The 72,089-nt window shown below is 38.0% G+C and overlaps 2 protein-coding genes and 1 long non-coding RNA gene across 9 annotated transcripts; 1 reads left to right on the forward strand and 2 right to left on the reverse strand.

Annotated features, from left to right (window-relative positions):
• Positions 1-2,883: 2,883 nt before the first annotated feature.
• Positions 2,884-4,126, forward strand: LOC143891396 (uncharacterized). Its single transcript, XR_013255306.1, has 4 exons — positions 2,884-3,195; positions 3,281-3,522; positions 3,607-3,701; positions 3,800-4,126. It is a non-coding gene; the product is annotated as an uncharacterized LOC143891396 (long non-coding RNA).
• Positions 4,127-5,473: 1,347 nt separating this feature from the next.
• On the reverse strand, positions 5,474-6,499 carry LOC143891143 (uncharacterized). Its single transcript, XM_077395783.1, has one exon. The coding sequence runs from the start codon at positions 6,497-6,499 to the stop codon at positions 5,474-5,476; it is 1,026 nt and encodes a 341-aa protein (XP_077251898.1).
• Positions 6,500-10,032: 3,533 nt separating this feature from the next.
• Positions 10,033-49,812, reverse strand: LOC143889999 (T-complex protein 1 subunit epsilon-like). Of its 7 annotated transcripts, none has more exons than XM_077394467.1 (8): positions 49,675-49,812; positions 48,900-48,966; positions 28,935-29,253; positions 26,545-26,677; positions 26,388-26,440; positions 13,440-13,606; positions 12,769-12,882; positions 10,033-10,424 (listed from the first exon to the last, which is right to left on the reverse strand). In XM_077394467.1, exons 4-8 carry the CDS (start codon positions 26,586-26,588, stop codon positions 10,254-10,256), a joined length of 549 nt encoding a protein of 182 aa, XP_077250582.1. In that variant the 5' UTR covers positions 26,589-26,677; positions 28,935-29,253; positions 48,900-48,966; positions 49,675-49,812; the 3' UTR covers positions 10,033-10,253. The 7 variants fall into 7 exon arrangements, 6 of the variants coding, with proteins under 6 accessions (XP_077250582.1, XP_077250583.1, XP_077250581.1 ...); XM_077394468.1 differs by having other exon boundaries at positions 48,900-48,990; XM_077394466.1 differs by having other exon boundaries at positions 48,900-49,545.
• Positions 49,813-72,089: the final 22,277 nt, after the last annotated feature.

The raw sequence follows: 72,089 nt of genomic DNA on the forward strand, positions 1-72,089 counted from the left end.
TTCAAGGCGTGATATCACTTTCCTTAAGACAAAATCCGCCCCCACCAGAAGTGTCCAAAGGGGATCCGCGAACTGCCTCCAAAATACAATGAAGCCTAGTAGGAAAATCCTATTAATATTTGACGATGCTATACAGAAGCGGAGTCAAATCCAAAATGCCCTTCAGAATAACAAGCCTTAGAGAAATTTCCAAATACTGTTTCAGCTTAATAACAATGTCTAAAATCCAAAAATAATGAAACATTATGTAAAAGCGACTTTGGGGGTGTTACTGGAAATTCTCATAATTTCACTATGGGTATACAAATTCGTTTCTATAATGAAATGGTAGAAATCTGCTCTATTTATAGAGCCTCTGGTGACTTTTCATTATGAAAAGCACCTCTATAGGGCACCTTTATAGATGGGTTTGAATATTGACCGTTATATCGCACCCATCCGCGATTCAACGGTCTGAATTGATCATGGAGTGACTGTTGGGTTGTGTAAAACCCGTGTCGCCTTATAGCCTTTGAATAGTGGCTGGTCACCATTCCGCTGCTTGGATTGCACCCGATCGACTTCTTATTGTTGGAACGTTAATGGACACGAACCAAATGTCCAGATTGCACCTGATCGACACTAGTCGTTAGGCACGATCCAACGCACCAGATCGAGTCGATCTAGCACTAGCCGTTGGAATCCATCCGAACGATCCTACGGTGCAGATTGCACTTGCTCGGGATCACATCCGATCGACCCAATCTTGATCCGACAGTTCAGATCAAATCTGAAAAAATTTAAGTGCTCCTTGTGACGATGCGTACGTGCAAAATGCAAAGTGCGCCAAAAAACTCCCTACAACTTACGCCGCACATGCGACACGATGTGTTGCACTGTCCCACGGTTCCATCCATGGCTAACTCATTGTGCAATAAAGCAAATAAGAGAAGTGGGTAATGCTTTATATACCCATCTATTTCCTTTGTCACATCCAATGTGGGACTATTTTTCCGACTGCACTTCTACATCCCTTTGCAAAAATCAACTTTTTTTCAAGAAAAGTTTTTCTTTTTCCAAAAAATCTTTGAAAAAACATTTTCCATGCACTATGTTTTGACGGAAAACATATGATTTTGAAATCCAAAAACTACAATTTGGATCTGGTTGGTTTATGGGTTCATTAAACTTTTGCTGATAAATGAATTGGAATAAACTCGATCCTGACCCAACTTTTTCGTAAAAGCTCAACCAAAATTCCCAAAATCAACCCCAGTTGCACCCTTAGGGCCCATTACGTTATTTGTACAAATAAGTTTAATTAGATTAACACCTTTTTTCGATCTCAAGAACAACATTTCTGACAAAAAAAATTCCTTGACACGATTTGTAGGAATAATTATGGTTAATTTAGGGGGATATCATCATAAATTGAAGGCACCTCTAGATAAAAATTGAATAGGGTTGGTTCAAGTTATCTTTTTTTGTGTAAAAAAGTATGAAATTATAGAAATAGTTTTCCTTTATAAACTTTTTTAGAAAATTCTTGCAATCCAAACAGGGTCTAAGTGAATGACCTTGTGACACGAAATATAAGTAGTTGGAGACTGAGGCTCTAGAAAATTCCGCCGTCTGAACATAGCTGAGAAAAGCGGAGTGTGGACTTTTTGATGGAGAATAAATATACAAAAAAGTTCACTTCTCATGATCAATTTTCTTGAAGAAAGAGGATATAATTATAGCTTTTCTCAAGTCAAAATCAAGCATACAAGAAAAGAGTCAAGTAGACATGAAAAGGTCAAAAAACAGATACTCTTTCATTAATAGGTCTAATTTAAGTTATTTTCATATGCAAAACATGAAAATTCAACCATGGAGTGTTAAAAAGAATTTTCTTCATTTTCCATTTGAACTGGTTTCTCACAGATCTCATCAAAAGTAACTAACAAAGTTACCGATTTTTTGCTATGATTGGATTGAGCGTGCAATTTGGGTGTAATATTAGTTGTTTCACAACATGTTGTAAAATCATATTTTATGGTGTGTGGCCCTAAAGTCCAGTATTTTTCAACAAGTATTGTGGGACCCACTTCATAGGATGATTCAAACCGTTTCATTTGTTAGGATTTGTTGGGTCACAGCCTAAATAGGTGGAACCTAAGAAATCATCTCCATAGGATGAACCTAACCCTCCGATCTATAGGACTGCACATTATAGAATTAGAAACCTCTGTAGACCCGAGGATTAGGATCACCCTATGGAGATGATTTATTGGGTACCGCCTGTTTACTTTGTGGGCTAACAATGAACGGTATGATATTCCTTGAGGTGGGCCCACTGTACTTTTGGGAAGAATACAGGATTTTACTGCCACATATCATATAAAACTCTGTAAAGTCAACAGCATAAACTGAACAATTCCACTCCGTTGAATGCGGAAGAAATTTCTGCAATAATATAGGACAGTTTTTCTAGGGGGCTGGTACCTGTACGACCATATTTGGATAGGAAAAAATGTCAACTGGTGACAGAAAAATATGAAAATAGTGAATGGGTGACACCCTTTTGAAAGTTGGTGAACGGAGGTCGAAATACCTTTTTTCTGACATGGCCTTTTACCCAAATACCCCTCATGGCAAAAAGAACACGTTATACTAGATTTTTCTCTCTCTTACTTTTCACCTACCAAAGTTTACCGCCTACCTCTTGCAAATTTCTCCATTAACGCCTGAAACCCACGAAGTGTAAGTGAAGGTTAGTAGCTTATCTACTCTCTTAGGATTAGTGCTTCCATTAATGCGTTTGAACCCTGTCTTTAGTGTGTGATAATAACCATGTCTGTATTGTGTGTGATAACCCTATCTTTATTGTGATTGATAACCCTATCTTATAACCCTTTTAAAATGGTGACTTAGGGCTTCTGCTTCTATTATCTCTGAAACTGTTCTTATAGAGTTGGTACCCTACTAATAAAGTTGGTATTAGTGTTTGATGACCCGAATATAGATGGTTTATGTAAACCCTTTTGTACATGAATCACAATTTTTTGCACTTGATAATCCCTTATTTGCTGTTGGTAAGTCCCATATATTTACCTGATAAACTTGTTTTGACACTTGATGTAGTTGTAGGTGTTGGATGTATATGGGAAGTATTTGTGCGCCTCCAGCAATGCCTTGATTGGACGGATTGTATATATTCCTTCGTCAGTACATGTAAGAGGCTTTTTTGTAGCTATACATGTTACTTTACAACTTATCCATGATTTAGTGTTCCCACAAAATTCATTTCATTGTACAGGGATATAAGACTTCAGGGCGTGATTCAATGGATGACAAAAATAAGTTGGACTCTGATCGGTTGGCGAACGAGCTGTTGCATCGTACACTTGACCATATCCCGTCAGAAGATATTGGGATGCTTTTAATCCCATGCTGTCAAGACTTTCATTGGGCTCTTGTGCTTGTTGATATGGTGAATAAAAAGATGGTCGAGTTCAACTCATGGAAGGGGACTCATTTCAGGAGCGAGCATCTCCCACTGTAAGTAAATTAACATCTTCCGTAACATTTAAAGTTACTTCCATATGTATAACACTCAATATTCCTTCGTTGTCTTAAATTCAGGTAGCATTAATGAAGGAATATTTGAAGGGCCGGGGTTGCAACATCGATGACTTTCCATATTCACAGATGGATGGCTTCCGAAAGCAGAACAATGGGTGGGTTCAAACTTAAAACTTTCGATTTTTTGTTAGTATTCCTATCTCATTCGTAGTTAGCTTAAAAGTAACTCCATTCAATGCATGCTTTTATACAGGGTTGATTGCGGCGCTTTTGTCCTAAAAGTGATTGAGCATCTCTACCATGGTCAACCACTGAACTTTGGGCCGACAGACATTCATGAATTTCGGCTACAACTCTGTGAGAGATTTTTACGAGGAGAGTTTGGGGACTGCACACTTATATAGGAACACCTTCTAATGTTGATGGATGTTTATTTTTTCTGATGATCAAACTTTATTTTTTAATGGAGATTGGCAGGGGATTTGTTAAATGGCAAGGGAAGTTGTTATGGTCTGTGTTTTTGTTTGTGAATGGGTGGAGAACTTGTAAATTGAAATAGGTTTAATGGAAGTGTGTTTGTGTTTGTGAATGAGTGGAGAACTTGGTTGGTGAAACAGGTTTTATGAAACTGTGAACTTGTTTATGAATGTGGAGAAGTTGTAAATGTAAGCAGGTTTTATGGAATTGTGAACTTGTTTATGAATGTGGAGAAGTTGTAAATGTAAGCAGGTTTTATGGAAGTGTATTTGTGTTTGTGTTTCAATTTGAATATTGGAACTTGTAAATTTAAACAGGTTTTAGACATGTGTGTTTCTGGGCTGATAACCCACATTCGAAGGTTAATAACCCAAAAAAAGGGAGGTTGGTAACCTTAAGTTCCAATTCCAGCAACTTTACTCGGCTGGACAAATGGTTGGTGACCCTCTTTCTGGGTTGATAACCCATATTCGAAGGTTAATAACCCAAAAAAATGGAGGTTGGTAACCTTAAGTTCCAATTCCAGCAGCTTTACTCGGCTGGAAAAATGGTTGGTGACCCTCTTTCTGGGTTGATAACCCACATTCGAAGGTTAATAACCCAAAAAAAGGGAGGTTGGTAACCTTAAGTTCCAATTCCAGCAGCTTTACTCGGCTGGAAAAATGGTTGGTGACCCTCTTTCTGGGTTGATAACCCACATTCGAAGGTTAATAACCCAAAAAAAGGGAGGTTGGTAACCTTAAGTTCCAATTCCAGCAGCTTTACTCGGCTGAAAAAATGGTTGGTGACCCTTTTTCTGGGTTGATAACCCACATTCCAAGGTCAATGACCCAAAAAATGGGAGGTTGGTAACCTTAATTTTCAAGTCCAGCAGCTTCACTCATCGGACGGAAAAATGGTTGGTGACCCTTTTTCTGGGTTGATAACCCACATTCCAAGGTCAATGACCCAAAAAATGGGAGGTTGGTAACCTTAATTTTCAAGTCCAGCAGCTTCACTCCTCGGACGGAAAAATGGTTGGTGACCCTTTTTCTGGGTTGGTAACCCACATTCCAAGGTCAATGACCCAAAAAATGGGAGGTTGGTAACCTTAATTTTTCGGTCGATCACCTACTTTCGAATGTTGGTAACCTCGTTTTGAGGGAGTCGATAACCTGGATTTTGAATTCCAGTAGCTTTATCAACCAAGGGAATGGGTTGATGATCCAATTTTGAGTGTTGATAACCTCACTTCCGATTGGTTGATGACCTATTTTGGGGGAGTCGATAACCTAGATTTTGGTTGACAACCTAGGGAATTGGTTGATAATCCTATTGTTTGTGCCGGTAATCCAATTCTGACTGTTGATAAGTCCCTTTTTCATGGTTTAGATGTAGGAGAGCGACAACTAAATAGAGAACAAATAGCATATCTATATCCAAAAAAATTGTTTATGTATTGATGTTCCAATTACAACCATTCTTTACAAAATAACAAAAAAGAAGTCATCACAATATCTGAGAAGTTTGTATGTTCAAGGGACCGTACTTCATATTCATGAACCCCAACTCGATAAGCTGTATACTGGCGGCTCTCTTCCCTCGCTAATGTTATACGTTCTTCTGTGTAATGAGTCAACTTTGTTTGCCAACTATGACCCAATTTCTGACGCTTTTGAATGAAGTCTGTAGTCTGATGTCTACTGTGCTCTACCAATGATGCAATCGGCAATCTTCTTGCATCCTTCAGGACAACATTGAAACACTCCGATCTATTTGAAGTCAATACATCATACCTATTCCTCTTAAAATAAAAACTAGCCCAGTGTTCGTTCGCAATGTCACTTATCCACTTGTGTGCACGTTCATTCCTCACCTTAATCTTCTCCATTGTTTCTCTGAACACACTCTCTCTCAAAGTCCGTGCGGCTTTCCAAAACAATCTCTCAAGTAGAACATCTTTGAACTCGGATCGCAAATTGACGGCGAGGTGACGCATCCAATAACTATGATGAGAATTGGGAAATATATTAGGCACTGCCTGCAACAACCCCTTATGTCGATCGGAGCATATGGTGAATATGTTCATCTCCGCTGCCAATACGTACTGCCTCAGCAACATAAAAAACCACCTCCAACTATTTTCGTTCTCCGTCTTAACAACCCCAAATGCTAATGGATATAAACCGTTGTTACCATCGACCCCGATTGCAATCAATAAGATTCCTAGATACTTCCCTCGCAGATGTGTCCCATCAACCAAAATTATAAGCCTGAGTGTTCGATGAAAAGACCGTATGCTAGGACCAAATGTCCAAAATAAGCGAACAAATCTATCATCTCCCCTAGGTCGTAAATCTCTGGCTCTGAAAACACACATATAGCTGCTGGGATTTCTTCTCATCATCTGAACTGTAAGTGCAGGCAATATTCGATAAGAGTCCTCCACATTCTCACACTTAATCTCAAGTATGATGTTCATCGCGTTATACGCCATTTCCAACCATCTACCTTGCATCGAACGGCATACTTCTTCGGTGTTGACTTTGACCTCACGAACATAAACCTCTGCCGAATAGCGTACTCTTTGACAACCTTTTTGAAGTGTTGCATATAGAAAATATTGCCCCAACCGTTAACTGCTCAAACTGAAGATTATTAGTATCTACATCATGGGCCCCAACAAACATCTCATCTGCTTTCATTGGCCGACTACTGTTAGTCGGAACCGGTTGAGATCCCTCTCTGATAGGAGAATCCGCACTGAAAGGCTGAGCGCATGGACTAACACCGATATTTCCATAATCGTCATCATCATCATCATCATCCTCCTCCTCCTCCTCCTCATCATCATCATCATCACTACCATCGTCATTATCATCATCATTTCTTTCTTCTTCTAAATCTAAACCCCTCACACAGAAACCGTCTTCAAAAACATTACTGAAGTCCACTTCAAGATCTCCCACATTTTGGAAGTCATCAATACCTCCACAAACATGGTTGCCATACAAATCACTTGACAATGTTTTATTTAAGTCAATTTCAGACCTGCATAGTTCGGCAATATATAATCAAGTTGGATCCATATGAATTATAAATTGAAATATGGAAGTATTCAAACATTGTCAAATAACTACAATACCTTATGACAGGTTCTGCTGGAGCACCTCTGATCTCTTCACTAACATATCTCCCATCAAATTCACTTTCGTAGTCTTTTTGCAAGTCCACTTCAAAACGAAGACGTTTTTGGGACGGAATCGAAGTAGAAGGAATGCTACGATTAAGAGAGGGTCTCCTAGTGCAGAGTTTGTTTGGGGGAAGCATTGACGAATTCAAGGAATTAATACATTTGTCATTTATGCTCTTAGTTATGTATATCATCACAGAATTGAACATGTATCTGTCAAACATCATTAACATTGTTTGGAGGACATCATCATCATCGACGTCGATTAAAGTGACTATATATGGATCCACAACATATCGACATTTTATTGATAGTAAAACCTGCCTTTCTATAACACCAATCCATCTTCGGATTGCAGCTTCAAATTCGTCGAAATTGATTCTGCGGCTGACAGATAACAATGTCTTCTTCCCTCCGACGTATTCCCAAGAAACATCATCCTTCAAATCTCCATCATAGTGTAAAAGAAGAGAAACCATTGTTTCGGACATTTTTATAAAATTCTAAATAGGGGTTCTAAACAGAGTTGTTACTAAAAGGGGATCTTCATATCTTCTTGATGGGTATTCAAGTGTACACAATGGGTTACCAAGTTCATAATGGACTCTAAATGGGGTTTTACTACCTCAATGGGGGTTTGAAAGTCAGTCCACAAGGTGTTCTAAGAGATTATCAGCTACCTAATGGGGGATTCAAGTCCGTACGGAGGCTTCTGTAAAGGGTAATCAAGTTGCAAATTAGGGGTTTTCAACTCTCTACACAAGGGGGTTTTCAAGTTTCTAAAGGGATTACCAAGTACATAGAAGGGGAGTTACCAACAATGTACAAGGGCTTTTCAACACTCTCCAAGGGGGTTACCAAGCCTCTCCGAGGTGTATCAAGTGTCAAAACAAGTTTATCAGGTAAATATATGGGACTTATCAACAGCAAATAAGGGATTATCAAGTGCAAAAAATTGTGATTCATGTACAAAAGGGTTTACATAAACCATCTATATTCGGGTCATCAAACACTAATACCAACTTTATTAGTAGGGTACCTAAGTCACCATTTTAAAAGGGTTATAAGATAGGGTTATCAATCACAATAAAGATAGGGTTATCACACACAATATAGACATGGTTATTATCACACACTAAAGACAGGGTTCAAACGCATTAATGGAAGCACTAATCCTAAGAGAGTAGATAAGCTACTAACCTTCACTTACACTTCGTGGGTTTCAGGCGTTAATGGAGAAATTTACAAGAGGTAGGCGGTATACTTTGGTAGGTGAAAAGTAAGAGAGAGAAAAATCTAGTATAACGTGTTTTTTTTGCCATGAGGGGTATTTGGGTAAAAGGCCATGTCAGAAAAAGGTGTTTCGACCTCCGTTCACCAACTTTCAAAAGGGTGTCACCCATTTACTATTTTCGTATTTTTCTGTCACCAGTTGACAATTTTTCCATTTGGATAATGTCACCACTCACTTTGTTGTTTTAACCATTTTAAATTAGTTCTTCAGCCGGTTACAAGTTACAACACTCATGATGCGATAACATAAGTAAGAAATAAGAAAAAGGAGAGAATATATGATTCTCCACCCATTCCTAGAGTAGGGCCCACAATTTTACACCTAATGTTTTGACTGGGCAGGGCCAACAATTTTTTTACGCATGCATAGAATGGGCCAGGAATGCTAGTACTATACATAACTAGTAAACTGTAATCATTAATACCTTCGGTATTCTAAACTGAAGGGTACGCTTGTAGAAATGGGGGGAAAGGGCGCCCCCTTGCAGCCAATGGGGGTACAAGGGGCCCAATTCATCAAACAATGAGCTGGAGTGAAATTTAGTCATTAAACTGTGGACAAGGTTTCAAATTTCAGTTTCAGAATGCGTTTCGTCCCTCACTGAAATCGAAAGAAATCAAATCAAATAATATTTTATCTCGGACAAGATCTCGAACGAAATTACGGAAATATAAATATTAATTAAAGCTTGCTTAAAATCCAGATTTTTGGGAGATTTTCCAGAGAATCGAAATTTCTGTCGAAATTTTATACCGTTTCGAGTTTATCCAATTTCGATTTCGGAGTTAACCGAAACCCGAAATTTAAAACCTTGACTAGATAAGCAGTGTGGAATCTTGATGCCCGCTTTCCATGTGAAACCAAACAGCTAACGATGAGGAATTCGAGAATGAGATCAGTTCCTAGATTATAATCGATATACAAAGGGAAATGTTATCAGCACTACGGTATTTTGATGAGGGCACTCCTGACTTTATTCAAAGTATGGTATGGCTCGGACCATAGGATGATCCAAACCGTCCATTAGATGGGCCACAGCCTAAATAAGTTGTGCCCTAAAAATTATTTTCATTGGTTGATCCTACCCCTCCGATCTATAGAGGGTGAGGATCAACCCTCTAGCATTCAGATCGGAGGGTTAGGTTCACCCTATGGAAATGATTTCTGGGGCACAACCTATTTAGGCTGTGGTCCATCTAATAGACGGTTTGGATCATCCTATGGTGCTGCGGTCCATACCGTACTTTTAATAAAGTGAGGAGTGCCCTCATCATAATACAGTAGTGCTGACTGCTGATAACATTTCCCTATACAAAATATCCCCAATATGTGTATATATGTACATATAGCAAGTAGGGCGTTGAGAAAGAGATTTTAAAATGTATAATATCTCTGATTTGGATCGTCTTGCATCCGCCGACAAAGCAAATCTTGTCATGAAAAAAGATGTTAAAACTGTGGACTCAATAGTTTTACTGTAAGAAGCATTATTTAGAACATTGCAAGGATAACTCATTCCTTTTGCTAAAATACCCAAGACAACTCCATAAAAATCCCTTGAAACGTGTATTGAAAGAGCTGAAAAAGGTCAACACTTCTGTTACAACTTAATACAATAACAACTACAAAATCACAAGGTAGTTTACTTTGCTATTTTCGCAACAAGCAACAGGTTTACTCAGCTGACAAAGTATGCAGCTATATATGAACATAACTCATGATTCTGAGACAATTTTTGGAGATCAAGAACAATATCTGGGCAAATCAATAATCAGAAGGGCAGATTATGTCGTCAATTTTCAGTATCATCTTGACAACCTGCGTTGCTAGAAGGATCTGCTGCTGTTTTCCAATCAGGGTCTCGAATACATTTTGCTCGCGCATGTCATTCGTACCAACATCATTGCAATCAATCCCACAATACGGGTTGTTCTCCTGCAGACACCAATGAATGTTTAAAAACAGTTCATGTGTTTTATCACATGAAATCTATGTCGCTTCAATACGGGTACGAGTGCCCGAATCCAACACAGGTATCGAGTGTCGGATCCAACAAACCTCAAAAAGAAAGATTTGCAGATATGCTAAACAATGTAAATCAATTCTCAAAATTTAATTCTTTAACATAATAATATAGTTATATTTCCATATAAACAACTTACTATCAGGATGGACAAAACTTAAAGCATGTGGTAATTGTAAAGTTGTTCTAGTAGTACTCATAAAAAACAGAGAAAGGGCATTAGAAGTGTCGCAGTACTGAAGTATTGGAATCCAACACGTCTGATAAAGGTACGCCGCCCATTCAGAAGAATCCATATACAATGGCATGAAATACTTTTTTTTTTTAATTGACATATTTCATTAATATTAGAATAGCATTAGGGACCATGAGTCCCATCCTGCAATACAAGATATCAAAAAACTAGATTGGCCATAACCAGAACCCGAAAATGGTAAGATCAACATAAAAGATCCAAACACAATAACATTCTACATTTTTGTTCCCCATGCCATTAGTAACATTTCTTTGAGGCCCCAAACTCGTCTCTATGTACCATCGATTCTTTTTACAACCTTAATCTCATTAATCTTGATAGCACCGATCTTAACAAATTACCAGATGGATACTACTTACCCACAAACTTTTCCGCAGTCACTCAATAGAAGGCACCTTCAACTTATATATTTCTCCAACTCCAAAAGAAGTGATTTGATTTCATGAGAGAAAGTATGAAATGATTCCCAACTTTCTCTCAACAGCCAATCAGAGAAGTGGGTAAAATAGGCAAAGCTTTTAAAGCACATTATGATTCCCACTCAACACCCACTCAGAGAAGTGGTTAAAATACGCAGCATCATTCTCTAAACAAGGGAGTGCAGATACCAGTTCCATTTTGAAATGTTTAGCAAAAATTGAATAAAAGAACATAATAACCTAACATAACAACATGGCTTGTGAAATTCCAAGGGTAGGCCCGAGTACTATTCTATTGACAACTTATGAGGAGGTAAAATTAGGTTTCTAACAAGTTTTAATCTTTTGAAAACTCTAACCCAATTTGAAGATTAAGAGATCAAAAATGAAAATTAAGCACACAAGTTAAATCCTAAGTGCAATAAAAGAAAAGTAAGAGATAAGAGAGAGTGCACCCGAGATTTAAAGTGGTTCGGTCCTCCAATGTGAGGCCTACTCCACTCCACCAACCAAACCCGTTGATGGCTTCACTATTTGATCTTCTTAACTTCGGCGAAGATCGATGCCGATTACAATTCCAATTGCCTTTAACCTTGGTGGCAATCCTCACCACGAAGAGTGGGCTCCGCTTCTCCGAACACTCACCCAAATATAATCGTCTTGATAAAGAAAGAAAGAAACAAAAAATCCCTCACAAGGGTTTACAAAGTTTGAAGAAGATGTACAAATTTGAGCCTATGATCAAAATCCTAATTCTAGAGGATGAGAGGCATAAACAAGCTTAATACACTCTTAGGATATTCCAATAGGTTTTTAGAGTATTAGGATTGATAGTTGGGAAGTTTAGAATACCCATATATATAGAAAACCCAAAATATGACCGTTTGGAGGCATAGTGGTAATTCTGGCAAAAAACCCAACGGCTATAATTTTGTTCCCGAACTAGTGGTCTCGAAGTTCCGAGAGATTTTCTCGGAGTTCTGAGAATTTCTCTCGGAGTTCCGGGAAATGAAACAGAAGATAAGAAAATGTTACTGGACCAAATCTCGGAGCTCCGAAGAATTCTCTCGGAGTTCCGAGAAGCCTATTTCCAGCAGATTTTTAATTCTTGTTTCTTATTTGTTTTGGGCTTCCAAATCTTCACCAAGTAGGATTGTTATGAGGGTTCCAAATTGTTGAAACACCACAAGGACAACCACTTAAGCATTTAGGGTGTGTGGATACTTATTTATGCCTCTTAAAATCTAAACTAGGATTGGATCTTTACATTCTAAAACGACTTCGATCTTCAATTGCGATGCTTCAAGTCTTCATGCGTCTTGGATCTCCGATGTCTTTGGCCTTCCTAATGCGGTCCAATGAGAGCTTTTTGGCCTTAATCCAAGCAATCTTGTCTTAATACAATCATGATCTACAACTTAGACATACAAACACATTAGTGATATAAAATCACTTGTGTATTGGAATCATCAAAAGAAGATGGGAATGCCAAGGTGGGAACCATTGGGCTTACAACTTGATTTGCTGAGACTTGGGCAAAAATTGAATAAAAGAACAGATCAGCCTAACATAACAACATATCTTGATTTGCTGAGACTTGACCGCAGTAAGTGTGTCAATCGGCTGGAGGCCACTATTCTCTGCAAGCGCCATGGGGATGGAATCCAAAGCATCTGCAAAGGACCTGATAGCATACTGTGAACAGAGAATGCAAGAAGGTTTAAAGCTATGTCACAAATATCGTTCTCGAGAATTTCTCGGCAAGGGAAAATCTCGGGGTATATTAAAAAAAATTATTTTTTTCCAGATTTAAATCTGGAAAGAAACGATAAAAATAAAATTATATAAAAAATATATAAATATAAACAATTTAAGAAAAAATATTAAATAAAAATATAGTAAAAATATAGGGATAATATCATGATATTATCGCGATATTTATGATAAAAAAAAGAAAATATCCTTGTACTTTTAAAATCTCGAGATTATTTCAGGATTTTGTTGTTTTATCAAAATGTTGCGATAAAAACGCGATATTTTGAAAATATCGGAGATATTTTTGACATAGGTTTAAAGATGTCTTACTTTGTCTTACTTTTAAAATCTCGGGATTATTTCAGGATGTTGTCGTTTTATCAAAATGTTGCGATAAAAACATGAATTTTGAAAATATCGGAGATATTTTTGACATAGGTTTAAAGATGTCTTACTCTGTCAGTAGAGAAATAAAAAGGTAGAACCTAGTTTTGTACCTGCTCGACTCCTGGGTATTTATCAGCAGCCGCCTCCACAGCGATTGAGCAGGAGATTTCAGCGGACCCACCACCATACACAATAGAATTGTTACGAATCATATTTCTGGCGACACACAGGGCATCATGGATGCTGCGCTTCGTTTCCTCGATCATCATGTTGTTGCCTAAAATATTAAAAGACAAAAGCAATGTATCAATCATCTGTGCCTTCCACTAACAGAACTTGCTTGCTTAGCAGGATACTTCTATCCTAGTCATTAACAGTAACCCAAAAATGATTGCACAAGCTCATATATAAATGTTGTAAAACTGGTTGCAAAAGAACATATATAAATGTTCATGCACAGGTAACAGCAACCAAGAAGTGGTTACGCAAGCATTCTGCGCCAAACACATATAAACCTCTATTGCAAGATAGAAAATTGAGGCCCAATACTTTGGTACCTGGATGAAACATAATATTTCATCAAGTCCTCAAAACAACCCAAAATAGCAACTGGCAAAACTACTGCAATATCATGCAGTAGGATACAAACTCTCTAGGTCAAAAATTTTAGGACTAGGCTTTTGCTTCCTAGGCGTAACAAAACAATTATCTTACCATGATGGAGATGAAAATTGTGCTAGTAGACATTTTTTTTTAATAATAAGACTTGTCAGTTGATGCCAATATGTCATAATCTTGCATTCGGAGCCCACTGGCAGAAAAAGGTACCTAAATGAAGATGAATATTGCTTTATTCATCAGGAAAATAAAAAGAAAAAAGTTAAATAGTGTTAGCTGGTGCAATAGTCCTGGTTAAACGCTTCCCAGTTCGAAATTTCTGACTCTCAACAGCATTTTTCTTCATCAACATGAAATGGAGCCGGAACCAATGTCTGTTTTTCTTTTCTAACTAATACTCAGCTAACTTCAATGAGTGCAAAATGTTGACGCTAGTGTTTAAGATTCAACATGGATGTTATATGGTTGTCAGTCAATGAAATATCAAGGTTATGGCACTTGTATGCCTTTCAGACTCGATATTAAGTAGCCAGTTAGCCACCATGGGCACAAAAATGATGAGCCAGATTGACCTTGTTCACTTTAAAGGATATAGATGATATGTTTAATTTTACTAATCATTCCGAAATAAAACATAATACATACATGTAGGGAAAAAACTACCATTTAAAAACCCGAACTTGGATGAGAACTAGGCCAAGGTAAAAAGGAGCGAGTCGGCAAGCCAATGATTGGTGTTATCAGGTCTTCAATAACTCAAACGAGTCAAAGGAGTTTTGATTGACTGCGTAGGGAAAAGCTTGAGTCAGACGATAACTCGGCCTACTAAAAGGGAGGTCAACTCAGGCAAGCCCATAAATGACTCGGAGTTTTTAAAAAATGGGAAAAACTAATCCTTTTTTCCTGAAAGTATCAAACATAAAATATGCAAGAAAGCAAAGAAAATTGTCACATAATAAACTTGTTCGAAATGAGTACAATGTGCATCTACCCAAAGATGTAAATTTTACATCATGCCAATTTTGAAATGCCTAGCAACTAAACATTACATCCCAAAATCCCTACCATTTCAGATGAAATAGGCATACAGAAATAACCACATTTATACCAATTAATTTTCAAGGGTGAGGCAGCTCATTCGTCACCACATTCACAAGCAAATGGGATATCACAATGACTTTACAATAATATAAAATTCCAAAACTAATGCCACAACAAACATTTAATTACGTGAGGGAAGATCCAGACTATTCTTTTCAAAGTAATTTTTAAGGGCTTTCATAAAAGGAACAAATCTATAAACAAGATCGTAGTTTTCAATACTGTATCGTTTCGTCCGATATGGACAGTTTGTAAAAAGGTCCCATATTGGACCTTTTTTGGTGTTATAGGCAAAGTAAAAGTTTCTAAGAAGGTCCCATCAGAAGTAAATTAGTGAATGTCAAAACTTTTAGAAGAATACAAGAGAGAAATCTAGAACAAATATTGTTACAGCTGAGGTTGGTAATCCATTTAGTATGATAAAGATTGAAGAAGGTGAAGGAGATGATAACGAGGTGTTAGCAGTCCCCGAGTAGCTATATCGAGGTGCAATGGAAAAGAAGTCACAAAAGAGAGGGGAGTGTAAAGAGAAAAAATAAATTGTGGGGGTGGGGGTGAAATAATTTTTTGCACCACGAACAACCCCAGAGCCGAATCAAGCATAAAAAGTGTTTTGGAAATGGGGGAAAAAATCATTGACCAGGCTAACATTGTGAAGTGGATTGTAGGCCCAATAAGAGGCATAATTTCACCGCAGATGATTTAGTTTGAGAACGAGAGGAAGAACCTACTGATGTTGTTGCAGACAACAAAAACTAGGACATTGGTCCTGGTGATGATGTTCGTGTAGCTATTTATGGTGATGACAAGGGGTACCATTCAATTGAGAATGATGATTCATCTTATACAAGCCTCTAAGAAATGTCATATCATGACTTATATTTGAGATGTGAGATGTGAGATGTGAGATGTGAGGACTTTAAACAATTCAATATTCACTTTCATTTGTAATATTTATAGTTTTTTTTTTTTAAAGGTTATGTAATATTTATAGTCACCTACCTAGGCTAGGTATCCAGATAGGCGTTTTGCTACTCGCCCTCAGAGACAGGATCCAGATCGTCACCATACTAATCATATGGATATAACTAAAAAGGTCAAACTTGAGGTTCCTAGCTTTGATGGAAAGTTGGATTCCCATGCTTTCCTCAATTGGTTAGCAGACTTGGAAGCCTACTTTGCGTGGTATAAAATGGATGATTTTCATCGTGTGTAGTTTTGTCAGGTTAAGTTAGTAGGGTCTGCCAAACGACATTGGCAAACTGTTCAGAAGAACTTAGTGCGTTTCGGACAACCATACGAATTCACTTGGGATGAGATGAAGACCGGGTTAACGGATAAGTACGTGCCCACCTTCTATAAACATCAACTGCGGGACAAATTGACCTTCTATAAACATCAACTGCGGGACGAATTGCTAAATTTGATGCAGTCAAACTTTACAATCACTCGGTACTTGTCTAAGTTTGAAGAGCTTTTGCTAAGATGTGATGGAACTAACGAGCTTTCCATGACTATCCAGAAGTTCATAAATGGGTTGCAACCTGAGATTAAGTTAGAAGTCAAACTCCATTCTCCTGAGACCATGGAGGACGCCTATCATAAGGCTCTCGCATTTGAAAAATATCTCAAGTACCCCAACCCTAGAGGTGGAACGTCCCAAATGAGAGAGACCTAAACGACTAGATCGTGGTCATCACAGCAGAGTGGTAGAGTTGTCCAGTCAGGCCCAGTTGCTTCAAGAAACACCACCAATGTTTCTAGAGGAAGCAACAACATTGGTCCAGTAGTTAGAACTAATCGGGGTAGAGGACCGAAAATTTCTACTTCTCATCAAGGACCTGTAACTTCAAATTCCCGACAAGTACCCCAAGGTCCTAAGTGTTTTAACTGTCACCAAAAAGATCACATTGCCTCACGTTGTCCACATCGCACCCTTACTATAGAAGATGACGAGCAAGAAGTTGAGCCGCTTGATCCTGTCGACTAGGCAAATGAAGATGACTTTGATGGAGCACATGATGGCATGCGTGTTGGTGTAGTGCGTTGATGGTGACTTTGATGGTGCCTGCAGCAAAAGATGATTGTCAGCGCACTAACATTTTTCACACTTATCTTGACTGCAGAGGCACAGTGTAAAATCGTAATCGACGGTGGGAGTTCCATGAATGTAGTCTCCCAAGCGGGAGTTTCCAAAATGAAACTCAAACCTGAACCACATCCGCAACAATACAAGGTCGCTTGGGTTGATAAGACATCCTTACCCATTTCACAGTGATGTCTTGTCCCCATCACAATGGGAGATTATTCAGATAAGATATGGTGTGATGTCCTCCCCATGGATGTTGCCCACGTCTTCCTTGGCCGCCCTTGGATTTATAATATGAACGTAGTTCATTATGGGCGAGAAAATAACTATGTTTTTAAACATCATGGTAAAACAATTAGGTTGAAACCTGCAAAACCTACGGATAAAGTGAAGGGTTCCAAGCTTAATTCATCTTCAACGCCAACCAAACCAAAGGGTCTCAATATCCTGAATCGCAAAAAATTTGAAGGAGATAGTCAAGAAACAGGCCATATGTTGGCGTTAGTGGATGAAGGAGCTCTTCAGCTCTCATCAGAACAACCAGTTGACCTACCACCTGAGGTCAACCAATTATTACAGGAATTTAACGATGTGATTCCTGATGAGCTTCCTGCAGAATTACCACCCATGAGGGATGTTCAGCATGCGATTGACCTGATCCCAGGCCCTCAATTGCCCAACCTTCCACACTACTGCATGAATCCTCTTGAGCGAGCTGAGTTACACCAACAGGTCGAGGAATTACTACAGCGGGGTGTGATCCGAGACAGTCTTAGCCTTTGTGTTGTACTCGCATTGCTAACACCAAAGAAAGATGGGTCATGGAGAATGTGCATTGACAGTCGCGCCATAAATAAAATCACTATCAAGTACAAATTTCCAATACCCTGTCTTGAGGATATGTTAGATCTTTTAGCAGGGTCTCGTTGGTACAGTAAGATTGACTTACGAAGTGGATACCACCAGATACGAATTCGTCAAGGTGACGAATGGAAAACTGCCTTTAAAACACTAGACGGCTTGTTCAAATGGTTACTCATGCCCTTTGGGTTATCTAACGCTCCGAGCACATTCATGAGGGTAATGACTCAAATCTTACGTCCATTTTTGGGTAAATTTGTGGTGGTGTACTTTGACGATATTTTGATTTTTAGTCGTTCAAAAGGAGTACATCTAGATCACATTAGGCAAGTTCTTGAGATACTTCGCGAAGCCAAATTTTCTGCCAATCTCAAGAAGTGCTCGTTTATGCAGACACAGGTGATATTCCTTGGTTTTATTGTCTCGGAAAAGGGTGTTTGTGCTGACCCTGAAAAAGTAAGAGTGATTAATGAGCGGCCGATTCCTAAGACACTTTCTGAGGTTCGAAGTTTTCATGGATTAGCCACATTTTATCATAGGTTTGTTAAGGGTTTCAGTACCCTTATGGCTCCCATGACGGAATGCATGAAGAAAGGAGAGTTCTGTTGGACCCCTGCAGCTACTTGTGCTTTCCATAGAATCAAACAGAAGATGACCGAGGCTCCTGTCCTAGCTCATCCTGACTTTTCCAAAGTCTTCGAGGTTTCTTGTTATGCGTCAGGAGTAGGGATAGGAGGTGTATTAAGTCAAGAAGGACACCTTGTAGCCTATTTTAGCGCGAAACTTAATGAGGCTAAACAACGATATTCTACGTATGATAAGGAGTTGTACGCTGTTATACAGGCATTGTTTCATTGGAGGTATTACTTATTACCTAAGGAGTTTGTCTTGTATTATGACCACAAAGCGTTGAAATACCTTCATTCCCAAAAGAAATTACATCAAAGGCACGCTAAGTGGATAGAATTTCTACAAGAATATACATTCATCCTCAAACATCAGGCCAGAGTCGAAAAGAAAGTCGTCGATGCCTTAAGTCTGTGGTTATGGTCTTACAGTCTATGCGTGTCAAGGTCATCAGATTTGATAGGCTGAAAGACGATGTAGACACCCTCATTTTGCTACACTTTAACCAACAATAACCTAATATATTGATCCGTGGAATTTCATTGGTAAAGTATGCATCCTCAAATTTTCTGAAAACCGAAATGATAAAGAGATGTACCTGGTGAGATGATTAGATCCGAAAAATTGAAAAATACCCTGATTGGTGAATTTAGTGTGTTAAATCCATGTGAGAGCCCCTCTATCATGGATTTATATGTTTTAGGTCATTAATATCTCGATCTGACTTTACGGATCATCAATCGGGACAAAATAAGCTAGGGTCACTTCACAGCCCGGGACCTGATTCCATTCCGAGACCCGATTTCCGTAAATCATTAGATCAAGGGCAGATCTTAACCTGGGTGTCTTTCCTTACTAAGAATTTGGGATCATTTAGTCAAAATAGGATCGATCAAGGTTAATCTCAAATTCAGATTAAACATTGAGTCACTTAATTGAGCAAAAACCCAGTGAAAAATCACGGATCAATGTGGGTGAACGAGAGCCGTCGAAATAATTTAACCAAATTATCAACAACAGTGCTTTCAGTACTTTAATTGTTGTCAAAATTCATATTTCAAAGGTTAGGATCATTCATCAAAAATTGATTAAGTTGGTTGGATCAATCGAATCGTCAATTTGATCAACGGTTGGAAAAACGATTCGCTGTTAAAAACCGACGGCTCGCATTGGTCAAAAATTCTGAAAATAATATTTCTATTGCAACATTGGGCTTAAATGAAAGAGGAAAAATCAACGATTTTAATGGCGAAAGAATTATCGAAATCGGACTTCAAAATCTCCTGAAAACCGTGTTTTTCGATTTTTACATTCAAAATATTTGAAAAATCTTTTACAAGATTCTAGGAGATTTGGAGGCATCATCTCGTCCATTCTTTCGATCGAAATTGATCTCAACCACCCAATCTTATTCCATATCATTGCAAAGATTTTAGGATATTTGGAGACCCGATCTCGCCCGTTCTTTCGATCACATGGAGATTGCAGTTAATCGCAACCATCCAAATCGTTGCCATTCTCTACAAAGGCAACCAAATTGGACATTTCCCTTACCTTGAAATTTGCTTCCAAAATCTACAAAGATTTCAAGGACAAATGGCATCATCTTGGACCTTGAATTGTTCCTAAATCTTTAGTACTTGATCCTGGCCGCATAAGTGCCTGCCATTTTTAACATAGCCATGGCTTAAATGGAAGATGCCAAAGAAGAGGGAGAATATTCTAGAAAAATCCGATCTTGGCCATTCTTTCCCCTTCCTTTTTCCATCACTCAATCTCCACCCTACACCTCTAGGCCCTAAAGATGGCAACCTGGCTCATCCCTCACCTATAAATACCCATGATCTCTTCTTTCAAAAAAGGAGAAAAAAAGAGGAAGAAGACTCAAAGAAAACTACTAGAGAAATCCTCCATATCCCCGCCTTCAAATCTTGTCCTATTCAAAGGATACCCAAAATCTCCATCACAGGTAGGTGCACTATTCTCAGATTTTTTCAGGATTATTTGATATTTTTTTATGTTGCACAATTTTTAGCATTTAATTGAATTTAGTTCAATATTATATGTGTGTGCTCAAAATCACGATCTACATGAGTGTTTCAATTCCGATTCGTCCCGAAATTTAATACACTGATGTATTTAAATAGACTGAAATAACCATCGGATTGGATCGGACATTGAATCAAAGGATTTCGAAAATTTGAGTGATGAGTGGAATTTTATTTAAAATAATGGCTGAGAAATTACAAAATTCGAAAAAATAGCCATCTCAGGATGATCTATTTTTTGGAATTTAAAATTTTTTCTTGTGTTCATCATATCAGAACAAGATTAAATGACATTTTCCGGAGTCGTAATTTCCTCGAAAATCATGTTTTAAAAATGGAAAACTCTTCAAAAATATCTTTTCGACGAAGAAAAATAAACTATATACTAAATGGATTCCAAAATTAATAAAATTTCGTGGGAAAATAATATGGTACTGATACATTCTACCATGAATTTTTAAAGATTTTTAGATTCTGTTTGATATATTATTTAATGCTTTCTTTGAAAATTATCAGATTTTGTGAGAGTTTTTACTGACATCAGATCACGGGTAAAATTCTCAATATTTTTACAGTAGTCTTAGATTCCATATTTTTTGTCGCTGTAAAATGTTCAATTGGTTTGGAGATTGTTTCATGTGGGATGTAGTGTTAATTCATAATCTGGTTTGAAAATTGAAAAATCCGAAATTGATAGTAAATAGTTTCTAAAATTCATGAAAATCTCACAGTATGCTATTTTTACTTATATCTTACTACTGTAGAAATTTCATTGAATTTAGATTTCTATTTCTAGTAGTTTTTGTGTTATTTTTGCAATCTGGTCACTTAATTGTTAAATCAAAATTAAATATGAGCTTAATGTAAAAATCTGCAAATCTCTTCCAATAAGCTACATACATTCCCATCTTGCTTCTGTAGAAGTTTCAACTCATTTCGAATTCGTTTGCAACAGTTTCACTTGTAAAATCACTCATATGTTTAAAATTGATAAAATTCATTGAAAATCCGAAATTAATTGAAAATCATCTGAAAATCTCTAAAGAACCTTAAATCTCTGTCACATATTAACTCCTTAATCCATTGAAACAGAAATCTTAGGATCTTTAGATTTCCCTGGAAAAATGGCCAGCGCATCCATAATCGTATCCCTATTGCACTCGATCTTTGACAATTTGAATATTTAAGCTATAACACGTTGTTGGCTCCGAGGTTACTGTCCACGGAAATCCTGAGATATGCCAGGCAATAAGGTGCTATAACCTAAGTATTAAATTGCGCAAGGAAAGAGCGCACGATTCCCTTCCTTGGATGCTATTCTGGGCCGAAATTGGTGAACCCTAGAACCATTGGTAATCCTTGAATGTCCAGAAACTAAAAATCCTTGAAATCTGAAATTAATTAACCTCAAAAACTTGAATCGATTTGCTTCGTGTCTTTCGGAACCGTTGGATCACGGTTTCCGTCATAAGAACCATTAGAGCCCAATTTAGGAACACTGGTGTCAGGTCGTGTCCTAGGTTTTAGGGAGTCCTAGAGTTAGGAGTCCAGCCTCATCACGGACGTTTGCTATGTATAGCAACCGTGCCATAGGCCTAGTTACACTAGTCACCCAATCTTTCCCTAGGACAAGCCTAGTAAACTAGGATGTAGGCTAACCTGCATTAGTCTAAGGAACAACTTGCATTTAGATAAGAATCATATAGCATCTTAGATGAAATCCTAGGATAATAAAATCCTCAACTTGAATTAAATAACTTCTCCTAAAACTGTTGAAACAGTCAATCCCGTCTAGGTCGGTGTCTTAGTTGAGTTAGGCATAAGTAACTTAGCTTAGGTGCACCGAACTACGTCGACTCTGATCCCAGTGAGGCTTGGGTACGTAGGCAGCTTGGATGTCTGATGGCATACCAACCGCGAGTCGGCTCCACAACAAATTGTTGGGTTTTGTATATTAATTTTCTTGTACATTCTTAATTAAAATATGTAGGATTTTCCTGAAATTAGAATTTTAGGAGAACTTTCACTTAGATTGAATTCAAACAAATAAAGTAATCAAGATACACACTTAGGATCTACATTGAAATTAGATCATATGATGCATGTCACATAGTTCGCACATTAACATAGAGTTGAATGAACCATTTAAAATAAATTTAAAAGAGTTAGCTTTTGGAATCGAAGACCGATTATCGGGCAGGAATGGTGCATGTGGTGGATAACTCCCCATACCTTCCATTCTCGTAACCAGGTAGCGAGTCTAGATTTCTGGTTAATTATGAGTCCTGGATCCCACATCTAGGTGGCGACTCTGTCAGTCTCTTTTGTGTGGAATTCGGATTGCCTTAGTGATCCCAAGTTCACATAAAAGATGAATTAAAATCAATACTAAGAAGCACACGCCAATCGCGTGGGTACGAGAGACCAAGAGAAGGCGTGGCGGCTCGCGCCCCACCCCTCACGCGGGATCGGGTCCCAGAGACGAGTATGCCACGTGTCCTGATTTTGGCATCATCTTTCAAGATGTCCATGATGGTAACCGTCGAGACCATGTTGATTTCTTAATACAAGACGGTTATCTATTTTGAGGATCTAGGCTATGCATTCCCCGAACTTCCCTTCGAGATTTCTTAGTTTGGGAATTGCATGCTGGAGGCCTAGCAGGACACTTTGGCAGGGATAAGACAATCGCGTTAGTGGAGGATCGATTTTATTGGTCATCTTTAAAGAAAGACGTAGCGCGAATTGTTTCTCAGTGTCGTACTTGCCAATTGGGAAAGGCTAAGAAGCAAAACATTGGATTACACACGCCTTTGCCTATTCCCCATTCGCCTTGGCAAGATGTCAGTATGGACTTTGTCCTTGGACTGCCTAGGACAGCAAGAGGGCATGACTCCATCCTAGTTGTGGTAGATCGATTCTCACGGATGGCTCACTTTATTCCGTGTAGCAAGACGGCTGACGCCGTTCAGGTTGCTAAGCTGTTCTTTAAGGAAGTCGTCAAACTTCACGGGCTACCAATTTCCATTGTGTCTGATAGAGATGTCAAGTTCGTTACCTATTTTTGGAGGACACTTTGGAAACTCTTCGAAACCCAATTGAAGTTTTCATCAGCATTTCATCCACAGACTGATGGTCAAAATGAGGTCGTTAATCGTAGTTTGGGTGATTTGTTGAGATGCTTGGTAGGAGGGCGTTCATAAGCATGGGCTCTTTTGTTACCGACTGCAGAGTTCGCGTACAATAGTTCCGTTAATAGGACCACTGGTGCCCGTCCCTCTCAGTCAGCCGATTCTTTTGCCCAGCACATCCGTGACCTACATGCTGATATACGTCGTAGGATTGCTACGAGTAATGTTGACTACAAACTAGCAACTGATGTACATCGTAGGAACCTTGAATTTAATGAAGGCGACTAAGTAATGGTTCGTGTTCGTCCCGAGCGTTACCCTCGTCATTCTTTCAAAAATTGCATGCTCGAGCCATTGGACCTTTTCGTATCCTCCGTAAGTATGGCCCAAATGCATATTTAATAGACTTACCTGCTGATATGAATATTAGTCTCGTATTCAATATTGAAGTTCTTATCACATATCGAAGTACCTTCGAGCATCCTATTATGCCGACAGATGTTTCTACAGGTCGGACTGCCAGCTCTTCTGTCCCAGAACCAATACCGGTGGTTCTTCCAGTTCCACCACTTCCGACCGACCAGATTGATGCTATTCTTGCCGATAAGATCGTTTCATCACGCCATGGTGGTTTTCAGTGCTATCTTGTCAAGTGGCGTCGTCGACCAGATTCTGACGCTACTTGGCTTACAGAAGAGGAACTTCGCCGATTGGACCCCGACATCTTGAAGCAGTACGACACTCTTTACTCTCTGGAAGAGAGTTCTTTTCAGCAGGGGGGAATGATGGAGATCGACGTCCCTTGCGACTTTATTCTCGGCGGGGCCGCCCTCGAGGAGCCTCGTAGAGATCTTTTTATTGTTATTTCATTGTTTTAGGGATATTTTTGAGATTATTTGACATTAGTAGAGTTATTTTAGTATTTATTGCTTTTAGGGTAGTTTAGTCTTTTTTCTTTTAGGGTTGTTAAAAGCCTATATATAGGCTAAGCTACAGCTTTTTAGTTAACTTTGAATGATTATTTGAATTGAGATTGATTGAGTGCTTCATTCTTCCCTAAATTTCTTCTCTTCTGCTTCTAATTCTCCTCTACTTCTCTTCTCTTCTTCTTCTTCTTATATTCTTTTCACAGCCTACTTCACAAAGAGTCTCGTAACACTAGTTTTATTGTTCATTTAATTTGTTTCAAACTCTCCAACATGCCAGTCAAGGATTGGCATGTCACATTTTTTTTAAATATCAATTTAATTTCTTATTTATTTTCTCATTGAAGGCTAGTCAAAGATGTACTCGGCAGAAATATACTTTCCGCTTGTACCAATAGCACAACGATATGCCATAGGCCAAAAATAATACCAGCTAAACAATCCCAGTCATGCAACAAATGACTAACAAAAAGATGATTAAGACAAAAAAAAATGGTTGGCATGCAACAAGAAATATTTAATTGATTCGACGGTTAGGACAATCTTATGGGTCCATTTTTTTGTCCATTAGTGGAGCCCACCCTTCACACACGTGGCATGAGTAAAGTGGTCTGTGGAGATACAAACCATGTATTGAGAGGTTAGATGAGCCTCGGCATTTTCTTATATAAAGCTTATTTACAACTATTGAAAAAAGTAACATGAATAGCACTATAAAATTCTTTTTTTGGCCCAAAGAAATGAAAAAGAACGATGGAGAGCAAGAATAGAATACATATGCATGGAACAAGAAAATAACTTAGTTTCAGAAAGAAAGCTAGTAACACTTTCTAAAGTTTAAATTTATAGACAACTTTGGTTTTCAGTACAACTTGTTTACTTAGAACTGTAGAGAGAGAGAGGGGGGGGGGGAGTTCAAACAAAGCCACAATACAATAGAGTTTAGAGATCCAAAATGGTTCTATCCCAGAGTCATTACAACTCATCTAAGTAGGTAAGAGGCTTTAAATAACCAAAAAACAGGGATTTGTTGAATAAAAGAAACAGCGACGGTAGAGAGAGAGAGAGAGAGAGAGAGAGAGGGCAGGTGAAGCATAACTGAAGAGAAATGGCCACTAGATTCAAAGGAGGATTGAACAAGAATGAAACATGAGCCAAACTGAATGAAATCAATTTTTATTGTGTTATATTTAGGGGACTGATATACGCACTACCATATTTTTATAATGGCACCACTCACTTTGTTTTACACCTTTCTGATTGGATGTTGATAACATATCAAGTAGCGTAACCAATATTAAAAGCTAATTTAAAAAGTACAAGACAAAGTGATTCGCGCCTTGATCAAAATATGACAGTGTGATACCAGTCCCCTAACTTTTATTATAGGCATGCATGAGAAATGTCACAAATGAATATGCTGCACAAGTCTATGATTAGAAAATATTTCATAAAATGAAATAGTAAATAAAGTATCTAACTTAAAACCAGGCACTTTTATAAGGCTCCATTTCTTTCAATGTAAAAATGAAAGTAAAATTAGTTTTATGTTGTAAAAATGAACATAAAACAAATTTTACGTCCATATTTACATCCAAAGAAACGGGGCCTTAGGTGAAAAGGTGAAAAGGATACCACCATGCTTAATCCAAAATACCTTTCCCAACTTTTCTGGAGTCAACTCTTGGAACCTTGGCACAATCCTCCCACCTACAGACAGCAAATTGCAAGTAACGGTGTGGTAGTCATGCATGTGCAAGCTTTGGAATCATTTTTTATTTTGAATTAGGGTATGGGCGAACTTTGATACAAACCTATAGCTATTGCAATAAGCTCTAATTCTACACCACCAACCCATCGAACAACAGGCAAATTCCCATGCATGAATAGATGATTTGCTTCATCATCGAACACCCATTGACAGATAACCAGGGTTGCACCAACATCCTACAAGACATCAAAACAAAGACAAAGATAAGGACTATTCTAATTCCCCAACCAATCAAGAAATTCTTCCTACAAGATGATACACATGACACACTTGGGAATTTAAAAGGAAAGTCAAATTATAGACAAAAATAATAACCGATTTCAATATAGTGAAAAGATAATTGATTTAAAATTTTTGGCAAGAAACAAATGGGAATCGCAAGAACGTAACATTTAATGAATCTCTACTACCCTTGCACTTTTGAACCATATCATCAAAATATTTCTGCTCTGACTACATTAATAAAACTTCTGTTTTAGTCAAACAAGTATTAAATGAATCTCTACTAACCTAGCATTTTTGAACCATATCATCAAAGTATTTCTGCTCTTGTTGACGCAACGTCTGGAACTTTTCCACAGTGTCAATGTCAACCTTATGCTTTGTCTTTGGTTTAGGGGGGCTCAAATGGACAAGTCAAAATAGCAATTTTTGCATTTTCAATTTGTTTTGGCATCAGGTAACTCCGAGGGGACTCGAACTCAGGCCTAATCCCTATGGAAGCACGCAATCACCTATAAACCATGTGCATCAGGTAACTCCGAGGGGACTCGAACTCAGGCCTATGGGGAGCAAACCCACGACACCAGCCGATGTGCCAACCCCATCCGGGTTTTAAAATCAATTATATGAATATTAGCATGCCTTACAGTGAAAGAAAAAAAATCTTGAACCAAAGTAACTTGAGAAAGTAAACTGCCTCCTTTGCTATTAAATAGTCATTATTGCTTCTTCCCCCCTTCACGGTTCAATTTATGCTGGTATCACAAAATAAAATGGCAGGGGTTCACCACAAATATATAAATTACAGTGTTCTAATGCTACAAATATCCCCTACCATACACACTTACTGTCTGTCTAGTTCAAATTTTACATCAATGGATCATGTTGGTTGCCACTAAATAATATAACTGATTTCTACCACAATTGTAAAAGCTTCACTACAGCACACGATGATGATGTCACTAAGTACTAACGGATACCTACCACAATTGTAAAAACCTCACTAGGAGACCCGATGACCCTCCCTTGCATTGTATTAAAATCTCGCTAAAAGATTAGCATTTTTACAGCAATCTAAAGTACACAGCACCAGTTGTGATATCAAAGCTTGAAAATTTGAGAAATGTAACCAAGCTGCCCAAAGCAAAAAAATTTGAATCAGTCAGGTTAATGTGGCAAATCATTTGATCCATTTTTGACTGGGTAAATAATAATAAAAGAAGGAAAACAATTACAGAAAGTATGAGCAAAATATAATGTATTAAAGAAAATGGATTTTATCAAAAAAAGAACTTTAAGTTACCAATTTATAGCATGAGAAAATATGAATTCTAATAAAAATGTAGAAAGTTTGCAGAAAAAAACAATAATAGAAAGTTTGCAAAAAAAAAAAACAATAATTCCAAATTACTTTGAAATTACCCACCAAAATTACTTTGAAATTACCCACCAAAATGCTTGCTAATTACTACATAAAACCATTTAAAAAAATAAGCAAAAAATTGTCTTCAGAACATTATGTCTACACACTGGCCAACTACAAGAAAGTTCCCTACGCTTTGATAAATAATGAATCACAAAGGATAGGGCTATGAATCACAAATGTTTTCAATAATTGCAGATTTTCTTTAAACTGAAAAGTTTGAATATAGTATCTCTGATTCTTGTTGTAGGTAGTAATTAATAAAGTATAATTCGAAATACACTTTCAATGGCAATTAGTAACCACAGATGTCATCATAATGCATCTACTTAGGAAGACGAGGCATTAGATGTAATTCAAATAAAGCACATTATAAATAAATGATAGAACCAATTAAGAAATTCCATATACAAGATAATATGCCAATTGGAACTAAAAAACAAAAAAAAATGGAATCGAGGAGTGAACCATGATTGCAACAAACCACTGATGTCATAGTAATGCATCTACTTAGGAAGACGAGGCATTAGATGTAATTCAAATAAAGCACATTATCAATAAATGACAGAATCAATTAAGAAGTTCCATATACAAGATAATATGCCAATTGGAACTCAAAAAAATTGGAATCGGGGAGTGAACCGTGATTGCAAACAACATATTGAGGAAGGTGAGTGATGCCAACCATGGTACTCTGATAAGTAGAGAGTACAATGTATAGTATAAATGGGGTCAAGAAACATTGCATTAAAGAAAAAACAGAGTAGATGACACCAGAGATAACTTACATCTTTGATGATAAAGTAGTCATGCAAGTCTGCACTAAAGATTCTATGATTGTCAAACTAACATCCAACTTCTGCGAAATATGCTCCAAATGTTCCACAGCTATTCTGGAAGCCATCTCATAACCCTCTGCAATCCAAATAGGGTGAATACCATGTTCTAGAAGACGCTCGGCCTGCTCAAGAAGTGCACCCGCCATAACAACAACTCCAGTGGTGCCATCACCAATTTCATAGTCCTGACTACGGGATAATTCAACCATCAGTTTTGCAATTTGATTATCAACATCCATCTGCTCCAATATTGTTGCCCCATCATTTGCTGCCAATAATACAAAAGAAGCAATCAAAGTGCGGCAATGAAAGGATGTTTACGTGTTCCAGCACAAAGAAATGGTAACAAGTGAAACTAACTGTTCAAAAATCTAAATTTAGTGCATGCAGTATACAGTAAGACGAGAAGGTGTCCAATACCAACGGGCCAATGGATAATTAATGTGTAAACATAGAAAACCACTAAGCCATACATGATTTCTCCAAGATATTATTCCAGAAAGCTGTAGTTCCCCAAACTTTGCATAACTTAGATCTAAAGAATGAAAAAATGAGACCCTAGAGCCCGCAATTGGGTGATAGTGAAGAAGACTAAAGTGCAGATTTAGCATTACATGATTTGCTTTTGTATTGCAACCAATGTTTGATTAGTAATGATAGTGCACAACAGAATTTCTATGGGCCATGCTGGCTTATGTAAGGAACAAAATCAGGTGGCTTACAAGCTTTAGCGGATTATAGTGTAATTACCACCGTTGTGTACTTGAAATAAAAAGAAATGAAATACAATTTTCAGGGTTAACGTTCATGGTCAATACAATCGAATGGCACAACAAAATTTTCCAAAGAACTTCTGAATCTCTCACTAGTTTCATTATCACTTCCATCAGCTTCTGCATCCCTTTTGGAGCCGCTGACGAGCAACTTATAATTTAATACCATTGAATTATAAGAGAGTCGATTCAATATGACGGAATGTAAGTGTTTGTTCAAATTTAAGTGGTCATAGAAAAACATAGAAGAAGACCATTTAATCTCAATTTAAAGTTGGTGGAGAAGTTACCGTAACAGGATGGAAAGAAGAAAATTGGCTGATTTCCTGTTCAAGGACGGCTAGAGAAGTTTTTGACACCTGACCTGACCCCGACCCCATGTTTTATTTCCCTCTTCTGCTTCTTTCTCTTTTCTTTCTTCCCTCTCCCTCACTTTCAACCAGCCTGCAAATCGCAGGATTTCAGCCTTCTTTTCCCTCCTCTCCTCTCCTGAACCCCGATTTCCTTCCCTGCTGTTCTCGATTAGCTCTCTTGCTGATCAGCTCCATCCCCTTTGCTCATTTCTATAGAGATACCCCTCCCTCTCTTCCCCTCTCTCTCTCTCTATTAGTATATATATATACATATATAGGGGGATGATAAATTCGCACCCCCTGTAGGATAATTCGCACCCCTCTAACATGAATTGACATTAAAAGGTGTTAAAAGTCTTCCACATAAATGGGTGTGAATTATGCTACAGGGGGTGCGAATTTATCATCCCCCTATATATATCGGTGTGTGTCTGTCTCTCTGTGTGTGTATTTTTTCAGCTAGCATACAGCAAATCTGGTCTTGTCTTCGTCGTCTTTTAGTACCCCTTTGTTGTCCCCCCTACAGTTGCTGGTCTTGAACCTACTTCTCACTACTACAACTGAAATTTCAGCAGTTTGTGCCTTCCAAGACACGTGGTTGTGCCTTGCTGCCCGTGCGGTTTTCAGTGTATTTCCTCCCATCTACCCGCCTTTCTCTACACCACCGGTGGCTAGTATAGCTCATGGGCGGATCGAGGCTGCGACTAACACTCCAGCTCTTCTTGGGATTTCCTTCTCCAAGTGGTTCGAGGCCATAGCCTACGCGATTAGATGAAATCTTTGTCCTTATTGCTTGCTGCCCGAAATAAACTTCCATTTGCAAATCTATTTCTTGACCAGCCTTTTTCCCATCCATATCATAGGGTTTTGGGCCCTAGCTTTGTTTAGTTTATATCTTTCCACGTTGTGATTTCACATTGAGAAATGATTAGTACGCTATTGTTTCGTCATATTTGTGGATTTGATATCTTAGCATGAACTATGTGTTCGGAAACTACACCTGGCTGAATTAAACTGTTAATGAATTAACTCAAAAGCTTTAAATGTTTGTGAACCATAGTCAGGGGAGCTTTCACTTGCAAACATACAAATCCTCTAAGGACAAGCAACTGGAACTCAAAAGTTATTTTATAGTTCTGAGCATGTTCATGCTCAGAAAGAGACTTGTCTGCTTATTGTCAAGAGACCCCTACACAATGAAGTCCAAGTGTTTAAATCACTCACCTTTTAAACCATTCTGCCTGGTCATGCCCTATCACATAGGTTTCACCTAGGGCCAATGACAAATAAGGGGGGAGGGGGGAGAGCCAAATGGTTGCTTTTTTATATTTATATAGACCATTGTGATATGCTCACATAGTCTATTGCCCCCATAATTGTGCTTAACTTATATATCTTTTGAAAAAAAAAACTGCTTATCATGCATTTTACTTTGTTTTATATTTTGATAAGCATTTTATTACCTTTATTGTCAAATCATATACACTTTGAATAACTCTTATGAGTTGTTCTTCATCTTGACACTCCACTTACACTTTCACTTGCATATCCCTACCTTTTTGCTGTTGCCAAAAGGAGGAGAGTTTTTGGGAATTGATTAGGTAGTCCACATTGTATATGCACCATATGCTTTACATTCATATATTACACTTATGCATATAATGAAGGGGAGCATTGCTTTATTGTTTATAGTATTTAATGCTCATTCATATATTTGTTTAATATCTCCTACATCCCTAATCAATTTGTTTGCCATCATAAAAAAGGGGGAGAATGTAAGCCCAAGGGTTTTCCTGGGTTAATCATTCACCTTACCTTCTTGTTTTGATGCTAGCAAACTAAATTGATTAGCATTTATGGACTGATGTGTTGCTTTGAAGTGTTGTGTTGTATACAGGAATTTCATGTCATAATCGCCATTACACAACTCTCCACAACACATGACTTGTGGATCAAGGATCAAAGGAACTAAGAGCTTGTACCTACATTGGAGTCATCCTCATTTGAAGATGCTCAAGTAAAGAAGCTCATCATGAAAGTCCCACAAGTTCCTAAGCAAGTGTCAAGAAGGAGCTTGGAGCTGAACATACCATTGGTGACACCTCATGCACCTCATTACATGCAGTGAAGATTGGAGGATGTCACAAGAGCCAAGACAAGGTCAAGATGTTCACCCAAGCCGAGGAAGTCCAAGAAAGTGCAAAGGAGCCAAGACATTTCAAGAAGACTCAAGGTTCTTATTTTTAGAATGAATTTGGAGTCCTCTTGATTTTATGTTTAAATGCACTTTCAAAAGGTTTTCAAATGGTTTTTATACTTAACATTTTACATCTTTGAAAGCCATCAACACACCCAAAAATGTGTTTGAAAACCTTGGACTTTAGCCCAAATACCATAGCCCAAAAGCCCCTAATCTTTAAAGTAAAAATGGAATTTTATACAGGACCGGTTGACAGGGGTATGCCGGGCGACCGCGGGATGGAACCTGAAAATCCAAGCCATCTCGAATTTTATCTGGCCGATCAACCGGGTTAAGCCGGGCGACCGCGGATGCGCTTCTGTTTCAAACAGAACAATCCAATTTGGTCTAGGGCGGGCGACCGCCGTGGGTCGGTCGACTGAGATAGGTTTTATGAGCTAAATTTTTGAGCAAACAGTTAGCCCTCGCCGGGCGACCGCCGTTGGGCCGGTCGACCGTGACAGTAAGAAATTTGAAAATACAATAGGGCGCCCGATAGGGGCGGGCGACCTCTGTAGCTCGGTCGACTGCCGCGGTCGAGCAAACTAGCCGTTGGGGCATTTTCTTCTTGACTTTTTCAAGCCGTTTATTTACTGTTTTACCCCAAACGGTTATATTTTCAAATACACTATATACATATGATTAAAACCTATCTCCAAGAGCTTTTGAACATTAGAGAACGATCAAATCCCATTTCTCTTTGAGCTTCAACTTTTCATTCAAAAGCAAAAACCTCTTTGAACTTATATTTCGACATTCTTTCAAGAGGCACTCCATAGGGCTTTTATGGAGTAGGTTAAGTTGTGACCGAACCACTATAAATCTTGTGTTCCTTGTGGATGTCTCTTTTCCTTCTCTCTTGTACGTGTGGTGATTGGTAATCTCTAACCTAACTTGTTTTTGTGCTTTTAATTGAACAAGGGTTAGTAAATGCACTTGACTAAATTGTTTAAACCCTAAATATTATAATATCCATTTGAACAAGGGTTAGCTAAATGTGCATGATTAGAAAGTCTAAATCCTAGCTTTCATTGATATATATATTTGAACAAGGGTTAGACTAATTAGTGCTTAATGAAATGGATTAATTTTTAATCTCCCTTAATTAAGCCTAAAATTTCTAATTGACCAACTCACCCCCCCTCTTGGATTGTCACACCTGTATTTCAAAGAGTTCAATAAGCACAGTCACAAAATTCTTACAAGAATTCAGGTAGCTTGCATAGTCCCGAGATGATGTTGAATTCTTGCTTTCTTGGCTTGATGTCTTCACAAATTCAACGTTGAATTCGTGCAAGGAGATGCAGGAACTCGAAAACTCTCAAACCTTGCATTACACAAGTAGGGAAATAGTTGGATTCATGGAGAAAAAAATAAATCAAGCCTCTGATCTCCTCCATAAACACATAAGCCGGAATCTTTGCACTTGCAAAGATTTTCCCATTTCAAAGGAAAGTAACTATAGCAAATGAGGAATTTAAGGGCTTATATAGACAACCCATTACATAGCAAAATGTCTACACTACACCTTCTTATGAAAAAAAAACATAAAAGATCATGACTACCTATGAGTCTACGACAATTACTAACATGCCACTAGTATAACTAATCAACTGATACATCAAAAGAAACCTACTCTAGGGAGCTATGTCAAAATAGAGAAGATTAAAAAGGTTAATTATCCCAATCATTGGGATGCAACAATCTATTTATAATGAAAAAATATTCTATACAAAGGAATGTACAATCTATCAAATTTCATGACATAGGAAAGTCACAAATTACAATCAATCAAGGTAAAGGAAAGTTATAAATTGGAATCAATAAAGAATGTTTAAAATATATTCTCTTGCAAGATATGGCATGAATGATTTTTTGCATAGGGAATGCACCTGCATCAAACTCCCATTCTTGAAAAACTCACCCTCAAGTTCCCATCAACCTCGATGTGGTAGTGTCCACCATGATAAAAAATTAAGATGTTCCATTCTCTATTCAAGATGCTCATTTTCTTGTAGTGATTTGTCTTCCATTAGAATTCTCATGATGCCCTAACATTCGACTTGGAACGTGGGCAGAGTGAAAATATGGTAATCATCCGTGAACGATGATAAAAATATTAAGTCTCTTATGGATGGATCAATCCTGGAAAGCGTGGAAGACATGAATACTCCTCAAAGGTTAGTGTGAAGACTCTGGTTAATACCAAGCTAGTATCATCTTCAATGAAGTCACCACCATGAGCATCCTCATATTCTTCTTCACTTGCTTGGCTTGCATCGTGCATGGAAACCTTGGAACTAGTATCAAGCCTTGCAACCTACTCCAAATATTCACTATCATTCTCATACACATGAAAATCATCCAACGAAAGAATCTTAAGTTCATTTCCATAGCCACAAAGCTCTTCCTCCTCATCTTCAGAGCACTCTTCAACATCATTGGACTCATCAAGTTCTACACCATTTTCATCCTCATGTAGAAGGATAGCTTCCATTGTGTCCTCAATACATTCTTCTCATGCTTGGCAACCTCTTCGTTTTCTTGATCAGCATCTTCTTGCAGAGGCAATGGCTGAATTTTCTTAGGAAAGTCCCTTGAGTCTTAGTTGTCGTAAGCCCAATGGTTCTCACCTTGGCAATCCCATCTTGTTTTGATGATTCCAAACACAAGTGATTTTGATCACTAATGTGTTTCATGTCTTTAGTTGCAGATTTATGTTTATTTGCAAACCAAGAAGGATTCTTGGATCAAGGCCTAGAAGCTTAAATGGAGAGCATTTGGAGTGCCAAAGCATTTGGAGATCCAAGAAACAGTGGTGACTTAAAGCCATGAAGTTCAAGAGAAGATTAAGTTGTTTTTCAAGTCATTTTAGATTGTATTTTTCATCTTTGATTGAGTGATTGAAAGGCACTTAACTAGGTTCAAACATGGTCCATTAGGGTCCCTAAGCATAATAAAATATGTAGGACAAGCCTTAGAGAACACACTCAAAAGATAGATATCATTGGCCTTGCTTAGTTGATCATGTAGTGACCACAACCTTAATTCGATAATAATTGGTCCAAAAAATTTTCAAATATTTTTGTAAATATTTTTAACAAATAGATCTCCTTCTTCTCTTGTTCGTAGAACGTCAAAATCCGATAAGAAACGAAGAAGATATGAATTTTACAAAACTACCGGCAGAAATCACAAAAAGCAGGAAAAGGCTGCGGCGCGGGCGATCGGGCCCCTAGGGTGACCGGTCCTGATGCGCTGGAAATAGCTGTCGGGGGAGTACCAGCTCATTCTAAAAGTGCACAGAATTACAGTTTTGCCCCTGAATGGCTAACTAGGATTTTTTCACTATATATATGAGTTCCCTTTTCATTCTAAATCATTCAAGACACTCTTAAACACATCTTGAACATCCTAAAGAGTGAATCAAACTTGTTTAAGTGCCTCTCTCATCCTTTGAACAAAGATTGGAAATATGCTTCACTTTGTACATCTTTTCTACACTCTTTGTAACCCTTGTTGAAGGGATTTTGTTTTCGTTCTTTCAAAGATCATCTTGTATTTGGCAAGTGTGAGTGGAGTAGCAGAGCCATCTCCATAGGGGCAAGTGAAGGAGACATAAAGCCTAATCTCCAGATTATAATTGGCTTGATCTCCACCGTTAAGGGGATCGGATAGTGAAGCCGTCAAGAAGTTAGAAGACTACTTGGTGGAGTGGATTAGGTCCTTGGGTTGGACCGAACCACTATAAATCTGATGAACTCTCTTCTATCTCTTATTTGTGTGCATTTGATTTATTTTTCCATTTTGATTTGGAAATTTGGTTTTGCCCTTTGTTTAAAATTCCTCATTTTTTAACAAAGTTTTTAAACCGAATTCACCCCCCTCTCTTGGGTTGCCATACCCTAGGATTTTTAGTTGTTCGGCATATACTTGCACCTCTCCCCTTCTTGAAACCTTGACTTATTTAAGGTAGAGGATGGCAATTCCGCCAAGATCTCTTCGTTAGTTGGGGGAAGAATCAGCACGAATTGGATTTTTTGAGTTTGCCAGTACCAATAGGTCATCAAATTTCCGATTCATGCGTTAAAACATTGTCATCATCTCATCTTGCATCTGTTGATGATGAAGGACCAGCTCAAATAAGTGCTTAGAACTTAGACCACCCGTAGCCATTGCAAGTAAATCTTCACAAACCTCCCAAACATAATAATTTTCACTATTGTTGATCACATATAGTATATATGTCAGTTGTTGTAAAAAAAAATTGATGTAGGTATCTAGCAAGATCCTTTTCTATGCTGTGTTGTTCGGCTTTGGGATGCAAATTCCTTTCGAAATTGACTACAAAAGTCAATACCCAAAACCAAAACCCATCCTTTAATACATCTTTGGAGCACAATCAACCGAGGCAATTAAATCTTAATTGTCAACCTCAAGCTTCTAGTTGAGTGAACTCAGTAGAGGATAGTGGTATCTTATCGTATCAACTTTAATAGATTATAAAACCAGCTGCTAATCAAAATCTGGTAACAAACTCAGTGAATTTCTTGTTATAACAACCAATGACCACGTTAAATCTACTCTTAGTTAATGGGATGCTCAATCTTGCACTGCTGGCTGGCTCAAGCTCATTGTCTCATTAACAAATAAAGAAAATCAATAAAGATTTTGGAAAGATCAAGATCAAATCTTGAGATTGAATTTCAAGAAACATTTAATCTTCCCAGAAAGTTGGGTATGATATAATGAGAGCTTAAATGAGGGCCACTATGACTATCAGCCAAGGCAGATCTAGCGCCAGTTTTAACAAACACTGCCCAGAGACACTTTTTTATTTTTATGACAGATCTATCTATCAACAAGTTGATAACATCTTCTTCTATGATATGAAAGTATAGTAGATCTTAAGTAGCATTCAACAAATCCAAAAAAAATTTGTCTTTTGCTAAATAATATTTTTAAATCTATCACATGAATCTGTACCTAGACTATATTCATGCACGTATAGTAAAAATAATGAGTAAAGTGTTTCTGAGTTCTAGCTCAGATAGCTTATCTAAGCTTGAGAGTCAAAAACTCATGTGGGTCAACATTTTTGTGGTGATCCAAAGCATTCATTTGAAAGGCCCTTACATGGATAGGGTGCATGCCAAAAATCAGGTCCATAGGATCATCCTAACCCATCCAAAAGTGTAGGAAAAATGGACAGATGTTGTTTCTCCACAGATCTACGCATTTCCCCTCCACAAATGGAAGGATTAGGATGATCCTATGGACCTGATTTTTTATAGGCACCCTATCCATGCAAGGGCCTTTCAAATGAATGCTTTGAATGACCCAAAAAATGTGGGCATACATGAGTTTTTGAGCTCAAGCTCAGATAAGCTTATATGAGCTTGAGCTCAAAAACACTTTCCTCAAAGAAAAAATAGACTTAAATCCGAGCTTCTAATGGAGAAGAACTCGCCTTATGTAGCCACATCTCATTCATTCTCCAGCTAAAGTAATGGGAGGTCTCGTTGAAAAAACATATGCATTCAATGTAGCTAAAAATTCAGGTGTGTAAAGAGCTACAGTTGAGAATGATCAATGGAACTCAAAATATCTAGCAATGGGCGAATTAATGAGATTTTCTTGAAACTTCAAAAGTCTTTATATCTGGTTTAGATATCATGATTTCCTAATAGGGAAATTTCAATAATTGGACTTGAGTTCACAGCCAAAAGGAACCGAGATGTAACAAAGAATCTATGACTAGAAGAATTTCGCTATATAGCTTACAACGTGCAGAAGTTCATTGAATCCTCGATTCTTGCAATTAGAGAGGAAATATTATACATATTAGATAATAGAAGTTAGGACTTATGAATTTGGTCCTTAACTCACTATAAAAACTGTGAAGCATATAATTTGATAAGATCTAGCTAATCGCTCTTAAATCCCCAATAAAATTGGAAAAATCTGACTTGTATTGGAGCAAATCAGTTCTAAAGGTAATTATGATAATAAATTCAATCCAGATCTGTTGAAGGTATACAAAGATGTTCCGATTTGGCGGTTCTTCACAATGTCATTAGCATATCCAAATGTTAATAGGTCTCGAGGTTCATTCTTGGCTTTTACATGTAATTCCCACAAGTTTGAGAAAGACACAATGAATCGAAATACAAGCAACAGAAGATCACTTACAAAAATGTTGTTCATGATGAGTTCAATAAGCACCCTCATGAAATTCTTGTAGGGATTTCAATCTTGCATAGTCCCCAGTAAATCTTGAATTCTTGATTTCTTGGCTTGATGTTTTTAAGAATTCGGTGTTAAATTCTTGCAAGGAGATGCAAGAACCCCAAAATTCTCATGAACCTTGCATCAAACAAAGGAAAACTCTCTAGTGAGAGACTTGAAATCAAGCCTTCCATCTCCTACTTCATGAATACAAAAGCTGAAATCTTTGCACTTGTAAAGGATTTCCTTACAAAGGAATCTTATATCTTTATTTTAATTTTTAAAAAAATTACAGCAAGTGATGACTTTAAGACCACATCCCCTTACATGTAGGGGTGTAAATGGATATTCGGAAATTCGATTACCGTCCGCATCCGAATCCGTTTAAAGCGAATATTATCCGAATCCGTTTGAAGCGGATATTATCCGAATCCGTTTATGAGATATCCGGCTCTTAGCGGATGCGAATCTGGTAAATGGTATATCCGATCCGTTTAACATCCGAATCCGAGAAGTAAATCCTTTTTATTTATTATTAATAATATCATTAATATTTATTTTTAGTAATGACACACTATCTTTTGTTTCTATAAGAAAAGTGAATATTCTTTTTAGAAAAAAAATATAAAAACAAAAATAGCCCAAACCCATTCCATCAAAATAGCCCAAACTCATTCCATCATATACAAAAAAAAGAGGAAAAACCCAAAGACCACTACCAACACTATCATCCATCCCCATCGCCTCCCTCTCTCTCTCTGCCTTTGTTTTAAAAGGAAGAAGATGATCTCATATATTTTAGGGTTTGAGAGTTAATTTTGTGAAGAGAATGTAGAGGTCTAGTTTTAAGGTTTGGAAAATTCATTCGAGTAAGTAGGAGAAAAAAGATAAAGTGCTGCAATAAAATGTTCGAATTTACCGGATAAACGGATACGGATAATATCCGAATTCGAACAATATCCGACGGATACTAATTCGGTAATAGATATTAAATATCCGTCGAATCCGAATCCGAATTCGAATTCGGATAGTGTATACTGTAATCGAATTCGGATATAGCCATATCCGCTCCGAATTCGATCCGTTTACACCCCTACTTACATGGTAAAAAGACTACACTATCCTTACGAAAAAATACATAAAAGAACATGACTAGATACAGCAATTACCAACATGCCACTACTATAACTAATCAACTATTACATAGGCCGATGTTTTGCCCACAGAGTGCTTCTGCATCAATAATTCTAATCCTCCGATCTAAAGAGAGCGCAACCATCTGGGGTATGCCTTGTTCTTTGCTAGGTAGTTAGTTGGCCATGGATCACGTATAAAATTCTAGGTGGCAACTCTATCTATTGAACGTTGAAAGGAGGGATAGGCTTTAACATTTATACATCATAGGAGGAGGATGTATGAGAGTTGAATCTCATCTCTCAACATCTAATCATCCAATCAACATTCACGTGTCGGGATTTTCAAAATAACCTACCTAATGAGGATTAAACAAAAATGGAAGATATTACCTATCCCGATGTGCAATAAGAAAAAAATAGAAGAAAATAGAAGAGAAGAAATGGAGCGAAACGAGGGAAGACCACGACGCCTTCGCCCATAAGATATAAAATCATTTTGCAAACGATCCCCACTCTACTTAATTTAAATTTGCTTAGCACTTGAATGGGTTATTTTAATAGCCTAACTGGGCAAAATTTAACCCCAAAAGAAGTGTAACTAACTTTGCAAAAATATCAAGGCAACATCCATTTATGTAAACCTCATCTTTCTTATTTGCATTTTATCCCTAAAGTCTATCCCACATTGGTTTTGAATAATTTTTATCTAGATTCTCATCTAGGGATCATCACTTCCACTCTAGACAAAACAAGATTTTCCCCAATTTCTAATAAAACAATAAAAATCTATTCGAGCTCAAGAAAATTGGCATTTGAATATAAGTTATTGCGAGGAGATACATGAGAATCTCTTCAACTTTTCCACCTTCCACCTGTATTTTAGAGTGTTTAGCCTCGGCTTACTCAATGTGTGCCGGTTAAGGAAAGTGTGTGTGGATGTGCGAGGCAAAGTTATTTTCCAAAAGTCGATCAGGGCAAGGATAATCGAGCCTTTTCGTCCCCCGGGATTGGATATCGGGCAATTGAGAATAAGAGGGGAACATCCCTTCTTCCTTAGGTTATACCAATTCTTTTGATAAATAATTAAAATGGGCTTAGGATGGGTCATGCGAAGAGTTGACGGAAAATATAGAAAATAATGAGGAGATCCGGCTTAAAAGAAATAAAAAAATACAAATAATCACTAATGCATGAAAGAAAAGCTCACCTTAGAAGATGATTCCTTTAAACCATGGTTTTAAATTTCGACCGAAATCCAAAATTTCAGATTTCGGTGGGGACCGAAACCGAAATTTCCTGAAATTTGATATTTCACGAAATACCAAATTTCGGTCGGAATTTCTGTCCAAAATTTCGGAATTTCAGTTCCAAATTTCGAAGCTTAATACCAAATTTCGGACTGAAATTTCGAATTTCGCCGAAATTTCGGATTTCGGTGGCGTCCGAAATAGGTACCGAAACCGAAATTTAAAATCTTGCTTTCAACGTCTCTGTACTATCAAAATAAGTTTTTGATATCGCAGAAAACACATTACAAGAACTCTGGTGCTGCCTGCAGAGAGTGATTACAAATTCTGGTACTACCGAAATTAATGACTACAAACTAACATAAAACAAGAAAGTAAGTTAAGGCATAGTTGTTTGATGTTATGTGTGTTCTCTTCCCTTGATGCCGCCTTCTTTTCTTATAGCAAACTTTTTGTGGCGATTATTCTCAACAATAACTTCCCCTTCAAAGTTTGAAGAGCACTTGTCACCACTAATTTTAACTTCCAAAGGCCACCACCACCACCTATAACTTTCACACCACTATTTGTAACTTCTGAAGGTCACTACCACCACTTGGGACTTTCACTTCGAGAAAAAACTGCACGTAACTTCCCCTTTGAAAAGATCATAATGCATGGGAATAATCACCACCATAATTAGAGAATTTCAAAACAATTGTGTAAACACAGAGATAATATTTCTTTGATTAGTTTAATTATTTATTTTTCTAGTTAATATACAGGCATAAGTAAGCTGGGATTGAACCTTCGACCTCTGGGTTGAGAAATAAAACATCTTACCAATTGAGCTAGAGGCTCAACCCAAAAATATTTTTTTGGTAGGTAAGCTGGGATCAGACCACTGACCTCTACGTTGAGGAGCAAACCCTTTACTATTGAGCTAGAGGCTCAATCCCAAGTAGTTATAATTTCTTAGTAATAAAAGTAGTTATAAATTAATAGATATTCAAAGTATGATTAATTATTAGGTATATCAAAATGGTATTCTAATTATGCACTTTTATATATCAATCATAGTTTATTATCTTGCAGTTTTAGATAAGATAATGGAGAACTACTTAAAACCCATACATCGAAACTTATCTACCAGAGTCCCCATAGAATCTTCTTAATTAACAATACTATCGTCGAGTGCCTTAAATAATTTTTAAAATTTTCTTTACCAATTTTACACTTGCTTATAAATGAAGTTTACTTTTATTTGGAAGATTAAAGAAAATGATAGACAAATCCCTAAAATCTAAAATCTCTCCCTCCTAATAGATTCTCATTAAAAACACTGATCTTTGAAAAGTCTCTCTCTCTCTCTCTCTCTAGCTCAAGTCTCAACCGGATAGAATCCCATCTCCCTACCACTATATGTATTCTACTCCTTTCTTGGTAGAGGAATCTCTCTCTCCCTTTCTTAAATGATTGATTAATTCTTAGGCTTATTAGCATTCTTAGCCCATGCTACCCATAATTGTAAAATAGAGGGCCCTATCCCATCAAAATATAAGGTATAAAATAGTGGCTCCACCACATTATATATTGTTGGATCGTGTGGCCATCAACCCTCGATCTGTAATCGGTGATGATCTTTATATGGCCATTAGTGGAGATCATTGTGTGACAATCCCCAAACATTGATTGCACAGACCCACTTGCATTTGTTTTCCAAATTACAATTATATGGATTATGTTTGTATAATCAAACCATTTTCGAAAGGGAAACCTTTATCAATTGCATGGCATGTGCATTGGGGAGATTGGAAGGGGATGTGCCTGCCACATCAGTTGGTGGACCAGCTTGGTGTGGGTAGCTCATTAGGTAGTTGACAATATCTCAACTAGTGAGCGGGTAGTTGCCTTTGGTGGGTGCATGTGATTAGTGGTGTGGGGCCTATTTAGTGGAGTATATGAGTCTATCCTATGTGTTGTTTTGGCCCCCTGATCGATTATGGAACGGACCTAATTGATAGGCCGTGCTGGAAATGGAGTAGCCTCTCTCAAGTGGAAATGTAAAAGCCTTTCTAGGTAAAATTGTTGGAAATGGAGAAACCTCTCTCAAGTAGAGATGGAAAAGCCTTTCCAGGAAAGTTGCTGGAAAATTAGCAACCATCACCCCACGAGAGTATAAATACTTCCCGTTAATCAAGAAAGCAACAATGTATGTGCTGAAAAGATTTGCAAGCCAGCTCCCTCATAAGAGAACAATAGTTTTCGGAAATAGTACCCTAGGCTCTCTTCCAATCTACTATTCTCGCATCCATTGCACTTGATTTTGAGCAGCCAAGTGCACATGATATTGAGCAGCCAAGTTTTTGCAGGATTCTACAAGTTCAGAACTGAAGGTGTTCCCATGGTGTTCCAGAGGATTCGGCTCGAGGGAGATTGATTCGGTTGCACCGTTCAAGGATTTTCAATCATTATATTAGGTGTAAATGGTGGGCCCTGTCCTATTCATGAGTTATGTCCAGATGGGGCCCATGCATAGTTGATGGCCCCACCCATCAAAAGTAACTTTTTCTTTAAATTAAGGGTAAATTTGGTAAAAAAAAATAATTAAAAGTTTATAATTCACATGGATAAGTTTTGATATATGTGGGGTTTCGTAGTTTTTCCATAAAATAATAGTAAAGAACAGTAGAGTTGGTGGTAAATGAACACATAAATTTGAGAAAAGTACGGAAATTGGGCAATAGTTTCGAGAAATTATTTTTAAAACAATCATCAAACACGAGTAATTCTTCAAAATTTGGTGGAAAAAAGACCTTAATACCCTTTTGACATGATCAGAGTCCTCGTATGTTGCCCTTCATGACAACAATAGGGGGCTGTGGACCCCGATCCGAGGACGGCGAGGGAACGGGCCCCTAGCACCCTCTGGATCATCCACGTGAATGGAGAGCTCTACCAAGGAACTCTCAAAACGAATGCCACCCTCATAGCATAGCACGAGTGGCGATGTAAAAACGAAAGAGATATGTCTTGATCCGGAGCCAAGGCTGGAAACCAAGACATACCTAAAATAAACTCAGAGTCGCCATCCATGGATATGCCATGGAACCCTAAAATCAAATCCTCTGTGCAATGGATAACCAGAAATATATATGGTTTCGTGCCTGGTTACGAATGGAGAAGGTCTGAGAGCACCCCCAATTCGTCCGAGTGCAAGTACTTGGTCTCTTATGCCATTTATTATTAACTCCAAAGAAGTTTGGGTAAAAATCATGTGAAATGGGAACAATTTTCAGGAGTCGTCTACCTAAGCATGCATTTTCTGAGGATAAAATAATAAGCACATATAAAATACAATGAAAGATGTGTCACCTAAGCATAGCTAAGTTATGAGTGACATGCCTAATGGGTGTCTAAGTTCTGATATGCAAACACATGCACGCGATAGCTAAAGGTATAGGATCAGTACAAGAAAATAAGAAAACACATCAAAAAAATACAATAACTACACAACAAATCCTAATACTCTAAATAATTGGCCCTAGTCCTCGGATGATCTGATATTCATCCAAAGAAGCCTACGTATCCCCGCCTCCACGAGAATCAAGGCAACGTAGTTCTTCGCACCTATTCTAAACTATGATGCCTAAGACACCTAGACCTCTATCCTAGACTCGATCTAAAAGATCAGACTAGTTATTAAAGCTTCTTGTACGATTATTTAAATTCCAGTGAATTGTGGATTTTATGACACCCTATATGCCCTAACTAAATGCAGATTAGCCCTACGCTAATGCAGGTGGTTCCTACAACCTATGTGTAACTAGGCTGCATTTCCTAAGGAAAATAAAGGGTAGACTAACGTATCCTACTCTAGTCATCACTCGGTGATGTGGATCGCCGACTGACCGGACGGAGGCGCTCCTATAACTCTAGGACAGACCCCTAACTCTAAAACAAGCACACAACAAACAAACAAACAAACGACCTATCAAAAGAAAAATCTAACTCTAAAACTCTCTATCTAGGAGAAACTCCTAACTCTAGAGGAAGATCTTTTGAAAATGAGGTTTTAAAGATTTAAAATGTTATTTACAAAAGTTTGGCTGGACTTGGGATATAAATCCCAAGCTGCACTACGTACCTCGTGGAAGAGGATCAAGCCAACGTAGTTCGAAACGAACTCTCCTAATTGCTAATTCTAAAACACTCAACACTTTTGGCTTTTTAGAGGTTTTTCAAGTATTTTTTATGTTTTGAATTTCTAATGTTTTTGAGTTTTAAAATATTCAATGTTTTTTGGATTTTAAAACTTTTCCAATGTTTTTGAAGTTTTAAAGAGTTTTCACCCTTTTGATCAAAGACCTAAGGGAATATACAAAGCAAAACCCTAGAGCTAAACCCTAGGGCTAAACAGGGGAATCCCCTAACTAATAACACTATCAAAAGCGAAAGTAAATGAGTCAAAGACTCTCTAATAACACCACCACAAAGATGAAGGAGTCAAAGACTCTCTAATAATACTGTTAAAGTGAACAAATGAGTCAAAGATTCTCTAATAAAATCCTTAAAAGGACAAAAGAGTTGAAGACTCTCTAATACTCTATAAAGGAAAACCAATATGACATAGCATGTCTTTCAAATCAAAGGGGAGACAAACAGGGGGGTGTGAGACTGAGCTAGTCTCTTAAAAGGGGAACTCTCTAAATGAGACAAGGCTAGTCCCCAAACAAAGACTCTATAAACGAGGTAGGGCATGCCTTCCATGAGAAAATTCCCTACCAAATTAAGGTGACATCCCAAAGGGGGATACTCTAAGCAATAAGGCTCGTCTCCAAGGGAGGATCGCCTTAATGAGACAAAGCATGTCTCCTATGGGGAAAATATCTAACACTAACGAGGCAAAGCATGCCTCCTATGGGGGGACTCTTCTAATGAGACGAAGGCTGACTCCCTAAAGGGGGAGGCTCTAAGCAACGAGGCTTGTCCCTAGAGGAGAGCTGCCTAGCGAGACAAATCATGTCCCCTAAAATGGAGGGATTAATGAATAAGGGCGTCTAAAAGACTAAGTAAGTTTACTAGATAAAGAGGGGAACACTACTTGGACTAAGCAAGTCCGCTGAGGCTGGGCTTGCTCTATAGAGACACAAATTGTCTCTCTAGAGGGGAGGCTCCGACTATCGCCATCATTGCCCTTGCAATGAAAGAAAGCTAATGAATAAAGCTACATGACCAACAAGACTGGGAAAGTCTGCCAAAGAAGAGAGGGGAATGCTTTTCGGACTAAACAAGTCCCCTAAAAGGTTGGAGAGAGGATAAGGCTATGAGACTTAGCTAGTCTCCTAAAAAGGGAAAGACTAATACGAGACTAAAATAGTCTCCCAAAAAGGAGGCCCCGGCCAGCGCCATTTAAATTAGAGAGATGGATGACACATTTGAGGGTAATGAGATCTGCCACTGGTTCCACAACTCGAGCCTTTGCGGTCTCAGCATCCTCCTCCAAAATAATATTTGCTGCACTGTCATCCGATATTGAGAGCTTCCCTTCATTTGATTTTCCTGCCCTTGAAAGCTTTCCAAATCAGGAACATGAGTACCTGCGCTTTGGCCCTTGAATGGCGGAGGTGCCCGAGGGTCTACAACTTGAACTTCATTGTCAGCAAACTTATCTAAAAAAATATAACAATAGATTTTATTTTATTTATATATATATATATATATATATATATATATATATATATATATTTGAACAGAATTTCAGTGGCAGCCACTTAAACCCATATAAGAACAGTTTCTTATCATTCCACGGGCAGCCCCAAATGGCTGAATCCATAACAGAAGAGATTGAACATGAGTTGCAGACCTACAGAGAATATTCATCCAATGCGATCAACAGCCACACCATGGAAGTGTTTATAATACCATAAGAAATAGAAATGACTATTGCACTAGCAGCCACTTAACGGTAAACAGAATTTAAAATCCAATCCAACTAAGACTGAATCACCACGTAGTCCAAAAACTGCAAACTAAAGCCATCATCAGTTACTCCTAACAAAAAGGCCACCAGTTGGCTATCCAGCACATAAACTGATGAAAAAGGACTACTAGGTATTGGTGGCTTTGGTGTAAATCTGCTGGCTGGAGTGAGCATAAATCATCCTGATAGAACCTCTCGCCATTAGATCTTTGATCGTCCTCCGTGCGAGTGATCCATTAATCCTCAATCTATCCGACAAGATCGACGGAGTGATGAGCTTGTACTTGGAAACTTCAATAAGAAGCTTGTCATAACTACCCTGATCAAAGAGAACCATGTTGTTCACCTTCTCCTTCTGCTTACCTTTGCTCCATTTCTTTTTTTTTTTGTTTAAATGACAACATATACGTGGTATTGCTAAGCCAAAATACATACATACATATATATATATATATACATATATATACATATATATATATATATACATATATATACATATATATATATATATATATATATATATATATATATATATATATTGAACAGAATTTCAGCACCAGCCACTTAAACCCATATAAGAACCGTTTCTTATCATTCCACGGGCAAGTTTCATTTCAACCAATGAAATCCAAAACAGTTTGCAAGACAAGATCATTATCACACATCACCATTCTATTTTTTGCATAATGGAAAACACTCTGGATGCACAAATATTATTATTTCAAGATGTGTAATGCTCATGGAAAACCAAGGTCCAAATGAAATTTAGTACAACAAATCTCAAAACTAACGCTGACCATTTTTTCAAAGGGTGTTGACCTTGTCAATCTCCTATCATTTAAAGGATTGTCTCAAATTATAATGACTTCTCTTTACGATTTCTAAGTTAAGTATATAGAAGAACATGTAAATGATTAGATGAGACAAAAGAAACAAGCTTGATCTAACAATGCTATATAACCTGCAGAGTATTTAAATGATTTAAAGTAAACAAAGTTCCAATATTTGACAAAATTATCATATCGCTGACATTTGAAGTAAGGAATAAAGGAGCACTGCAAATGCTTCAACATGGGAAAAAAAAGAAAAAAGATCCAAGCATTTGAACATTCAAATCATGACAACAAATATGCGCCTGACAATGATCTTAAGAACAATCTTCTCATCCTTTCACTGAAATTGCAGCCATTGAAGAGGACTAATTCAAAAAATGATCTTCTCTAGTTAAATAAAATCACACAAAATATAGATTGTACAAGAAGAACAGATATTGGATAAAATCCTAACCACAAAAAACCAACTGCTTAAAGAAATGTTATTTCTGCACACAATTCCAAGAAATTAATGCCAACAAAACAAAAAGTAGTGAGAACTTCACAACAGGTTATGTTTGAATGATTTAGGAAAAGTAAAACTACACATATGAAGGTGACCCAAGTATATGAAACAAAAGAAGCCATCTATGTGTTCATCCAGTTCATGAACTCATAAGAAGAAAAGAAAACGTGAAGATTTTGGAAGATCCAAACTTCTTACGAAATTCTAAGGAACAACCTCAGGATATTTTAATTAATCTGCAACCATGATACATCTTCACACATTTTTAAAATCTCCAAACACAAAGGTTGAAACCAATGATACAAATCATTGATTTATTTACTTGTAATCATAAGAAACGCATGTATGGACCAAGGCTAAGAATAAGACAGGGATTAGCCACAATACAATTACATTAAGATTAAAAACATTTTAAGAATAAAAATCCAATTAGAGCTAATACAAATATCTTCTTATAGGCATTTAATCAAACAGATTGTAAGCCTTTGTAAGCACAAATCAATAAAGTGAAGCAAATACCATCCGATCAGATAAGAGGCTAAAATAGGGAAAATAATCACATGATCCATACAAATCTTATAGAGATAATTCATATACTCAAAATCAAGATGAAATTTGATGAAATAGATTGTACTTACTTGATTCAAATGCCTCGATCTACCTTTTCTTTTCTTTAGGGATCCTGAAGTTGCTCAATATGTAGATCTGCTCGCAAATGATGTCTTCTTGCTTAAAATCAAGTGGAATGCCCAAAACTTATTCACTAACAATGAGATCTGAACTAGTAAAAAACAGATCTATAGAATATATGAATAGATCAAAGGTTTGGAGCCGTAGATCTAAGCTTTAGATACGAATCTAGGGTTTGAGAGAAAGAGATTAAGGTAAATGATGTAAAAAAATGATTTCTAGAATTTAGAGGGTTTGAACATAGGTTTCAATGGCCAATTCTCACAGAAACGAGTCTAGATCTGGATTTATAGAGAAGATAAGTAGGGACAAGACCTGCGAAACAGATGAAGCTGATAAAGAAAAATAACCAAAAAACTTTCACCCAAAAGCTTCGATCTGAGCTCGAAATGATTTAATCGGAGCTAAAACCCTAGATCTAAGGCTTGGAGATTTTAAAGAAGAAAGGTAACAGACTGATGGATTAGAAACTTGGATCTGTAATTAGGGTTTAAGCAGAAAATAAGGTTGAAAACTGAGTAAAGGGAGGTTGAAGACGATGGTGGATGAAAGTATAACCTGAAAAATGGTCAGATCCCGGCAAGGCCACTGGATCTGCAATGGATTTGGTTGGAAAAAACCAAATCCCAGCCGGACCCGATCGGAGAAGGAGTTATAAAGGGGAAATATGAAGAAAAAACTATTTCTAGCAAGCCTTACATGGATTTAAGGTGATGAGATTACCGTATCTCCGGTAGAAATGATCTAGAACGATGATCGGGACATGGCCGGAGCTCTGGTCGAACACACCGGAGAAGAAGATCAAAAATCTCTCCCTCTCACTCTCTCTCTCTCTCTCTCTCTCTCTCTCTCTCTCTCTCTCTCTCTCTCTCTCTCTCTTTTTCAACGAAAATGAGAATGAACAGTACGCATTTCCTCTTGATTTTTTTTATATACCAAAATAAAAGAGCTGATATCCACACCCCCACTTGATGAGGCGCGCGAAAAATTGATGAGGCGCACCCGCCAGATTTGTCTTATTCGGCTTGGGCGCGCCTATCACGGGATAACTCACCGCCCTTCTCAACTGGATACCCCTTGCGGTGGCTAAATCACCCCTCTTTTGGTTCGCACTACACTCCATACATCGCTCGTCTTATTTGTCATTTCTCGGCAGATTTTGCCGAAACCTTATGGGGACCTCGGTGGGACCCTAAGCTACTTCAAGGTTCAATTTGGGATCTCAAGTCACTGATTTGACAAGGCCTTGCCCAAACGACACGAACTTGGGTCTGGTCAAAATGGGGTGTCTACAGGGGCCGAGACAAAAATAGCATTGTCCGAATGATTTTTTAAGAGCTTCATCACATGCCCACTTAAAAATTCCAATTCCACTATTCCTGCTAGTATCAAAATTGAAAGTGTCAGTATTGTTAAGAGTTTGAATAGTTTAAGTCAAACCCCTTAACTCTTGTACCTATAAAACAGTTAGCAAAAAATAAGTTTCTCCATGACAATTTATTATCATTTTTGGAAGTTGGAAAGTACTGCTGCACACGCCATACATGACATCCATATGGTGATAACAATATTTTATTATTTATCACTTCTCTTTTGGCTAAAAATGGCTAAGTTATTGAATATTTCATTATTTACACATCTCTTTTGGTTGAGAACAGAGACGTTATTGAATATTTTATTATTTCTCACGTCTCTTTTGGCTGAGAACGCCGCTGGATTCTAGAGTACACCACCAGATTCAAGAAACACCCATCATTTAAAGATATCAAGTACGTCGCCGAATTCTAGAATACGCTGCCGGAATATTGAGTACGCTGCCGGATTTTTTGGGTTCAAACATGTGTTCCAAATGTATTGAGTACGCCACCAGATTCTAGAGTACGCCGCCGGAATATCAAGTACGCTGCCAGATTTTTTTGGTTCAAACATGTGTTCTAAATGTATCGAGTACGCCACCAGATTCTAGAGTACGCCGCCGGAATATCGAGTACGCTTCCGAATATCAAGGGGTACGGCAGTGGAAATAGGTTGTACGGCGGTGAAATTCAGGGGTACACCGGCGGAAATAATGGGTACGCCGGAAGAATCCCATACAGAGAGATGACAATATTATTAGAATACGCCACCGTTCCATATTGATGTCCACGTGTTGTGGATCCGACTGTCTATGCATATTGGCCATGGCCAAGATTTAAACGAACCCAAGGGACTCTAGGTTCAAAGGAAAATTTCAAATCCAAACCAAACCAGCTGTGAATAAAGGCGCCAATGTTCCAAAAAGTTTTTTTTAACACGTGTCAACCTTCCTTCCGTCTCTAATTATTTCTGACAACCAAGATCCAAACGAACCCAAGGTTCCGTCGATTCAAATACACATTCAGACAAACCAAGAGAAGCCTCGTGCAGTGTGCCAACGTAAAAGGGGTGAGAGGCATTAAATATAGGGGGATTTTCTCTACAAAGAAAATACTAAATTAATGAAAAAGTGAATCATGAAGGACCAACATATGAGGACTACATCTTGGTTCTAATAATGTTAGAAGGGTATTGGGGTATTTTTTCCACTCGATTTTGAAGAATCACCCGTGTTTGACGATTGTTTTAAAAAGTACCCGAAATCCGTAATTTCTTGAAACTATTACCCCATTCTGTACTTTTATCTATAAATTCTAGATTTCCTTGTACTCTCCCAGTCTTGACTGTCTCTCTCTCTCATTTCTATTTTCATCCAAGGCATGTAGCCGTGTAGTGAAGTAAAATGGGGGTTTGTTATCACTCAGAATGACTAGACATACTGATATCTGCCTAAGTGAGCAGATGTTGGCTCGTCAAGCATATCATAACCATGTGGTCATGCTCAAGAGAGATCATACTTTTTCATTATTCTTTTGACTCATGTCTTCTCACTGACAACCCCTCAAATCTCTCCCTCTCTCCCCCCCTTTCTTACATTAGATAATTCAATGAAAATATCTTATCTTGTCCTCAAAGTAACATCGAATATGGGCCACCTAATTACTGCGAGTCATTTTGGACTCGAGTGATCTAACTCATCTTTAAAGAAAGGGGTGAGGGTTTTTTCCCTCAGCTTCTAAGTTTTGTTTCCTTAGAAAATAAAATGCTTTGAAAATTCTAAGTTGCAACTCAAGGGTGAGTGAAGTAAAAAAGATTAAATAACACCTTCTCCATCTGCTTAAGCTTTTGGAGTAATTAAATATTTCACAGTTAATTATTTGCATGGTATTTTCCTTTCTTAAAAGAGTCAGATTTGTAAGTAAAAACATTCACAAGCCATTTAGTTCAAATTCACACAATAAATAACGGGTAATGATATTTCTCAAAGAATGTTATCCCCTTCTAACAAGATCGCTATGCGCAGCGGAACAAAAATCAGATAAAATTATATTTCTCAAAGAACTAAAACATCCCACTGATTGTGTGTGGGGCTGACTCGTGATTGGTATGCCATCAAGCATCCAAGCTGCCTACGTACCCAAGCCTCACTGGGATCGGAGTGGACGTAGTTCGGTGGCCTAAATTAAGCTGCATGCCTAAGACATATAGGACACCGATCTAGACTGGACTGACTGTTTTGAAAGTTTAAGAGAGATTATTTAGTTCAAGTTGAGTAGATTTTTGTACCCTATGACTACATCTAAGATGCAATATGGCCCTATCTAAGTACAAGACGCTCCCTCAACTAATGCAGGTGCATCCTACATCATAGGTTAACTAGGCTTGTCCTACAGGAAAAAGAGGGTTAACTAGTAAAACTAATCTAAAGGTCAATTGCTAATAATAGCAATCAGCCGTGATGAGGGTGGACTCCTAACTCTAGGACACCATAAAACCTAGAACACAGCGTGACGTAAATGTTCCTAAAGCGGCTCTAAAGGTTCCTACGAGGTGGGACAGTGATCCAACGGTTCCAAGATTGACTTGCACATGGGTTTACCCAACCCAAATTATTAGGTTCATGATTTTCAATTCTTTTAAGGGTTCCTAACACCTACAAGAAAAATCTAAGGCTCTAAGGGTTAGATATTCCCCACAAGGGTTGAATTCATGGAAGGGAATCGTACTTTCCACCCTTACACAGTTCGGCAAAATAAATCATGATATACTGTTGCCTGACTTTTTTTTCAGGATTTTCGTGAACAAAGACCTCGAAGCCAACAATATATTTAGATTCGTACGACGGGTCTTTTAGATGCTTAAAAGTCAAGAGTTGATCGCAATAAAGAAACGATCATGAATACAACCCTCTCATAAAAAATAACTTAGATTAGCCAGTTATGAAGGAACTTAATGATTTTTAAGGTTTCTATTCAAATGACTTAAGGGATACATGAATTCTGAAAAGTTATGATGTTCTAAAAGTTTTCACGATTTTTAGAATTAAAGTGAATTTTTAATGATTTTAACAAAATCAGACCAGATTGATACTATTACAAAGTAACATATAGTAAACATGCTCTAAATCATTCCAAATTATCACTATAATATGTTCACAATAATTTCAAACCACAATAAAAATTTCACACATTATCTCTGAAATTTACTATTTTAAATATATTTATTTATGTTCTGTCTGATTCAAAGATAAATAATAAAGAATATCAAAACGTGTACAACAAATCCGAAAAATTAATAATATGATTTTTCTGGGCCAATTCATCTTACTACAAAATTTTAGCTTCCGAGAACTTCATTTGATGGTATCTCCTTCATACATGTAAAAATAAGTAATTTTCATTAAACAATTCCAGAAAATATAATAAATAAACTCAAAATATTTTAAAAACTTTTATATGAAATTTAAATATTAAAATAGTACTAAGAATAAAATTTCGTCCAATTTTGAATTGTTTTGATACATGAACGATTTTTTATTCGTCAAATATCCTTTTTCTAGGTATATTTTGGACAAATTTTAGAGTCATCAAAATAAATGAATTCTAGTAGAACTTTTAGATTTCTAGTGTTATTTATCCCAATTGAAAATCAAAAAATATAATTTTGGGAAAAATCTTTGATTTTGAAACACGTGCTTTGTAAATCGACTTAAAAACTACTTGAAACCCTAATCGGTTGATCGAATTTTAAAGCCATCAATATAAATGAATTCTAATGGAACTTTTAGATTTATAGTGTTTTTTAAATCCAATTGAAACTCAGAAAATGTAACTTTGCGAAAAATGCTTAGATTTAAAACACTTGCTTTGTAAATCGATTCAAAGGCTACTTAAAACCCTAATTGGTTAAACATCCAATTTTTCAGATGTAATATTGTTATTCTTCCACCAAAATCAGTAATAAAGTAAATTGACCCATCATAAATCATATTAGATCATGCAATATAATCTCTCATGAAATTCTCTACAAAAACCCATGAAGAAAACAAAGATAAGACACCTCTAACATGTTACTAGTTTTAGATTACATAGAATAAGATACTAACCGTTGATCGCTTTTCTTGTCTTTAAGGTGTATAAATCCAAGATATTCGCTTTGTCACACCTTGTATACGCAAAAGAAAACCCCAAAGATAATCTGGTTTTGACGTTTGTTGAGGAAGAGACGAAGAAATCCAAGTGTGCTTTGAAGAAAAACAAGCAATAGAAGATGATCAAGAACACCACAATGTGTGAAGGAATTTTCTAGAGGGGGAAGACAAGGTGGGATGTTTTTCCTAAAGAAGAAAATCCTTGGGTGGGTTTGCTTTTATAGGCACAAGGCTAGGTTTGAGTGAATTTGGAAGTTTCCAATGTGAGCTCTCTCCTTTTGGCTTGTTTCCAATTTGTGCTTTTAACTTTCTCATTCTTTGATTTCCATATTGAACTTATTTCTAAACCTTATTTCGTGCAAGCTAAGTAATGCTAAATTACACAATAGAGATCCTTCAAGATCAATCTAGAAGCCTTCTCACATAGAAAACTAGCTTTTATGAATGATTTACGTCCAAAGAGGGATGCCCAACGTTTGAGCTCGTTTTTGACCTACTTAGAGGCTGATTGAGGAAAAGTTGTAAACTAGAAAATTATAGATCTTTTTGAGACATGGAACAAAAGGAATGAGGGCATGTGAGAACCAATGAGACAATGAAAGGGCAATGCAATAGAGAAAGTAATGACAGTACAAAGTATGCGAGCAATAGGAAATAGAACGGAGAAGCACATCGCACAGCAAACCAAATAGATATATATATATATATATATAGATGATGTGAAATGCCACACATAGAAGTGTATGCAACCATTCAAAGTACATAGCATCCACCACACAACATAACATCTAGACAAGGATAAACCTAAAACAGCCCAAAAAGATCCAACCTACCATAAAGGCATCGATCTAAATAGGATCCATACAAACAACCAACGAACCAAATACAACCTAGCTAAATACAAACATATTGATAAGCCAAAGTTATAAGAGAAGTCTAATAAAAATGATGTCTAGTATTAGAGAACTAAAGCCATCTACTGCTCTGGAGGAGGCGGTGGCTGGTGAGAAGAACTGCCCGGCTGCTGGCCCCACTGGCCACTGGAGAGGTAGTGGTAATAGGCGGCCCACTGGTCATCAACATGGGTAATAAGAGTCTGGAAGCGAGTGGAGATCTCAGAGTCGACATGAGTAGACAGTCGCTCAAACTGTGAGGCCATTGATCGCTCAATGGCCTCCTACATGTGAACCAAATCCTGTCGGGTGTAGAACTGAGAGGTATCCTGTGATGGCTGGGGTTCTGGTGCAGCCTGGTCCTTTGCTTCGTCTCCGACGCCAGCGTCAGAATCGGCCTCATCAAAGTGAATTTCAACCACGGCTTTATTAAGGGCCACACGTTTAAATGTCTGATCATCAAACGGGGCAGTATGAGTCATGGTCATCTCTCCATCCAAGGTGATGCCAAAGTGGCGGAAGACACGGGTGAGAATCATGCCATATGGCAAGGAAGAGCGATAACAGCCAGGTGTCTGAAACATGTATCGAAACATGATGTAGGGGAGACAGAGCTGGCAACCCTCGAGGATGCAGTAGATGAGATAGGCCTCTAAGGGTCGAAGGGCTTCGTGCATGCCAGCACGAGGGGTGAAGATGTGGTACATGAAATTATGGAGCATGCGCCCAACCATGATGAGATCAGAGGCTTGCACAGGCATATTGGGTTTGTAGTGGTGGATAATCCTACCAAAGACAGTGTCATGGGTAAGATCATCAAGGGAATGGGTCCTATCTTCCGGCCAGAAATAGTGTAACAAACCCTCATGGCTAATCCCAAGAAGTGTGGTGAACGAGTGATAGTTGAGTTTAATGACAGTTTTCTTAACCCTAGATTCGATTTTGAAGAAGGAAGGGGAAATGGTGAATTGGCATAGAAGAGACGCACCAAGCGAGGGTAAATGGGTTCGTTGATGTGAAGGATGGGCGTCCAATGGAGGGTATCAAATTTGGCTTGTAAATCAAAATATTGAAAGACAGGGGGAACAATGTACCTATCGGTTAAGACGCCCCGGGTGCCGACATCGGCCCAGAGTTTCTTGGCCCTATCTCCAGTAAAGAAGAAGTTGGGCACAACCTCGGCTACCACAGCCTTAGCCTTTGCCTTCTTCCGTGAAGGTCCTTCTTCCTCAGGATCGTATTCGGGTTCGACAACTTGGGAGGAGCCTCCAATGTTGAGATTTTTGGTTTTATGAGGCATGGTGAGAGGAAATATGGGTGGAAAAAAAAAGATGGCCCTAAAAGGGAAGAAAAAGGAGAAATAGGGGAAGAGAAGGGAAGAAGATGGAGGGAAATGGAAGAGAAAGAAGATAGGCAAGAGAAAATGGAAGAAAAAAGAGAAGAAAAGAGGTGTGTGAGGAGAGAGGACGAAATCCTGGGGTTTCAAGGGAGAAAATATGGTTTTGTAGGAAGAAACTAGGGTTTAATGGAAAATGAAAGAGGTTGGAAGGAAGAATAGGAGGAATGGGGGTCGGATTGGGAGTGGATTAGGGTAGAAAGGGAAAGGTAAGGTATGGTTGGGGAAGAAATAAGAGAAGGAGAAGGAGAGAAGAAAGAAAATGGAAAAAAAATGAACCGGTCCAGGGCTTTTAACGCCTCTGGCCCGATTCTCAGAGCTCCAAGAAAAATTCTCAGAGTTCCGAGAACACAACATTTTTTTTCTACTGTCGCATTTCTCGGAGTTCCGAGGAATTTTCTCGGAGCTCCAAGGAGCGCCTGGACGAAATCTCGGAGTTCCGAGAACAGTTCCAGGTTCCCTCTGCCCATATTCTCGGAGTTCCGAGGAAAATCTCGGAGTTCCGAGAAATTATTTTTTTTTAATACAGGACCAAGATCAATTTGAAAATAGTGGATTTTTGAAAAACCATTCATATACGCATATATTCATGAATGAAACTAATATATAGATAAACATTGAGAACAATGATCATATATATGGTCAAGAGATAGAATATATGGTGATCACTCATTCAAAACATGAATACCGTATATGACTTAACAATGAGGTAGATGATGGCACATTGCCAAAGCTTAAGTGTTTTAATTATGATGACGGTGCCGACTCCCCCTTTGAATAAAGTGGGCTATGGGCACCAATTGAGTGATTTTTAGAGTTAAATTTTGATCATCTTACACCATGTGGTCACTATCAAGAAAGATACATATATACATACAAATAGAGTATTATCTCCTATTCATGCTTTATTTGCAAATTCTTTTACTTGATCCAAACTCCAAATATTGAGTCCACTCCTAAGGTCACAAAATCGATCCTCATTAAGGGGTTTTGTGAAGATATCCGTCAATTGTTCATTGGTGTGGATGTACTTAATTTTAATATCCCCTTTTTGAGAATGATCTCTTAAGAAATGATAGCTTACCTCTATGTGCTTAGTTCTAGAATGTTGAATTGGATTCTTTGTCAATTTGATGGCCCTTGTATTATCACAATGGATTTGAACATTACTAAATGCAAGATTGTAGTCCATGAGAATGCTCTTCATCCTTAGGATTTATGCACAACAAGTTCCAGCCGCAATGTATTCGGCTTCGGTAGTAGACAAGGCTAGGGAGTTTTGTTTCTCTAAACCAAGACACTAGAGACCTCCTAGAAATTGACAAGTGCCACTTGTGCTTTTTCTATCAATTCGACAACCGGCAAAGTCAGCATCCGAAAATCCTACTAGGTTGAATTCATTCGATCGTTCACACCATAAACTTAGAGAAGGAGTTCCTTTGAGATATTTGAATATCCTCTTAACGGCACTCAAATGAGACTCTTTAGGAGCCGATTGAAACTTAGCACAAATACATATGCTAAACATTATATCCGGCTTACTAGCAGTCAAACATAATAGACTACATATCATTCCTCTAAACTTCTTCTCATCAACCGGTTTGCCAATTTCATCCTTTTTCTAATTTGGTGGAAGTGCTCATAGGAGTTGGCTTGATTTGTGAGCTATCCATGCCAAATTTCTTAAGGAGTTCCCTAGTATACTTCTCTTGGTTGATGAAAATTTTATTTTTACATTGTTTGATTTGAAGTCCTAGGAAATAGGTAAGCTCTCCCATCATACTCATCTCAAACTCTTTTTGGATGGATTGTGGGAATTCTTCACACATCTTATCATTAGTAGCACCAAATATTGTATCATCTACATAGATTTGAACAATAAGCATATATTTTTCTTTTCTTTTAATGAACAAGGTTTTGTCAACCGTGCCCATTTGAAAGCCACTCTCTAATAGGAAGGAGCTAAGCCTCTCATACCAAGCTCTAGGAGCTTGCTTTAGACCATACAAGGCTTTGTCCAACCTATATACGTGATTAGGGTATTTGAAATCCTCAAAACCGGGAGGTTGTTCAACATAACTTCCTCCATAATATACCCATATAGGAATGCACTCTTCACATCCATTTGATACAACTTAAAGTTTTTATGAGATGCAAATGCAAGTAGCATCCTTATGGCTTCCAATCTAGCAACCGGAGCAAAGGTCTCATCATAATCGATACCTTCCTCTAGGTTGTAACCTTGGGCTACCAATCTAGCTTTATTCCTTTAAATATCTCCATGCTCATCGAGTTTGTTTCTAAACACTCATTTAGTCCAAATAACCGAGTCATCACTAGGCCTAGGAACTAACCTCTATACTTGGTTTCTCTCAAATTGGTTTCGTTCCTCTTGCATGGCAACCATCCAAAATTCATCCTTTTCGGCTTCTTTTACGAACTTGGGTTCTATTTGGGAGATAAAGGCCATGTTGCACAAACATTCCTATAATGAGATCTTGTCTTGACTCCTTGTGAGGTTTCACCTATGATTTGAGTAGAAGGGTCACTAGACATGATTCTACTATGTTTGGGAAGACCTTCTACTTCAAGCTCTTCTATAGGTTGACCTTCTAAATCAAGATTTTCTAAGGGTTGAACAATCGACTCTACTTGACTATGAGACTCTAGAAGATTGGCACCATCATCATCTTCATTAATGACTTTAGGAGGTTCAAATGACTCATCAAATTTGACATGCACGGATTCTTCAACAATTTGAGTTCTTTTGTTATAGACTCTATAAGCTTTACTATGGGTTGAATAGCCTACGAAAACACCTTCATCGGATTTTGATCAAACTTGTGCAAGGTGTCTTTCATGTTTAATATAAAACATTTACAACCGAAAACTTTGAAATAGCTAACTTTGGGGGATGTTCCACTCCATAGTTCATAAGATGTTTTGTTGAGGTAAGGTCTAATGAGCACTCTATTTAAAATATAGCAAGCCGTGTGAACGGCCTCCGCCCAAAAGTTTCTTGGAACATTGTGCTCATTTAACATGGTTCTAGCCATTTCAATAAGTGATCTATTTTTTCTTTCAACTACCCCATTTTGTTGGGGAATTCTTGGAGCCGAGAAATTGTGCTTGATTCCATTTTCATTACAAAAGGTATCAAACTCAATGTTCTCAAACTCGGTTCCATAATCCCTTCTAATTTCATTTATGAAAACCCCTTGTTCATTTTGAACTCTCTTGCAGAAGTTGACAAATTTCTTGAAGGTTTCATCTTTACTAGTTAAAAACAACACCCAAGTAAAACTAGAGTAGTCATCAATAATCACATATACATATCTACTTCCTCCTCTACTACGAGTCTTCATGGGACCGAATAGGTCCATGTGAAGAAGTTGTAGTGGACAAGAGGTAGATAATACACTTATGGGTTTAAAAGAGTCTTTAGCATGTTTTCCATGAATGCAAGCACTACAAACTTTATTTCTAATGTATTTGAGTTTAGGTAACTCTCTCATAAGATTCTTAGAAGACAATCTTGAAATCAAATCCATATGAGCATAACCAAGTCTCCTATGCCATAACCAAGGGTTATCATCCATGGTGGAGAGACATTGGATGTTTTGATTTTCAAGGTCTTCTAATGCTAATAAATACATATTACCATCTCTATATGCAACAAATTCTACTTCATTATTCTTAGCATTCAAAATCTTACATCTATCTTTTTCAAAAAAACTTTGTGACCAAGATCACATAGTTGACTAATGCTTATCAAATTAAATGAAAGACCATCAACAAGCAAAACATGTTCAACTTTAATATCTTTAATTTTGATGGTACCTTCACCGATGATTTTGCTTCTTGTATCATCCCCAAAGGTGACATTTTCTTGATGGCTCATGGTGACGAAGGCGAACTTGGTTACGTCTTCCGTCATGTGCCTTGAGCAACCGCTATCCAAGAACCACTTGTCCTTTGAGGGTTTTCCTTTCAAGCACACCTACAAGAACCAAAGCTCATGTTGAAGTTTTAGGTACTCACTTTTTCTTGGGTCCTTCAAGGTGTGGGACCCGATCCCGCGAGAGAGGTGGGGCGCGCGAGGCGCCACGCTCTCTCTTGCGGGATCGGGTCCCACAGTTTGGCGACTCTGCTGGGGGAGACTTTTTGAAATCCCTGGTGTTTGGGTTACTATGGTTGAATACACCTTGAGCCATAACCTCCTCTATTTGGGTGCCTGCTGATGGCGTCTGAATCCGGGTCGGTGATCGCGCGGTCGGTAGAGGGCCTCCGCGGGGTCTGCAATCACAAACAAAGGGGGTCCGGGGTGGGTCCCGGACGACCACTTTGACACCCAAGTCAGATCCTTCGACCAATCAATATAAAGGACAGCGAGAAGGGGAAGGGGTTTTAATCAGGGTTACCAGGGCCAACGCGCAGGCTCCTTTCTGGGTGTGTAAATGAGTAGGTCGGAGGGGACTAATGGGGAGAGTAGGACTGCGTTCCTAGTCTCCTCTGTTGTTGCCTCGCCTCTTTTTCCGGTTGCTTTTCTGTGAAGCTGAGAATGGGGGAAGTTCTTTCTAAAAATGTGGATCCCTCCTCTTCTTCCTTTCCCTCCCTTTTAAAGGGAGGCGAGCGGCCCCTTTCATCATTATGGGGAGAAAGCCTTCCTTTGCAGGATTGGGCCGTCCCCTGCCTTGCCGGCGCGCGTGGCTTTGCCGGCCATCTTCTTCCATGGTTTGTGATGATGAGGCCTGGACGGTGACGCGTATCATGTTTGCATAGTCTTTATCATTTTCCAACTTCTTTCTTCATGATGGCTAGGTTCTCCTTGTGCATGGGCGACACGTGGCGATATCTGAGAACGACGCCGTATTTGTGTCCCATCACCTGCCACGATGAAATGTTTGAAATCCGGATAATACTGTAAAGACATGTGATACTGGAGTTGGGGGGAAATATTCTTCATGATTATTTGAACCGCTCCATCATTTGCGCTGCTAGTCTCCTCCATCTTTTCACAAAGGTTAGAAAAGATTCCTTCGAGTCTTGCTTGGTTCTCTCTAAATCCTTTCTAGTGATTTCCATCCCATCATCATATTTGAACTGCTTGATGAATTGTTCACCGATGTCCTTCCATGTCTTATAACGGGTTTTGTCTAGGACCATGAACCATCTCTTAGCAACTTTAGTGAGCAAAACAGGGAAAGTTGGGCCATTTGCTCAGGAGATAAGCCTTGAGGCTGACACATAATGGTAAACATCTGCAAGTGAGTGACGGGACAACCAACGCCGTCATATTTATTGAAATCCGGCATTTGAAAATTGGCAGGAAGACAGATTTCGGGAAACAATGTAAGATCACTTGGGTTGAAACCACCCTGGTCCTGAAGCTGGATGTCTTGAACTTTCCTGGTAAGATTTTCTAATTTCTCCATAACCGTCTTATCAACCGTTGACTGAGAAGGCTTACTGTGATCTTCGCTGTACTGCTCTTTTTCCAATTCTTCTTCGATTTTATCCGGGATAGGGATGAACACTGGCTGGGCAGGTGCTGCTGAAGTAGCTGTATGGTGCATAGGCCCTTTATCTTTGGAAGACGATGGTGCCAACTTCTCGGAAAGCTGAGCCTTGATAACTCGGTTCTCCTCTTTGACCTCTTGAAGTTGCTGGAGAATTAAGGCGAGAGTATCGGTAACAGCAATAGGTGGAAGATTATCTTGGTTTTCTGCCATTGGCGAGGATGAGGATGAGAAAGGAGGAGATGCTGGGGTTCTCAGAGAAGGTGGCGGAGAGACAGATTTTCTCTCCAATCGTGAAGAAATCCGAACCCAAGGAGTAGTAGGCTTAGCTATGATGTTACTTCCCTGAAATATTTGAAAGACATATTTTAAAATCACATAGAAAAATAGACCATGATACACACATAGACGACGATAATGAAAGAGAAAGATGGACTTTATTGATCAATCATTAAAACTTGAGTACATGGTTCACTCTTCCAAAGATAAACTGATAAGATTAACATGAAACTAAACATTCTTTCTAGACTTCTTCTTCGAATGATAATCTTCCTCAACTGACTCCTTTAAAGTTTTGATCATTTTGAGATCCCAAGCAGATGAAACAGCTCTGACAATCTTGGGTTTGAGATCCTCAGGCGGATAAAAATGACGAAGGGGAGGCACAATAGATTGCTCCCTTCCATATTGACGCAGAATTCTGGCAGGAACATAGAAGGAAGTCTTTTTGAGACTAAGAAGGCGAACATAATTGGCCTCTCCAGTGCTGAAGATAGCTTCTTGAATTCCAGGAATTTGCCAACGAATCTGATCTTGTTGGCGAGAATTTAACCAGTCAACCCAATTGTAAGCCCAAGGGTCTACTCTCCTATCTTGTTTTGATGATTCTAAACATAATTGATTGTGTTTTTGAATACTAATCAATTTGCTTTGAAGTGTTGTGTTTGAGATAGGATTGATCATTGAAGAAACCAACACACAACATGGTCATGCTTGGAGATATCCCATACAAGAGTCAAAGGAGCTAAGTGAAGCTCACCTCATCTCTCAAGCAAGCATACACAAGATGGAAGATCAATTGAAGACCAAGACTAAAGAGAAGTTGAAAGCTACATAGGTATCATTGTACATCCTTTCTCTTTAGATTTCCTAGTCAAGGCAAAGTGTTTTCAAAATGTTTTTCAAAGAACACTTAAGAACTTAAAATGGATTAGTGAATGCTTATGTGGTGGACCAACATGTTGGGACCCTCATAAACATTCCAAAATAATCATAGGAGATGAGTTCCAAAAGCCAAAAATCAAACAAGAAATAAAATCTCAAAATATGTGGATTTTTAGGCTTCTCGGAGCTCCGAGCTCGGAACTCCGAGAAAGGTCCAGTAGCGTCTGGACATTTTCTCGGAACTCCGAGAAATGGTCCAGTAGAAAAATTCCATTTTCTGGCCATTGTCTCGGAACTCCGAGAATATTTCTCGGAACTCCGAGAATGGTTCTCGGAACTCCGAGAACCTTGCGACAGCTCAAAAAAGAGCCGTTGGGTTTTGATTTAAAATTTGATTTTTGTTATCTACACCCCCAAACGGTCATATTTTGAGGAGAGACTATTTATACAATATCTAGAGGATTATTTCCTCTCTCTTGATTTTTGAAAAACCCTCTTAAGCACTCAAGCAAACTTGCAACCCTTTCAAGCTTAAGATTTTTGGTTTTTCCCAAACTTGCCTTTCACTTGTGAACCTATTGAGTTTGGATATTTTAGAGCTATCACTTGCAAATCCTTGTTGAAGAGCAATCAAGGAACTACAAAGGGCATCAAGCTTTCAAGAAGAAGCCAAGCTATCAATCCTTCATATCTTGTATAGGTGGCTAGGGTATTCCGTTTTTAATTCCCTAGAGAGCAACCGCTTAGAACTCGGCGGAGAAGGAGAGTTTTTGTAAAGGTGTAAGGGCATCCTTGTTTAATATCCCTTGGAATTGTAACCGCCTCGGAGCCGGGCATCGTGGAGGTCTCCAATAGTGGAATCCCTCAAGTGCGACCTTGAGTAGAGTGGAGTAGGCCGTTGGCCGAACCACTATATATCGGTGTGTCATTTCTCACTCTTGCATTTCCATTATTGTTTGGCTTGGCATTTTCACTTTGTTTTTCAATTATATTTGCACTAACCAAATATCTAATTAAGTGAAGAAAAATTCCAATTAGGGTTCATAGGTAATTTTCAAAAGGTCTAATATTGAGTTAAATTCAATTCACCCCCCCTCTTGACTATTTCAATTGGTATCAAAGCCTCGTCTCTAATTTTTAGAAAACCCTAACCGGTCTAGAGTATAGATTCTAAAATGGCAAACTACCCTCAACACCATGAAGGTTATTCAAACACTAGGCCACCCTATTTTGATGGAACAAACTATGGTTTTTGGAAAACCAAAATGAAAATCTTTTTAACCCAAGATTATCAAATGTGGAGAGCAATTAATAATGAATACATCTTACCCACAAGAAATTTAAATGATTGGACCGAAGCCGAACAACAAGCTTCGAATTATAATGCCAAAGCCATGAATTCTCTTATTTGTGCTCTATCTCCCGGAGAATTCAATAGAGTATCAAATTTAAATTCGGCTAAGGAAATTTGGGACACTTTAGAAGTCACCCATGAGGGAACCAATCAAGTAAAAGAATCTAAAATGAACCATCTTTTTCGGCAATACGAACTCTTTCAAATGACACCCGATGAAACAATTGCCGATATGTACACTAGATTCACCAATCTTGTAAATGGATTAAGGGGTCTTGGAAAACAATTTTCCAATAGAGATTTAGTGACTAAAATCCTTAGATCCTTACCTTTGTCTTGGGAATCCAAAACCTCCGCAATCACCCAAGCCAAGGACATGAACACATTGAACCTAGATGAACTAATAGGGTCCTTGATCACCCATGAAATGATTTTCAAAACAAAAGCACCCGAAATCGAAACTAAAATCGAAAAAGGAAAAGGAATTGCTTTTGCTTGTAATGTAGGTGAAAATGAAGATGCAAAAGAAGACATGGAAGATGAAGTTGCCCTCCTAACAAGAAGGATCAAATTCTTGCAAAGGAACATGGGAGGGATGAGAAATAGAAGGACAAACCCTCCATTCAAGAAGAAAGAAGAACTCGGTGATGGATCTTCTCAACCACGATGTTACGGTTGCAAGAAGCTTGGACACATTCGCCCGGATTGTCCACTCAACAATGAACCCACTTCAAACAACCGCTTCAAGAGAAGAGAAGGCAAGAAAGGAATGACCGCCACATGGGATGAGGAAATTGAAAGCGAAGGCGAACAAAATGATGGCGAAGATTGCTTGATAGCAAGGAACGTATGCTTCATGGCCTCAACAAACGACAACAATGAGGTAAACACTTTAAATGATGTTATTGTTTTAAAAGAAGTTCTTGATTCCCTACAAAATGCAAATGATGAACTTGAAATTCAATTTGATAAAATTGCATCACTTGAAAATTCTCTTGCTAACATGACAAAAGAATTTGGTTGGTTAAAAAAGGATCATGAATTTTTAGATGATAAGAATGAAAAATACAAAGTAGAAATTCATGAGTTAAATGCTTCTATCAAAATCTTAAATAAAAACCGACAAGAACTCTCAAATGAAAACAACAATCTAAAGCATGAAAATGGTAGATTATCTTTTGAGTATGATGAACTAAAGAAACTTTTTGAAAAATTTAAAAATAGTTCATTAAAATTGGATAGGCTTGTAAATCTTCAAAGAATGTCAAGTGACAAAAGTGGACTTGGACATAAATGGAACACCACAATATCCAACTATAAAACTAAACTTGAAAAGGTTTCTTCTAGTGGTACCAAAATTTGCTTTTATTGTGGTCTAGAAGGTCATTACAAGGTTGCTTGCTTACATGCTAAACAAGATAAGATTAAGTTGAACTCTAATGTGAAAACAAATGAACATAGCAAGATTAGGAAGATTTGGGTACCTAAGGGATCTCACTTGCCTATTCATATGTAGGTATGCCTTAAAAGCCATAACAAGAAGAACACATGGTACCTTGATAGTGGATGCTCTAGACATATGACCGGAGACCTTACTCAATTCGCGTCCCTATCGCTCAAGGATGGTGGAGACGTTACCTTTGGAGATGATAAGAAAGGAAAAGTCAAAGGTGAAGGCACCATAGGTAACTCTACCTCTCCCATACATGATGTACTATTTGTTGATGGCTTGTCCCATAATCTTATTAGCATTAGTCAATTATGTGATAATGGTTTTGAAGTTGTCTTCAATCCCGATAAATGCATTGTTAAAAATAAGATAAATGGAGAAGTAAAATTCATAGGGTCTAGAGACAATAACATTTATACAATTGGACTAGATGATCTTAGACTCCAAAATGTGACTTGTCTAAATGCCATTAGTGAGGATTCTTGGCTATGGCATAGGAGGTTGGGTCATGCCGGAATGGATCTCATTTCGACCCTCTCCTCAAAAGAAAGTGTTAGAGGATTGCCTAAGTTCAAATTCATCAAGGATCACATTTGTAGAACTTGTCAATTAGGAAAACAATTGAAAAGCTCTTTTGCACCTAAAAATATGATTTCAACTTCCTACCCCTTGGAGCTACTTCATATGGATCTTTTTGGACCAATGAAGACTAGTAGCCTAGGTGGAAAGAGGTACGTGTTTGTAGTTGTTGATGACTACTCACGATTCACATGGGTCATATTTCTAGGACATAAAGATGAAACTTATGAAAACTTTCTTACATTGTGCAATCAAATTCAAAATGAAAAAGGTATTGCCATCTCCCACATTAGAAGTGATCATGGAACTGAATTTGAAAATGTACATTTTGACACTTATTGTAATGAACATGGCATAAAACATAATTTTTCCGCACCTAGAACACCTCAACAAAATGGAGTAGTAGAAAGAAAGAATCGAACTCTCCAAGAAATGGCTAGAACTATGTTGCATGAAAATGATCTCCCTAGATATTTTTGGGCGGAAGCGGTTAGCACCGCTTGCTATATCATAAACAGGGTATATCTAAGGCCAATTTCTAAGAAAACACCTTATGAGCTTTGGAAAAACTTGAAACCAAATATAAGCTATTTTAGAGTGTTTGGATGTAAATGCTTTATTTTAAACATCAAAGATAATCTACACAAATTTGATAGGAAATCGGATGATGGAATATTCTTAGGGTATTCTTCTCACAACAAGGCATATAGAGTATTTAATAGGAGAACCCTAGTAGTAGAAGAATCCATGCATGTGACATTTGATGAAAGAGAGCCAACATCACAAGAAATGCCACATGATGAGGATGAACCCATTGAACATCTTTTTCCAAAATTGAGTGCTCCTCCTCATGCATCAACAAATCATACATTACCTAGTGAGGAAGTAGAAAATGAAAATGATGACTCATTGCCTAGGGATAGGAGAACATTGGTAGATCATCCTGAATCCCAAATTTTAGGTGATGCCACATTGCCAGTAAGAACTAGATCATACTATCGTAGTGTGAGTAACAATTTGGCGTTCCTATCCGAATTAGAACCAAAATCCATCAAGGAAGCTGAAAAGGATGAATATTGGTTGATGGCCATGCAAGAAGAGCTAAGTCAATTCGAAAGGAACAAAGTGTGGAGGCTAGTACCTAGACCTAGTGATCATCCAGTCATTGGCACGAGATGGGTGTATAGAAATAAATTGGATGAAAATGGAATTATCACTAGGAATAAAGCTAGGCTTGTAGCCCAAGGGTACAATCAGGAGGAAGGGATAGATTATGATGAGACATTTGCTCCTGTTGCCCGTATGGAGGCTATTAGGATACTTTTGGCATATGCATCTCATAAAGGATTTAAACTATATCAAATGGATGTCAAAAGTGCCTTCCTAAATGGCTATATCCAAGAGGAAGTGTATGTTGAGCAACCTCCAGGTTTTGAAGACTTCAAACATCCAAATCATGTCTTCAGGCTTGATAAAGCTTTATATGGATTAAAGCAAGCTCCTAGAGCTTGGTATGAGAGGCTTTGCACTTTCTTAGTTGAAAAGGGATTCGAGATGGGAAAGGTGGATAAAACCTTATTTATCAAAAGAGAAAATCATGATATCCTCCTTGTCCAAATCTATGTGGATGATACCATCTGTGGCTCCACTAATCAAAAATTGTGTGATGAATTTGCAACCTTAATGAAAAATGAATTTGAAATGAGCATGATGGGAGAGTTAACCTACTTCTTAGGACTCCAAATTAAACAATACAAAAATGGAATATTTTTAAATCAAGAAAAATATACAAAGGAGTTATTAAAGAAGTATGGCATGGATAGCAGTAAGACATCAAGAATTCCCATGAGTACTACTGCTAAGCTAGAAAAAGATGAATTTGGCAAATCTGTGGATCAGAAACTGTATAGGGGTATGATAGGTAGTTTGCTCTATTTGACAGCCAGCAGACCAGACATTATGTTTACTGTCTGTCTCTGTGCTCGATTTCAATCGGATCCTAAAGAATCTCACCTATCAGCAGTTAAGAAGATCTTCAAGTACTTAAGAGGAACCCAAAGTCTAGGACTGTGGTATGAAAGATCATCTTCCTTCACTCTCATCGGATATTCAGATGCAGACTTTGCTGGATGTAGAGTAGATAGGAAAAGCACTAGTGGGACTTGCCAATTCTTGGGTAAATCACTTGTTTCATGGCTTAGCAAGAAGCAAAATTCAGTAGCTCTGTCCACAACAGAAGCAGAATATGTGGCAGCTGGAGCTTGCTGTGCTCAAGTCCTATGGATGAAAAGCACATTGATGGACTATGCAATCAAAATGGAAAATATTCTCATCCAATGTGACAATACTAGTGCTATATGCTTAACAAAGAACCCCATACAACACTCAAGAACAAAACACATTGAGATTAGGCACCACTTCATCAGAGATCACTCACAAAAAGGGGATATTTGCTTAAAATATATCAACACTGAAGATCAATTAGCGGATATCTTTACAAAACCCCTTAGTGATGATAGAATTTGTTATATCCGAAGTGCCTTAAACATTTGGAGTGCGGATCAAATTAAAGAAATTGCCAAATAAATACTTTGTGCCTTTAACCAGCTTATTTATATAGTATTTATATATATAATCTTTGTTTGGTAGTATCTGCATGAATGAGATGTCAAACTTTTAATCTTAAAAATCACTCAATTGATATTCTTAGCCTTCTTAGTTTTTCTAAGTTGGAGAGGTATCTTCACTTTAATTAAAATACCTAACATCTTGACATATGTCAACATCTCAATCATGAACAGGTATATGTGCATTACTTGGTTAAATATTTTTATACCATAAGCATTGATTTAGGGGGAGTTATCTACTCCTAAATTTTTTTTTACACCCTTTCTGTCGATGACAAAAGGGGGAGAAGGTTTGAAATTGATTATCTATTCAAATTTACTATATGCACCTCATGCTTATAACTTGTATCATGTATATGTGTGCATATATTGAGGGGGAGTTCTAGTATTCAATTGCCTACTATGTCACTCCACACACACCTCATAATCAATTTTGTTTGTCATCATCAAAAAGGGGGAGATTGTAAGCCCAAGGGTCTACTCTCCTATCTTGTTTTGATGATTCTAAACATAATTGATTGTTTTTTAATACTAATCAATTTGCTTTGAAGTGTTGTGTTTGAGATAGGATTGATCATTGAAGAAACCAACACACAACATGGTCATGCTTGGAGATATCCCATACAAGAGTCAAAGGAGCTAAGTGAAGCTCACCTCATCTCTCAAGCAAGCATACACAAGATGGAAGATCAATTGAAGACCAAGACTAAAGAGAAGTTGAAAGCTACATAGGTATCATTGTACATCCTTTCTCTTTAGATTTCCAAGTCAAGGCAAAGTGTTTTCAAAATGTTTTTCAAAGAACACTTAAGAACTTAAAATGGATTAGTGAATGCTTATGTGGTGGACCAACATGTTGGGACCCTCATAAACATTCCAAAATAATCATAGGAGATGAGTTCCAAAAGCCAAAAATCAAACAAGAAATAAAATCTCAAAATATGTGGATTTTTAGGCTTCTCGGAACTCCGAGATTTTTTCTCGGAGCTCCGAGCTCGGAACTCCGAGAAAAGGTCCAGTAGCGTCTGGACATTTTCTCGGAACTCCGAGAAATTTTTCGGAACTCCGAGAAATGGTCCAGTAGAAAAATTCCATTTTCTGGCCGTTGTCTCGGAACTCCGAGAATATTTCTCGGAACTCCGAGAATTCTCGGAACTCCGAGAATGGTTCTCGGAACTCCGAGAACCTTGCGACAGCTCAAAAAAGAGCCGTTGGGTTTTGATTTAAAATTTGATTTTTGTTATCTACACCCCCAAACGGTCATATTTTGAGGAGAGACTATTTATACAATATCTAGAGGATTATTTCCTCTCTCTTGATTTTTGAAAAACCCTCTTAAGCACTCAAGCAAACTTGCAACCCTTTCAAGCTTAAGATTTTTGGTTTTTCCCAAACTTGCCTTTCACTTGTGAACCTATTGAGTTTGGATATTTTAGAGCTATCACTTGCAAATCCTTGTTGAAGAGCAATCAAGGAACTACAAAGGGCATCAAGCTTTCAAGAAGAAGCCAAGCTATCAATCCTTCATATCTTGTATAGGTGGCTAGGGTATTCCGTTTTTAATTCCCTAGAGAGCAACCGCTTAGAACTCGGCGGAGAAGGAGAGTCTTTGTAAAGGTGTAAGGGCATCCTTGTTTAATATCCCTTGGAATTGTAACCGCCTCGGAGCCGGGCATCGTGGAGGTCTCCAATAGTGGAATCCCTCAAGTGCGACCTTGAGTAGAGTGGAGTAGGCCGTTGGCCGAACCACTATATATCGGTGTGTCATTTCTCACTCTTGCATTTCCATTATTGTTTGGCTTGCCATTTTCACTTTGTTTTTCAATTATATTTGCACTAACCAAATATCTAATTAAGTGAAGAAAAATTCCAATTAGGGTTCATAGGTAATTTTCAAAAGGCCTAATATTGAGTTAAATTCAATTCACCCCCCCTCTTGACTATTTCACCAATCATTTTTGTGAGCAAAGGAAACATCATGACGCCACTCGCTAAAGGTATACAATGTATGATCAAAATGGACAGGAGCTGCGATCTTTAGCTTATGACACAACCACACCTGGAGTAATGTAGGACATCCGGAGAAGGACCTAACGAAAGAGCGAACGTAAGAGCCTGGACCTGAGCTGACACGAAGACGAACCATATCATCCAATCCATTGAAGGTTTCTGCAAGTATAGTAGGAATTGGATTGCCACCACGATCCATTTGATCAACGAGATCTAAAAGAACAGCTGACGCGAAGTGAGAAGGCTGGACAGTGAGGAACCTAGCAAAGGAGCAGAATCTCAAAGCGCGACGTCAGGCCTTTTGAATATCAACAGCGCCAATGTGTCCAATAGGAGGGTAAGTGTCGATCAGCTGTTGCATGGACACTTCTTGGCCTTTTATGAAAGAGTCCATGGATTCATCTGGATTATTCATTAAGCGAAGGAACAAAGGACGATAATCCGGCACACAGGATGGCTTCACCAGAGGGCCATCCACAGGATATTCCAACAAGGCACACCATTCTTCAAAAGTGGGACACATTTCTTGGTTGCCAAAACGGAAGACATGATGATCGGGATCCCAATACTCTGATGCAGCATAGAGTAATCCCCAATCGAGCTTAATGGTTGTTATGTAGCCAAAGAGATTTTTCTCTTG

This window comes from Tasmannia lanceolata, unplaced genomic scaffold (assembly GCF_043159265.1).
Source record: "Tasmannia lanceolata isolate RefF3 unplaced genomic scaffold, GAP_Taslan_0.1 ptg000013l, whole genome shotgun sequence".
Lineage (NCBI taxonomy): Eukaryota > Viridiplantae > Streptophyta > Magnoliopsida > Canellales > Winteraceae > Tasmannia > Tasmannia lanceolata.

Excerpts from the sequence above, each read along its gene's own strand:
- LOC143889999 (XM_077394467.1), bottom strand. The coding sequence starts at position 26,588 with ATGGGTTGGTGGTGTAGAATTAGAGCTTATTGCAATAGCTATAG. Across the intron at positions 26,441-26,544 it reads GCTTATTGCAATAGCTATAG|GTGGGAGGATTGTGCCAAGG; the intron begins GTTTGTATCAAA and ends TGCTGTCTGTAG. Across the intron at positions 12,883-13,439 it reads AATACCCAGGAGTCGAGCAG|TATGCTATCAGGTCCTTTGC; the intron begins GTACAAAACTAG and ends CTCTGTTCACAG.
- LOC143891143 (XM_077395783.1), bottom strand. The coding sequence starts at position 6,499 with ATGGCGTATAACGCGATGAACATCATACTTGAGATTAAGTGTGAGAAT.